General features: G+C 35.1%; 3 protein-coding genes across 5 annotated transcripts; all 3 read right to left on the bottom strand.

Annotated features, from left to right (window-relative positions):
• Positions 1 to 5,659: 5,659 nt before the first annotated feature.
• LOC117704070 (olfactory receptor 4C11-like) lies at positions 5,660 to 15,517 on the bottom strand. Its single transcript, XM_076929053.1, has 3 exons — positions 15,327 to 15,517; positions 15,167 to 15,236; positions 5,660 to 9,145 (listed from the first exon to the last, which is right to left on the bottom strand). Exon 3 carries the CDS (start codon positions 9,097 to 9,099, stop codon positions 8,188 to 8,190), a length of 912 nt encoding a protein of 303 aa, XP_076785168.1. The 5' UTR covers positions 9,100 to 9,145; positions 15,167 to 15,236; positions 15,327 to 15,517; the 3' UTR covers positions 5,660 to 8,187.
• Positions 15,518 to 23,997: 8,480 nt separating this feature from the next.
• On the bottom strand, positions 23,998 to 29,021 carry LOC117704299 (olfactory receptor 4P4-like). Of its 2 annotated transcripts, none has more exons than XM_076928278.1 (3): positions 28,645 to 29,021; positions 27,978 to 28,105; positions 23,998 to 25,930 (listed from the first exon to the last, which is right to left on the bottom strand). In XM_076928278.1, exon 3 carries the CDS (start codon positions 25,900 to 25,902, stop codon positions 24,967 to 24,969), a length of 936 nt encoding a protein of 311 aa, XP_076784393.1. In that variant the 5' UTR covers positions 25,903 to 25,930; positions 27,978 to 28,105; positions 28,645 to 29,021; the 3' UTR covers positions 23,998 to 24,966. The 2 variants fall into 2 exon arrangements, with proteins under 2 accessions (XP_076784393.1, XP_076784394.1); XM_076928279.1 differs by having other exon boundaries at positions 27,978 to 28,042.
• A 19,199-nt stretch (positions 29,022 to 48,220) lies between these two features.
• Positions 48,221 to 55,057, bottom strand: LOC117703917 (olfactory receptor 4C11-like). Of its 2 annotated transcripts, none has more exons than XM_034495807.2 (2): positions 54,663 to 55,057; positions 48,221 to 49,499 (listed from the first exon to the last, which is right to left on the bottom strand). In XM_034495807.2, exon 2 carries the CDS (start codon positions 49,450 to 49,452, stop codon positions 48,541 to 48,543), a length of 912 nt encoding a protein of 303 aa, XP_034351698.1. In that variant the 5' UTR covers positions 49,453 to 49,499; positions 54,663 to 55,057; the 3' UTR covers positions 48,221 to 48,540. The 2 variants fall into 2 exon arrangements, with proteins under 2 accessions (XP_034351698.1, XP_076785167.1); XM_076929052.1 differs by lacking the exon at positions 54,663 to 55,057 and adding an exon at positions 49,570 to 49,661.
• Between the last annotated feature and the right edge of the window lie 1,013 nt (positions 55,058 to 56,070).

Below are 56,070 nucleotides of genomic sequence, written 5' to 3'. Positions count from 1 at the left end.
ACACATTCAAATAGATGTATGCGAGAGAGAGAGAGAGAGAGAGAGAGAGAGAGAGAGAGAGAGAGAGAGAGAGAGAGAGAAGCAACACCCTATCGACAAATTTCTTGTCATTCCAATTCAAGCTACAGCACTCAGTACGAAGAAAAATTTCTTATGTTAGCCATTCAGAAGAGAAAAGAAGACATGGGCATGTGGTGGAGGGATAAAGTATGGGGGGCTTACAGGTCTGAAAATGGTTAAAGTACATAACACACTTTATGAAACAATATTTATTGATTCATCCACATGTTCAATGAAGTTCATTGGATAAAACTGTGTGATGAGACAGTGTGTTGTGTTCCACTGATGCTGTGTTCCACTGATGCTATCTTCCATTTCAACTGTAATTTTCTCACAGCAATGACTATTCACCATGCAACCTGTTCCATTGTGGACAAGGGTTCGACCACAGAAGTGTGGCCTCAGCTAAGGACATTATTCTTTATCTTAGTGTCCTTGTTTACTTAGTATAATGATCAAGGATGAATTTCCGCAACTATCCATAAAATAACTTGGTAGTTAAAAATAACCGAAATATCTGAGATTATTGTGTTTGTGGAAGTAGGATTCTATCTTGACTTTTAGAAAGATGGTTAATGTTAGGAGACTGCAGATGCTTTATACCCAGATGAAATTTCATATATCCTCTTTTTTTGTGATTTTTTCACAATGAATAATTAATTATAGTAATGTTTTATAAAAGCCAATAATTGACCACAGTATATCAATGCAAATGTCCATATGACTATCAGCAGATGAGAAATTCTATAACAAGAAACAAATGAGTAAATAACCAGAATATTTTAAAGAAATATGAAACCAATAGATGAAGAAAAACATTCCACACATACAGTGGAAGGAAGCAGAGTTAGATAGGAGATAATGCAGTTTCCTTTATGCTGTTGGAGGAAAATGGTCATTATCATCTTTTCAAAATGACTCAAAGGTGAAACTTATTTTATGACATTGATTCAGTTCAACTGTATTCTGTAGTGTATTTGAGCAGAAAATGTGAAAAATTTCAAATTGTCATTTTCTTCTCAGTTGAAAAACAATTTTCATAAACTTTTGAAATATTTCTTGATAATATCCCTACACATCTTTTTTTTATATTTTCTTTTATTGGATATTTTATTTAGTTATAATACAGATGTCATCCCCTTTCCCCATTTCCCCTTGCTAGAACCCCCATCCCATCCCCCCTCTTCCTTTATGCTTTTATACCATTTTGTCTACATGCATATATTAAGGTCAGTTCTAGGTTGAGGGTCTAGCAATACAATAGATGCAAATAGTCAAGGAACAAGCAATACAATAAACACAAATAGTCAAAGAAAAAGCAAGGCATTAAACCCAATTATGTGAACACTCCTGTGATCACTGTTTCTAAGGGCTTATCAGGATGACCAAAGTATCTGAGCCTACTTCTCTGTCCTAGCCCAAGGTCATTTTCATGTCTGAAGCCTACTTCCTTGTTCTAGCCTAAAATTTAGATTCCTGTCTGAAATTACTTCTTTGCTCTAGCCTAATATTTATGTACCTACCTGAGATTACTTCTTTGTTCTAGCCTAATTTTGAGATTCATGCCTGAAGCCTACTTCCTTGTCCTTGGCCCATGTCAGATTTTTGCCAAGCAGCCCCAAAGGCTCTCCGCCTATATCTACACATCTTTACACTCCTTGTTCTATTTAAAAGTCATGATAAATTAAATAATTAATTAATATGATTATTTGGATCTTTGTGAACAACCTCGGAGTTGTTTTGTCTTTTATTAAGAAAATGGAAACTTTGGGAAGCATTTCAAAGTAAGATCTTTAACATCATATTTGTTTATATATGTAGGCATTAATAATTTAAAAGTCAACCCAACAAAGTGTGTGACATTAGCTAATTTTTACAGAACAAATATTTTCTGCTTCATTTTATAAATTTAAATATCCTGTCAATTTGCTTACTACTTTAGCAAATAGAATTAAAATTAACTTCTTAAAAATTGGATATTTTATTTACTTACATTTCAAATATTATCCCCTCTCCCAGTTTTCCCTCCACAAATTCGCTATCATATCCCTCCTTATCCTGCTTCTATGAAGGTGCTCCCTGGCCCACCCATTCATTCCTGATTCACTGCCATAGCATTCTTCTACACTGGGGCATCAAGCCTTCACAGAAGCAAGGGCCTCCCTGCAATTGATGCCAAATAAGGCCGCTTCAGCTTTTTCAGTCCTTCATCCCTAGCTCCTTCATTGGTGTTGCAGCCCGTACTTTAATAATTTGAAAATTAAACCCTGTGTGATGTCTCCAAGCAACCCCTTGAGCGTCTCTGGTCTCTGATACAGGGAAAGCCTTAGCGTCTCCCTCCTCTGGCTGATCTGTAGCTGAACTAAAGCTAGAGGATAGGGACTGCCTTTGGACACCAGGTTGAGGAACATGAAAATCTGGAGGATTTTCGCAGTTAGTCTCTTGAGACCTCTTCCCTGTCCTTAACTTCTGTAACTGGTTACTTAAGCCCTGATACTCTTTTTCTAACTCTATCAGTTGTTTAAGGGTAGTAATTTTGTCCTGTAACTCCTTTTTAGGATCTACAACCATTGTCTCCATTGGGGGAGCACTTGGAGGTGGAGGCACATAGAAAGAGGGCATTTCAGCATCATAAAATTTAACTTCCTCTTCCTCTTGGTCAGCACAATCTGGCTCTGACAAATTGTCATCAACCTTTGGTTGTATTTTGGATTCTAACTTACGCTTCTTTTTATTTCGAACCAAAATGACAGCATTCAAGAACAAAAGCAGAAAATCAACACATGTGAGCAGCAAACAAAACCAAAACAGAGAGTTGAATTCAAGCTGACAAATTTCTTGTCCCATTTTCATTACCTTTCTCGAAACAAACCAAAACAGAGAGTTGGATTCAGGTTGACTAATTTCTTGTCCCATTTTTCTTACCTTTCTCAATGCGGCAGATTCCTGCAGCAACCAACAGATCCTTCTTCCATAAAGTCCCTCACTGGGTCTCTCGTTCCCGCTGCCTCTCGTTGAGTGCCAAACTGTTGCAGCCCGTACTGCCCGTTCCGGTCCGAGGGTCAGGGTCTAGCGAGAGAGAGAGTGGGGATAAAGGGGAAAAGACGCGAAGAATGGAGACAAGACAGAGATTCTGATCAAGTCTCATTTATTGAAGGGAATTCTGAGCTATTTATAGGCTTTTGCCACGTGCCTTGCAGGTGTTGATATGACGTAAGCCTTACAGGCGTCTATATCATGGACAGCACGTGCACCGCAATGCCTTGCAGGCGTGGATAGCACATGCGCCTTATAAGCATGTATGGTGTAGATAGCACGTGGACAGCACATGAACGTCTTGTAGGCGTGGCCACCAAGTGCACCTTGCAGCTGGGGGCAGTAAACAGCAACACAAAATATGTGGGATATCAGAGTGTGCTTCAGCTGTTGTAGGCTTTTGACAACCAAGTCTTTCATCAGGGTATATGGTTCCAGATGGCTGCAAAGTTGATCTAGCCGCTTTCTGCTAAAGTCGGCTCCCAACACATTGGGGTCCCTGTGTTCAGTCCAATGGTTGGCTGCAAGCATCCTCATCTGGATTGGTCAGGATCTGACAGAGCCTCTCCAGAGATAGCTGTATCAGATTCCTGTCAGCAAGCATTTTTTGGCATCAGCAATAACTGGGTTTGGTGTCTGCATGTGGGATGAATTCCTAGGTGGGGCAGTTTCTGGATGGCCTTTCCTTCTGTCTCTGCTCCACACTGTGAGGCTGGGTATGGTGTCTCATGTCTTTGCTTCCATCATTCAGGAGGCCAAGGCAAGAGGATCCCTATGTGTTTGGGGCCAGCTTGGTGTACAACACAAATTTCATTACACACAGAATTACAAAATAAAACAAATACAAAACTATTAATTTTTAATTAATAGTGTGATTTTTTCAAATATGTCTTCAGGGATATCATTTAGCATAATATGTCTATATAATTAATATGTGATTCCTTTATTAGTGAAAATAAATCTCCACATAGCCATAGTAGACGCATTCAACACACACACACACACACACACACATTTTATATATATATATATATATATATATATATATATATATATATATATATATATATACATGTACACACACACACATATACACACATACACACAAATTAACATCAAACATTCTTTTGCCATGAAACATTACATTTAAAAGTTTGATGATATATAATATGAAATTGTAAAAAGTCTTCAAGCTACTCTACCTATTTCCAAGATAATCAAAGTATATGAAAAATATATGAATATTCAAAGTAATGGGAAAGGGGATAAAATCTTGATCAAAATGTAATTATGAGACTGTTTTTGTTTTGTTTTTGTTTTGTTCCGTTCTTTCTGGATCTCTCTTGAAAGTAGCTGAGGGAGAAGAGCCTCAGTGGGAGAAAGATTTGGTATTGTGAGGTATTTAGAGTTGCCTTTTTTTATGTTAAAGCATTTACCTGTCTTAAGTTTAAGTTACTTTGCAGTTTTAGCTGACCTGCTTGTCTGAAGTCCTCTGAGGCCAGAAACTGCAGTCTGTGGCATTTAGCACCTTGTCTTTGAACAGCAGGGGATTAAGTGAAGGATTAATTGGTAGGAACTTTTCACCCTTACCCAGGAGCTTCTGCCTCTAGCTTGTCAAGCTAGACAGAAGTTTGGGGCAATAAACTTTTATTGAACCAGAAGAGAGTCATGCAAGCAGAAGGACAAACTTTTACACAAGCAATTATGCATGAACTCATATAAATTCACATATAACATATTCATATGTCTGCATGCAAACCAGTTGGGCTAAGCTACATTCTTATTTCATAACTTCATACTAGTCTGTAAAGAAAAAAAAAAGCTTTTACTTTTTTAGTAAGACTAAGCAGTCCTGTTATAAATGAGCTTGATAATTACTAATGAAAATTTAAGATTCTTATAGAAGTATCATTAACAACTAAGAAATCATCTATTATTCCATACAGCATCACTACAAGACAGTACATCTTCATTGTTCTTCCCAATTTTGTCCAAAAGGGTTGGCTAATACCTAGTGATTGTTATATATGTTTAATAATAACAGGAAAGGCATATCAATAGCAGGAATCTTTCCTCAAATGTAATCTCCTCGGCCTTGGGTAAAGGAGCAAATCTTTCATAGCTTTATAGTCCATGGCTGAACCATTTCAGAAAGATCACTTTCTAGTTTTTATCTTCTCTTAGGTGGCTCCTGGCAGTTTGTCATAACAGATTTTGATCAAGTATTCAAAAGATGTGATTGATCTTCACTCAAATTTGGTGTTGACATTTGTGTTATATGTGTACCCATTCAACTAACAAAGCAAGGGGCAATCATTGTGTTGTTCAGATTATTTAACCTGAAAACCAACTCATTAGTGGTCCAAAGGACTGTGACCATGAAACTTTAGGCAGGAGTAAGCATTTGTTGATTTTTTTAGAAGATATGAGTGAAAATTTCTGATTGGCACTCTTCTGTAATGACAGTGATTTTATTAATAGGTTATTAAATTAGGTGTTGAAAAACATGAGCCTACAGTAAAATGTTATTCTCAGGAATAGAATGGGATTGAGAGATGCCACTCACTATTCATGGAAAACCACACTGAATTGTTGTATGATGCAGCATGTATGGATGGATGGGCCTTTTTAAAACGTAAGAATAGGTTTTTAATGGTAACAAGACAGAGTTTCCTCTTGCACAAACGGTCATAATTAGATAAGTCAGGGCAAACATTTTTGAAAAGCCACAAAACATCAACCATAATAAACAGAATATACCCTCATTAACATAGGCCAAATCTAGAGTCAGTGAGTCCATTTACAAAATAACAGTTCAAATAAGGTGTTCTTGTCTTGTACATACATCTCCCTCACATATCTCCTTTGATGTTGTCTGTCTTTTACATTTTTGATTCTAGAGCTTGACTGAAGATGGTGAGTAACTTTTAACACTTCCAAAATATTAAAGTTTGAATACTTTATTTTTAATATTTGTATGTTTTGTCACATAATAACTACAAAAATTATTGAATAAAGTGTAATGTTTTAATACATATACAGTATGTAATAACAGGAACAGGGAAAGGGACATATTCATTTCTGCACACAGCTACAAGTTCCTTGTGTTGGTAACTTTTATAACAGCTATTTTGAAATAACTAGTTACTTGAGTACTCCAAGGTTATGATCTCATGCTGCATGAGAATAGCAATGGAGTGCAGATGATTAATTGGTTTTTATTGTTTATAATTCTCATTATTGTGAAAAAATATCATGTCAAAAATAACTTAAATAAGGAATGTCTTACTTTGTTTCACAGTTTGAAGATATGGCCCGTTATAGCAAGAGGGTCATGATGGTAGGTATCCTGTGGTGCCTAATCACATTGCTTCCATATCTACCTGTCTCCTTAGACACTATCTGTCTTTCTCATTTTCAGATCCTCAACCTTAGGTGATGATGATAGAGAGTAACTTTTCACACTTTGATAATGTCAATCTTTTAGATACTTTATTTTTAATATTTGTATATATTTTGTCACATAATAATTATAAAAATTATTGAGTCTGTGAGAAATACAAATACAAAATCTATTTAATTATGCCCAGAATACTGTAGTCTATATATTTGTACTAGCCACACTTAAGGTTTGTCTTCCTACTTAACCAATGAATGAAAGAGCATCCTTCACAGGCATGCCTGGGTGCATATGTTCCAGGTGATTCTAGATCTTTTTTTTTTTTTTTTTTTTTTTTTTTTTTTTATGACATTCAGCATCACCACTTGCATTGGGACATTTGAATTGAGCATGTAAGATTTGGATGGAGGCCTTATTTTATATCTGGGAAATTTGGAACTCTACTTTACCTAACACTGAGAAGAGTCTTCGTGAAACTCTGTGAGCTTATATTTAAAAACTAGTAAAAAGGCCTTTTTTACTATATAAAATTAGAAAGAACAATAAGAGATTAGAATTAAATGTTTACCTGTTTCTGACTTATAATAAGATATGATTATATTTGACAATCATCATGAGTATTGAAAACAAAACTTAAAGACCTAAAATGATGAAAATTATGGATATTAATCTGATACACATATAGAAACAATTGACATTAGTGAATAGGAGACTAGAAACTTTCTGAAATATTTTTGGTGTTATCAATACATACATTGCTATCACTTGCACATAATAAAATTTTAGAAGCAATTTTTGTGGTCATAAACCAGTGCTAAAATGGGAAATATTCATACAACACAGTATATCCCTTTTCATCGGACTTTTTCATTTTTTTCTATTTTTGTTCTCAGGATGATACATAAGGCTTTCTGAATATTAACTAAGCCTACTCCTACTGAATTGTACTGAGGAGACTATTATCGCTAGAAGGGCTACTTCTGTGTTTCAGTATAATTTATTACCTGTGTTAGTGAAATATGATGATTAAGCTCCATTGTAAGATGAAAATATCACAATAAGTGTGACTTATAATAATATTGATTAGATTATACTAAAAATGGAAATATACCATTTAAAACACTCATATAGCTGAAAGTCTAAAGGGGATAAACTCCAGTTCTGACTTTTATTCTTAAAAATATAAAATCTGAATTATCTTGTACTGTTTAAAGCCAACAAAAAGTCCTCTACCCTCTCATTTCTAGTACTCATAGAGTGCTAATAATCTAACCTATTTCAGGTTTAAAATTGTTCATATCATATACATATATAATTAATTATTAAATCTCTATATATGAGGCTTGAAATAAATTCTAGCTTTTAAATTTATATTGCTTTTATTTATTTGCATTTATGTATATGTGCACAACATGACAAGTCATAGTAGGTGAGGACACAATTACGGGAGGTTATTCTCTCCTTTAACCATGAGGGATTCAGGTATTATACTCACCTCACTCAAGTCATGAGGCTTGTGGCAAACACATTTACTCCTTTTTTCCTGGCCCCAGGTTATTATTTATACATGCATCTGCAGATACCTTGATTATATACTTTCAGGAATACCTTGGTTTTCTTGTTTATGTATTGAAATTAATCTCTTAAGAAGCTATATTTTAGAATTCTCATATATTCTTTATTAATGACAGTCATATTTTATAATACCACAACTTTTTCATAGCCTTTTTCACTTCTGAATTCCTCAGAGTATAGATAAGAGGGTTGATCAGAGGTGTCCCTATTGTATAAAACACAGACACCATCTTGTCTATTGGTAAAGTAATTAGTGGCCGTGTGTATATAAATATACAGGGACCAAAAAATATGACCACCACGTTGAAATGAGAAGTGCATGTAGACAAGGCCTTTCTTCTTCCTTCTGCACTGTGGTTTCTCAGAGAATATAAGATGACAATATAGGAGATAAGCAGTACTATGAAACTTACTGTGCATATGGCACCACTATTAGACACAACTAACAAATTAATCACATAGGTATCCATGCAGGCAAGCTTCATCAAGGGCTGCAAATCACAGGAATAGTGATCAATCACATTTGGGCCACAGAATGGTAATCTTAAGGCCAAGAAAATCTGTGCAGAAGAGTGAATACAAGATCCTACCCATGCAAGAATCACTAATATGCCACAAATATGTTGGCTCATTATAGTTGTGTATCTTAGAGGCTTACAGATTGCTGCATAGCGGTCAAAGGCCATGAGGATAAGCACAAAGATCTCCATGCACCCAAAGAAGTGAGCTGCAAAGACCTGAGTCATACATTCATTGTAGGTAATAATTTTTTTCTGGGATAGGGAGTCCACAATCAATCTAGGTGCTGTAGTTGTAGAGAAGCAAGCATCAGCAAAAGACAAATAAAAGAGGAATAAGTACATGGGACTCCCAAGTGTCTGACTCATCTTAATGGTCACCATGATGATAAAGTTTCCCAGCACTGTCATAAGGTAAAAAATCAAGAAGACACCAAATACTGCCTTCTGTTTTTCTGGATCCTGAGTCAACCCCAACAGAATGAATTCAGTTACACTGTTGTTATGCATCTTATCAGTGACTGTATTAGGTAGGAGTGGCTGAAAAATGTTTAATCTGCAAAGAAATGACATATTGACATCAATGTCCAAATATTAATATTTTTTTGGTTCTACCATATGCTGATAGTCTCACCTGCTTTTGAAAACCCTGAAAAATATTTTAAATCTTCTTTTTTCCCATTTTTATTGGATATTTTATTTACACTTCATCCCCTTTCCCCATTCCCCCCCTTAGAAAGCCCCTATCCCATGCTCCCTTTTCCTTTTTGCACTTTTACATTTTTAAAACATTTTCAATATACATACCGATGTCTCAATAAGATTTCTATTGACTTGAAGCTTACTTGACTGGGTGAAAGCTTTTGAGTTTGAGGAATGAGCAATATGACTGTTATTCAGGTACTTGAATCTAGTTGACATTTCAAACTGTAGACTTTATTCTTTCTTTGAAAAGGTGATATATTAGGGGAAGGACTGAAGGAGCTGAAGATGTTTGCAACCCCATAGGAAGAACAATAACATCAACTAACCAAAAACCCCAGGATGTCCCAAGGACTAAACCACCAATGAAAGACTACACATGGAAAGACACAAGGCTCCAGTTACATATGTAGCAGACAATGACAATATCTGGCAAGAATGGGAGGGGAAGACTTTGTTCCTATGGAGACTCAATGCCCCACAGCAGGTGAATACTTGAGCAGTGAGGCCAGAGTGAGTGGGTAGGTTGGGGAGCACCCTCATAGAAGTAGTGTGAAGGGGGAGGGGATAGAGGGTTTGTAGAGGGAAAACCAGGAAGGGGGATAACAACTGAAATGTAAATAAATAAAATAAGCAATAAAATAAGTGATATGTTGATTAGGAAACTTAGGAAAAACATATGTATTTGTTAGGTGTGTTGGGTGGGCATAAGCTCAAACATTCTCTTTACACATTAGGGGTGCTTTGAGAAAACAAGTATTTTATCCATGCATACATTCACATGTATATGTAGGTCTCTTGCTGATTCTTTCCTTGTGCTCTGTACTATGAAAAGCACTACTTAATGCAATGAATCAGGAAGTCTAGTGATTCCTTTATAACATAAGTCTCAGCTCTATTCACTATTTTGTTTCTATTTTCCCTGACTTCTTTAGCTCTCGGATAAGTCATACTTTACAAAAATGTGTTTAATCCATTTTTATTACTACCTGCTTATTCAGTATAACATTTTACTGTGAAAACAGAAGGGTTTGTACAATACTTTAAGTTTGTTATGATCAAAGAAAAGTGTACTATAGTATTTTCATTACATTTAGGCTTATTTCATTAGAAAAGAAATATTTTCTATCTGTAAGTTTTAGATTTCATTAGAGATTTAATTTTTTAAAATAGAAAAATGTTACTCAGAAAATAATATACGTCATATTTAATTCTCTATTTTTTTCAATTTTATATGAAATACTCATTTGCTGTAATATTAGGTATTATTGTTTTGTTTCTTTTTTTTTGGTTGTGTATTCAAATATTTGTGTCTTATATGACTTAAAAAAGTATTCAATGTAGTTACTGCCTCATTTTGACCTAGAATTTCTATAAAATTATTAGTATGTTTATAAATTAATTCTTCATTTTTTTATATGTGCTTTCCTTTCACCTTTTGTGTATGTGTATGCATGCATGTGTGTATGTGTCTATGGGCATTTGTGCAATCACAGTCATGTGAAGGCCAAAACAGTAATTCTCTCCTCCTACCTATTAGGTCCAGGAAATTGATATCAGCTTGTTAGGCATGGCAGCAACTCTTTACCTGGTGAACCATTTCAATGGCCACACACTTTTATAGCTTACAGTCATAAATATCAATTTAAATGTAATACTATAATAATAATAATAATAATAATAATATATTCTTTTGGGAGACTTATATTGCTTCTAATTTTTACTTTATAATAATAAATTTACAAAAAATAATAAATTCTGACAAATAAATTTTAACTAATGCTAAATGAATATCATTATTGCTAAATATTAGCTGCTTTTCAATGTTTATATAACTTCATTAACTATTAAATAATTTCTAAAGAATTTATGGTAATTATAAAGTCAACAAAGCAAACAAAATATGAGGATAGTAAAAAACCTGACTTATAATTTAGAATTCTACTATGCAGAAAAAAAACTGTTGAGTTTCTAATATTTGCTTTCAGAGAGATTTGAAGCTATTTGTATCTGTGGTTTGTGTATCCTTATCTTACATAAATATGTGTCCAGAATTATAGGTCTGATAGCTTTTAGATAATCTAAATTTTACAATAACAAATTTATTTTATGATATAATTTTATATGAGTTGAATGATAGAAATAAAAATATTTCATTATTCTCACATGAATTTTATAAAAACATCTTATAGTTTTACTTTTTTCCCTGAAAATTACACACTTTTACTAACCTTTATTAATCTTGATATATTTACTAACCTTTTTTAATCTTGATATATTTTTAATAGAATTCAGTCTAATAAAATAATGGGGCTTATGAGCTAAGAAAAATGTTAGCTTTGGTCAGTGATTATTTCTTTTGCTGTAAAATCTTCACATATCATTTAGTTTAATTTGTCAGTTTGACTATTTTACTTTTGTACTTTATCATATTATTTACAATATAGAAGTCATTCTCTATTCTTCTATAATTATCTTTAGTTTCAATGGGTGAAGCAAAGAGTCTGAGTAGGTAAGACTAATCAATATACACTGTGTGAACAAACTCTAATTTCAAGAAAAGAATTGAATGTAAACCAAATAGTTAAATATTTAAGACACTACTTTGTTAAACTACAAGAAATCATCTTCAGAAAAAATGTGATATAATGCTCACAAAGGAACTTAAAGTTACTTCAAGAGATAAATTAAAACCTCAAATGACAGAGGCCGGTTTGCAGCCAGATTCTCATGTTACCTGAGGGAGAGTTAAGGGTGTGTGCCACCCTGACAAGCACACGCAAACACCACTTATCTGCCTTTTGAAGATATAAAACTTCAACACCACAATATCCATATATAGTTGTGTGTATTTCAATAATATGTTTCTATTGGATCACTATAAATTTTAGTCCACTCAATAGAAACAATGTAGACATGTGGCTATCCACTCCTGGTAACCTGGTTTTGTAACTGTCATTTCTTAAGTACAGCCTCCCATTTCATAAAAGTTTTATTTCAAGTTGTTTATTTGTTTAATATTCACATTGTTTTAAATCTAAATTTTCTTCCTAAAGTGGCAGAAATAAAATCATTCTTAATGATCTTAATAACCTTTCTATGGTAGCCACAAAATAGAAATGACATTTAAGACTTTTATTAAGAAAAAGATCCAAACTATGTAGCATCTTGACAACAGGATCTCTATAATGAAGGGGAAATTGACATAGAACATCTGCAATAATGTAAATTCCAATGATACAAAAATTAGAGAAAAGTCTTTTTTTATGAAAAAAATGAAATCACATTCAATGGGAATGAGAAGGAAAATATATTTCCAGGCAAACAAATCAATACAACTTATTGTATTGAAATCAAAAAGAGTAGAAAGGTTTAGAAATGTAGGTAGTTTCTCAGAAGAAATTCTTAAAACCAAGGTAATGAATTTTGAGTCTCTTTCTATTATTACAGTAAAAAACTGGAGGACACAAAACAAGAGAAAATCCACTATTAAGATTGATTCTCCAGGAGTTGGTGAGATTCTCTCCAGGAAAAGGTGCTGCTAAAAAATCAGATGACCTAAATTTGATCCCACAACTTACATGATGAAAGAGACACTCATTCCTGTAATAAGCCCTGTGACTTTCATGAATATTCCATAGAATGAACACACACACACACACACACACACACACACACACACACTAGAAAGAGGTAGACAGACCAACAGAAATGTAATAAAAATTGACTCAAACATTCATTAATTTCCTAAAATAAAAATAATAATTAGTAGTTATTCAGTGAAATTTTATAAATTCTGTATTCTGATGAGCTTAGCTGTAATAAAAAGACTACATCATTCAAGATTCCAGTATGCCCCTACTAATGACATTTGTTTGCCTGTTCTTACATGTAAAAAAAAAAAAGTGAATTCAACTTTGCCATGCAAATTGCAGGTGTTAGAAGATTTGGAGCACAAAGGCTTGGCTTCTGCTTATGGGTTATATCTGGGAGCTGTGTGATAAACAAATGATTTTTTATAATGTGAGCAGACTGGCATAATTTAACCTTGTCTTATTAGGTACAATGCAGGAAAACTGAATTAAAAAATGTTTGAACAATAATGAAAAAAATGAGTACTAGGGGTGACATGACTCAAGAAATACATATGTAGAAAATTTATAATGTAAGTCTATTAGTGTCACTGATGCTGAGAGACATAAAATGCAGACAGGCACTGCAGGGCATCCTAAATTTGACTTCACTGAAGTACCCATCTTGAGAGGACTGGAAGTCCTCATCCTCAACTACTTTCTAGAGGAACAGCAAAATGAAATATTGTCCCTTTAATTTATAAATGATATTTTCATTGTTTAGACTGTGGGTCTTTTGATACAATATTTTACCATTATTAATTTTTAAAGACTCACAAAATTCAGTTGAAGAAAAATAATAAATCATAATATTTATATCATATTAATATTATATATCATATTAATATGATAATAAATTAATATTATTATGTGAATAATAAATTCACATATTTTAACTATGTTTTAATATCTCTGTCTCTATCATTCTTGTCTATATTTATATTTTGTATACATTAAATATACATGTATGTAATCCTAGGAATTTTTTAGAAAACCACCAATGGTCTATGGGCATATGCCTTTCCTATGTGTTTAATCAGAAGGCAAAAACCAACACTTAAATTTTCCTTTTCCTTTCACTTTTCGTACATAGTCTTCCTTTCTGCTTCTTTCCTAGCATAGTTTTAAATGGACAAGTAGGCATATGAAATCAAATGATTCATGTGCTGTACGATTACTACTGTTCCAAAACATAGTGGTGGAGATACGTACTATGGCTTTCAGCATCACTGTTCCAGCCATGTCTTATCATGTGCACTCCATGCACTCTATGTAAACATACCTAGAAACACTCTTTCTCTGAAAGTTCCATATGTTGCTTCCCGATGATATTTCCTCTTCTAAATTATCTACCCTATACTTTTTCTGTGGAGAAAGAGCCCAATGTGAATACCATTTCCTCAGCAAAGCCTGCCTAGATTTTCCTAGTCAAGTGCCTGATCTACAAATACATATCCATTGTAAGTTTTTTGTGTGTTCATTGAGTCATGTAATCTCTAGCACATCCTTCTGTCATTTTTGTTTAGGCATTGTTAATTTATTCTGTTTTACCAGACTCAAATATGGCAAGTTTGTGTTGTTCCAGTCTGCACATATTATAAAAACTTGCTGTGTTTATCAAACAGCCGCTGTACAAATACCCAAAAGCCAGGCCTTTGCATTCTACCTGTTATAATCCCTATATCTCTTACAGCAATTATATCTATTATAACTATGAGAAGAATTATCATCACAAGGAACATAATATCATTGTCTGTAAGCATCAGAAGATGAGGATCATAAGATAAGCTAGAGCAAGCTTCAGGAATGGTTAACAAAGAACTATAGATGAAGAGTGTTTTATGATTAAGTATGTTTCTTTCTTTCTTTTATTCTTTGTATTTGCCCTTACATCAAATCCATAGGATGAATTGTAAACAGAAAATCTTATGCCAGAACCCAACACTGGTCTCATCAGCATTAGACTTTGTGTCAGCAGCTTCAATGCAAACCGTCTATTCACAGGGCCCACACCAACTCTTGTCCTGACTCCACACTTTGCAAATAAATCTGCAGGTACTCCACATCATAATCCAGTCTTTCAGATTTGTGTACAATAAAGACATAGAAGCTATTACCAACATCACATCAATGGATAAAACATGATTTTGTTCCATTAGGTTTTACAGGATTGAAAAATGAAAATGAAGATGAGCTGATTGTGAATGGGAGAAAACATAAAAAGTTTAGATTTAAAAACTTACCCTTTCTTTTGTAGATAAAGACTGTTTCCAATACATAGCTCATAGTTTATTCTTTCTGTTTAGATTTACCCTGATGATGAATCATATACAATATAATCAGCACCATGAATATTGGAAAACTGAGTCTTTACACCATAGATAATGTTTTAGATTCACCTACTCTGGCTTTCAGGTGTAGAAAGTATGGAGAAAAGAGAAAATCCACAGAGAGTCCTGTAGAAGACTGGAGTTAGGCTACATGGAGATTGAAATATTGGCTAAAAGATTCTTCTCTGTCTCTTAAAAAATAACCACACTAATATCCACATTACTATATAAAAGTATTTCTAAATTCAGCCCTGACTCTGTAAAATTTCCTGGTATTTGAGACTAAATGTCTTTTTCTCACCACACAATATTTATAGATATATGGAAGCATTCACAAATGCCCAGTCTCCAGAGGAAGCAAGACCATGCCCCCTTTCCACAAACCCCTGAAGTATTTGTGGTATGATCAATTTCACATAACTAGTACACTATCATAGCAACTACACAGCCAATTATTCCTAGGAAATGTTGACATAAACATTTCCCTTTTCTGCCTCTTAATTCTTATTGTAAGAGATACTTGCACAGTATTTACCAAATAAGCTGATCAATGATGTGGTCACAGTCACATTGAAATTTAGAGCATAGAAGAAATACAATAAATAAGATTTTGGAGTGACAGACAAACCTTTAGCCCAGTTTAAGATCTGAATATACACATGATGAAATTGAGTTTTAAATCTGGAGCTTTTGAAGTATTTAACTATTTTTAAATTCATTCATTCATTCATTCATTTATATCCCAAATGTTGCTCCCCATCCTGGTTCCTCCCTCACAGAGTCCCTCTACCCTGATCCTCCTCTCCTCCTCTGAGAGGGTGATACTCCCCCTAAGTATCCCCCAACATTGGTACATTAAGTCTCTGCTAGATTACGATCATTCTTTCCCCCTGAAGCCAGAAAGGGTAACCATGAAGGCTGAGCTGCCTGTCTGCCACTTATGTGATGGGGTACGTGAGTTGGGGCTTTTGGGTTGGTGGCTCAGATTCTAAGAGTTGCCAAGGTTCCAGGTTTGTTGACCCTATTGGTCTTCCTGTGGGGTTCTTGTCTACATCTGGGCCTTCATTCCTTCCCCAAGCTCTTCCATAGTGTCTACTACCTCTGACTAATGTTTGGCTGTGGGTATATGCTTCTCTTTCAATCAATTTCTGGGTATAGCCTCTCAGAGGTCAGCTAGTCTAGGCTCCTGTTTGCAAGCATATAGGGAATTATAAATAATTTAAGGACTTGGTGCTTGCCTATGGGACAGGTTTCCAAATGGGTGGTGATTGTTTGGCCTTTTCTTCAGCCTCTACTCCATCCCTCCATTACTTGTAGAGAAGATGAATTATTGGTGAAAGATTTGTGGGTGGCTTGGTGTTCCCATCCTTCCATTGGAAGTCCTTCCTGGTTACAAGAGGTGGCCTCTTCAGGTTCCAGGCCCCTACTGCTAGGCATCTCTCCTAAGATCACCTGCATTGACTCATGGGAGCCTCTCCTAACTAGGTCTCTGGGACATTTTGTAGATTCTTTCTTGTCACCAAACCTGAGCCAGTTGCAGATTTCCATTCATTCACCTGCCCACTGGGCCTCACTCAGGTAACTGAATGTACATGATCCTGCCTCCAAATTCAACTTTTCCTCCTCCCTCTCCTCCAGTTTCCTCTCTCCCTCTGCTTCCTATTATTATTTTGTTTTCCCTTCTTAGTGGTATTCAGGCTAGGTCATGTTGTTCAGGCTAGTGTTATCCTTGCTAGGTCATTTTTTGTTTGTTTGTTTAACTTCTTTGAGGGTGTATAGGTTGTATCATAGGCATTCTGTACTTCATGGCTAATATCACTTATCAGTGAACACTTACCATGAATGTCAGTTTGGGTCTGGGTTACCTCACTCAGGATATTTTCAAGTTTCATCCATTTGTCTGCAAAATTCATAATGTCCTTATTTTTAATAGATGTACAGTATTCCACTGTGTAAATGAACTATATTTTCTGTATCCATTCTTCAGTTGAGGGACATCTGGATTGTTTCCGATTACTAGCTATTAAGAATAAAGTTGCTATAAACATAACGGGACATTTGTCTTTAGAGTATGGTGAGGCTTCTTTTGGGTATATGTCCAGGAGTGATATAACTGTGTCTTCCAGTAGAACTATTTTCAATCTTCCAAGAAATGGATTGATTTCCACAGTGGTTATACAAGTTTGCAGTCCAACCAGGAATAGAGGAGTTTTCTCCTTTCTCCACATCTTCACCAGGATGTTCTGTGCTTTGAGGTGTTTTCTGTTTTTGTTTTGTTGTTGTTGTTGTTTGTTTTTGTTTTTTTATCACTGCCAAGGTGATGGGTGTAAAGTAGAGTCTCAGGGTCATGTTGGTTTGCATTTCCCTGATGACTAAGGATTTTGAACATTTCTTCAAAAGGTTCTTGGCCATTTGAGATTTCTCTATTGAGAATTCTGTTTATTTCTGTGCCCCAATTTTAGTTAGGTTATTTAGTTTCTTAGAGTCTAACTTCTTGAGTTCTTTACATATTTTGGATATTAGCCATCTATTGAATATATGTTATTTCTCCAATCTGTAGGCAGCCATTTTGTCCTATTGTCAGTGTCCTTTGACTTATAGAAGCTTTGCAGGTTCATGAGGTTCCATTGTCAACTCTTGATCTTAGGGCCTGTGCCACAGGTGCTCTGTTCAGGAAACTGACTTCTGTACCAATACATTTGAGGCTCTTTCCTACTCTCTTTTCTGTTAGGTTAAGTGTATCTAATTTTGTGTTGAGGTCCTTGATCCAAATAGATTTGAGTTTTGTGCAGAGTGGTAAATTCATCCAGTTAGACCAGCACCATTTGTTGAAGATACTTTCATTTTTCCATTTAATGATCTTGGCTTCTTTGTCGAAAATTAAGTGTTCACAGGTGTGTGCATTTATTTTTAGGTCTTCAATGCTATTCCATTGATCAGCCTGTCTGTTTCTGTACCAATTCCCATCTACTTTTAAGCACTGTTGCTCTATAATAAAGCTTGAGGTGTGGGTTGGTGATTATTCCAGATGTTCTTTTATTGTTCAGGATTTTTTTTTTTTTTTTTTTTTTTTTTTTTTTTTTTTTGGCTATCTTGGAATTGATTTTCATTTTTTTTTTTGTTTTTTTTTTTTGTTGTTTTATTCTGTTGTTGATGTTTGTTTGTTTGTTTGTTTTGTTTTAGATTTAAATAAGAATTTGTTTCAAAGTCTGTAAAAAATTGTGTTAGCATTTTGATGGGTATTACATTGAATCTGTAGATTGATTTTGGTAGATGGCCGTTTTCACTATGCTAATTCTATTGATCCATGAGTATGGGAGATTGTCGAGCCCCACTAAATCAGCAAGGAATACACGACAAACCAGATCCTTCTCAACAGCCTTTATTGTAGAAGCGCTCTTTTACATTTCAGGGAGAGACCTTGAATGCCCAGAATGGGCTGTTTATATACCCTCAGCCCTGGGCAGGGAAAAGCACATGGAGGTGCATGATTGGTCAAAGTGCAGTGGTTCATTAGCTTACCACATTAGCATACCCCGCCTGGGAGGGGGTGATTGGTCAGAATGTGGTACTTAATTAGCATACCCCGTTTGGGAGGGGTTGGAGCCAAATTGTGCATGCGTAGTGCACTGGTAGTTACTACCAGAGGCCTAGGCAGGCGCCATCTTGGCCAGCCGCACATCTTGGCCTGCCGAGTCGGGTCAGGCATGCTGATTTGGCCAGGCAAGTCGGGTCGGCGGCCTACAGGAGATTGTTCCACCTCTAATATCTTCTTAATTATTTTTTCTTCTAAAACTTGAACTTCTTATCATATAGACCTTTTGGTAAGATGATCATTTTCACTATGTTGATCCTACTAATCCATGAGTATGGGAGATCTTTCAATCTTCTAATATCTTCTTCAATTTTTTTCTTCTAAAACTTGAACTTCTTATCATATAGATCTCTCACTTTTTTGGTTAAGTTACACCTAAATATTTCATATTATTTGTGGTTATTGTGAAGGGTGTTGTTTCCCTAATTTCTTTCTCAGCCCATTTATTATTTGTATAATTTAGAACTCCTGAGTTTGAGTTAATTGGATATATAGCCATTTTGCTGTAGTTGTCAGCATTTCTGTTGCAAAATTTTGGGGGATGTTTATGTATATTGTGATATCATCTACAAATAGAAATACTTTGATGTCTTCCTTTCTGATTTATATCCTCTTGATTTCCTTTTGTTGTGTTATTTATCTAGCTAGAACTTCAAGTAATATATTAAATAAATAGTGGTAAGTGGACAGCCTTGTCTTACCCCTGATTTTAATGGAATTGCTTTAATTTTTTATCCATTTAATTTGACACTGGCTACTGACTTACCACACAACACTGGAGCTTCAGCTTAGCCAGGGTCTTAGGTAGTTTTTAATTTAAAAAGTGCTAATGTGAACAACCCCATGATCACTGTTTCTAAGGGCATATCAGGATGACTAAATATCTGAGCCTACTTCCCTGTCCTAGCCCAAGGTCATTTTCATGTCTAAAGCCTACTTCCTTGTTCTAGCATAAAATTTAGATTTCTGTCTGAAATTACTTCTTTGTTCTAGCCTAAGATTTAGATTTCTACCTGAAGCCTACTTCCTTGTCCTTGGCCAATGTCATATACCTGCCAAGCAGCCCATTTCCTTGTCCTTTGCCCATGTCAGATTTTTGCCAAACAGCCCCAAAGGCTCTCTGCATCTCTCCCTTTTTTATTTCATTAACAAGACTGAGCCTGTCTTAGATCTTTTTGACAAGAATGCCTTCCTTAAACTGTTATGGAATATGCATTATCAAAAGCAATGCATTTCTGTCTTAGGTGGGTAAGGCTCTGTGCATAATCTTACTCATCCATGTAATTAGTTTTAATGCCTTGCTTTGTCATTGATTATTTGTGTTTATTGTATTGCTTGTGTCTTGACAATTTGCATCTGTTGTATTGCTAGATCCTCAACCTAGAGCTGACCTTAATACATGCATGTAACCAAAATGGTATAAAAGCATAAAGGAGGAGGGGGGATGGAATAGGGGATACTAGGGAGGGGAAATGAGGAAAGAAGATGACATCTGTATTGCAAATAAATAAAATATCTAAATAAAAAAAAAATAAGTCCGGACAGTGGTGGTGCATGCCTTTAATCCGAGCACTTGGGAGGCAGAGGCAGGCGGATTTCTGAGTTCAAGGCCAGCCTGGTCTACAGAGTGAGTTTCTGGATAGCCAGGACGACAGAGAAACCCTGTCTCAAAAAATAAAATAAAATAAAATAAAATAAAATAAAATAAAATAAAATAAAAATAAAAACACTTAAAATGTACATTTTAATTAGTAGATTAAAGATTCATACTAATTGGCTAATTTTTTGATGAATATTATTGCTTCAAATGAGAGCGTGAAGTAAAACTATAATAGTAAGATACTATAGCCAAAACCATCTGAGATACATCAGATCCCCATACAGTAGAAAATTTTACATATGATCTACAGAGTACACTCCAAGTCACGAGTGGAAATTCAAGTGTACAATGTTTAGGCATCTATGATGGATTCATTTGATGAATAATAATTATTCCAAACTCTGACATAATTTGCCTTACATAGACATTACTTGAAGTGTGATTTTATTCTTGCCAGTGCATTCAAACACTATGGCTAACAGGATCTTTAAGGCTAGTTAGACTCATAAACTTACTGCTATATGAATTTTCTAAAAGATTGAAGAAAAAAGTAAAAGGTTTGTGTTACCATGACAACAAAAACAATGTAAAGTAATAGCAATAACATTAAACATATTCTTTAATTATAATATTTCCACAATATTTTAAATATAACATAATGCTTTTTGCTCAACTATAAAATTTATATATAGCTAAATACTATAAGGATGAATGAAATAATACAAAACAAACTACAATTTCATTGGACCAAATAAAAAATATTTAAAGAATACTAATATATAATCCATGTGAAGTCAGTTTAGCCTTGAACAAAGCAGTAAATGAAATGAAACAGTAAGTTATATAGGCTCCCGGCTTACAAAGACGTATGTTCAAATCAATGCTTTGTTCAGTCTCCCATTTTACAGATATTTTCTCATTTAAAATACTTTTATCTATGTAACCTTTTTTTTTCTGAATGACAGAGCATTTATAAAGGCTCAAAACTTTAAAAATCAGGAGTATTGATTTTATTTTGTTACCCATTAATCTTAAATATGCTGCCTATGGATCCTGGTGAAGTGAGCATAAAAGACACATAGGTGACAGTGTAAATTGCATTTTGATTAGTGTTGTAGTACACCTTTTATATGTTTATTGCAGTTCATCTTCTCAGAACTGTCTATTTCATCAGCATGTAGACTGAGTTGTTCACTCTCGTCTCCTGGAGGCATTCTACTATTCTCTGTGTATTATAGATACCAACCTTCACTCCATGGAGAAGACAAAAATTTCTATCTTATCAGCCATTAATTGTCCATAGGTCTTAACTAGTGTTAGGTACTTATGATATTTCTTCTGCCCATGTTAACATGGCAAATAATGTTCCCATTGTACAGGTCTTGTATAGGAAAACATTTCAAAATTTCCTGTAGTTCTTTATAAAGTGTTGAGGCCTGGCAGTCCATCTAGCACGACTCCATCCCCATCAATCTTTGCTATGTATATATTAGTTGTACATAACTGGCTAATATTTAGGGAAACATATTGATAAGAATTTAAGGGTTTAAGTTTTGAGTATTTTCATAATCACAATATCACAGAAAACATTCTAATCCTTTGGGTTTTATGATATTTTCAGTCACTTTCAATGTTTCCCAAACCTTAAGTGTGGGAGTAATTTGTAGATGTATCTACTGAGACAGGACTCCACAACTCTGAATTTTGATTGGAGTAGTGATCAGTAATGTTTTCTGTATTTTGTAGATTTTCCTTGCTTACATGTAAAGACTGAACTTACTTTTGTATATAAAGAAAAAGTTCAGATAAGTTTTAGAGATTAAACTGTTTTTGTTAAGTAATAGTGGCAGGTTCTTCTCAATATTCATGACTTTACTGAGTAGTAAGTTAAGTTTTTGGTATTAAACATCATTTTTCTATTATGAAGTGGGTATTATGTGCAATTAGAGAGCTGGTGATTAGTGCCATGTTATACCTGCCACTACTGTACCCTTTACATTATTGAGTCTTGCTGGTCATTGAAGTGATTCATAGGTATTGTAGCTGAGTAGGACTGTTAACTGCTTCCTTCTTTGAAAGTTTTCTTTGTTCCTATTGAAACCAAGAAAGCTAATACTCAGGGAGGAAACATTCAGGTCAGCTCATGCCCAGGGGTCTCTGTGCACTGTTTCTCAAGTGCATGGTCTCTTCATCAATAGGCAATTGCTTCTAGGATAACCTTTCATAGAAGGAGAGGAAGAGTAGAGAGTATGTGTTTACAACAGAGGGTGATGGACTATAACTGACCTGACTTTAAAAGAAAAGACTATTTGCATTCAGGAAAGGAATGACTACAAGGAAGAGAGGAGAGAGGAGAAAAACAACTGAGGGAAACCTAAGGTCAAAGCATACAGGTATCCATCTTTAGAAGCATCACAGAGAAACTTTGCAATACAATAAAAAAGACCAAAACAATAATCAGCTTAAAAATGTAAAGAGTATAGTTTCTTAGTTCTTTGCAATTAGAACTTGAATGGGGGGTGGGGGGGAATGGGGATATGGGATGCCATCTGAAGTGTAAATAAAATATCTAATTAAAAAAAAAGAACTTGAATGAATTCATTTTCAGGCCTATATATTCAGGTCTGTCTTGTATGAAATGATTTACTCAATTATTTATTTTAGAGACCTGAACTAATAAAGGTTTCCTGTAATGGCATAAAATCTATTATTTTTCATCTTGATTCCCCACAGTTTGAGTATGTATAATGAGAGAACAACCATGATATTGAAAGATAGAAAAATCTAAGTTGACCCTCTGAACCCTACTCTTAAAAGCAAAGACATAAAAACCTGTAAGTCAAACACTGTGGCACCTCAGTCCCAGGAAATTAGCTGACCATTCGAACAGATGGCCCTAACTAAACAAGCCCTAATATTAATGGTGTCAAGATGCTATGGGCCCAAGATTAGCCTGGCCGAGATTTGAACTAACAGCCCTGAGACAATTGGTGCCAGGATGCTAAAAGTTTGGGATAAGCCTGACCCCCTTAAACCGGAGCTCATGATAAATAGTGTGAAACTAGTCCAAAATAGCCAATTATAAAGTGATTGACCATCCATCTTAAGAATTTGAGATCAAATGTATCCATGACCTAGTGACCTATTCCACCATCCTTCCCCCTTCCCTAACTCCACTCTCAGACTTCCCCTTCCCTAACTCCACCCCTACCTGGTTTGTTGATTCCCCCTTAAACTTTGTTTGGTGCTGAATTCCTCTACCCCTACGTGGGATAGGGGTATGTGTGAAGGAGGCCCTAGCTAGCTAGTTGTTTGTTTGTTTGTTTGAGTAAACCTCTTACAATTGCATCAAGCTATGTCTCTTGTTAGTGATTTGGGGTGTGACTGCAGTTCTCCACGGATCATGAGGTCCTTTTCATTTGGGCTTTACAATATAATTAAGTTAAAATTGTCACCATACAAGATTTATTTATTTATCTTATTAGAATAGAAAACATATTATTAAAAGCATTTGTCTGAAAATAATATCAATTTATTTAATTTCTGAATTATATATCCTGAAATATTTTTATCATCATGTGAACATCCAAATACAAAAATTTAAGGTTCCAAAATAGCTTGGAAATTTAGTATGCGTTGTAGTCACCACTCCATCACCCCAAAAACTTGTTGTAAACCACACTAGCCCCACGTTTGGGCGGCCAAAAATGTCGTGGCCTGAGCAAAATGTTGAGGCCCGGGCTGCCCTGCGTTTGGCGGCCACTGTATCTCAGTCCAAGCTGCTGCTCCGGTCCTCAGGTTGGGGTTCAGCAAGAGAGAGAGTGAGGCCAGACAGAGTGTGATTCAATCCCGTTTATTCTTCAGTCTCCCTGAAGTGTCTCAAGTCCTAAATTCCTAGTCCCTAGTTCCTAGTGCCTCCAAGTTCCAAGTTACTTCTTCCAATGTCTCTTCCAATTAGGCCCGCTACCTAATGCCTAATTCCTACTCCAAGTTGTACTCCAAGTTGTACTCTCTGAAGTGTCTGATTCTCTCTGTCTGCCTCTGCCTTTTATAGGTCTCACTTCTAAACCATGCCTTTTGGTCACACCTTTAATCATGCCCTTAGGTCTTGTCTCTAAATCTGATCTCTACACTTCTAAGTCACATTCTTAAGTTACATACCTTTAATCTCACACACCTTTAATCTCACACACCCAAGGTATCTAAACCAAGATTATCGGAGTGTGCTCAGTTGTTGTAGGCTATTGTAATCCAAGTCTCATGTCAGGGTATATGGCTCAAGATAGCTGCAAAGCTGATAGCCGCTTTCTGCTAAAAGTCGGCCCCCAACAAAAACTATAATATGAAAGACATTATTCATTCTCAATTACATAATACATTTTCATTTTATTATTTTCTAATTCCATCTACTCATCCATTTTTGAGTGAGAAGCTGATATTCAATAGTAAAACCTTGTACCTCTTCTTGTTTTCAGACCCACTTTTATTCCTATATGAATATGTTTAACATACAACAAATTAACGATGTTTCTCTTCTAAAAATATCTTTTGACACCAAACCTTTTTTATAACCTTCTTCATCTCCAAATTTCTTAAAGTATATATGAGGGGATTGAACATAGGAGCAATGATGGTGTAAAATAGAGCAAAGATTTTGTCCTCAGGAAAAGTAGTAGGAGGTCTAAGGTAAGCAAAGAGGGAAGGTCCAAAGAATAAAATAACCACAGTAATATGGGATCCACAGGTAGAAAGGGCTTTGTGTCTTCCTTCTGCAGAGTAATTTCTTAATGTGAACAGTATAACCACATATGAACCAAACAAGATAACAAAGGTTACCAAAGCAATCAGTCCTGAATTGGCAACCACCAGGACACCAGCGATGGTGGTGTCAGTACAAGCAACTTTTAGCAAAGGGAAAATGTCACAGTAGTAATGGTCTATTTCATTGGGGCCACAGAAAGGCAAGCAAATTAGCAAGCAAAACTGAGAAAAAGAGTGTGCAGCCCCACCAATCCAAGAAACCCAGATCAAGATATGGCATCTGGTTCTGCTCATGATGACCATGTAGTGGAGAGGCCTGCAGATGGCCACACAACGGTCAAAGGCCATGGCTGTTAAAATTAAGACTTCAATAATACCAAAGAAGTGCATGGCAAAGACCTGTAGCATGCAATTTGTATAAGAGATGTATTTTCTTCTCACTAGCAGATCTCCAATCAATTTGGGTGTCACACAGGAGGTATAAAAAATGTCCATAAAAGATAAATGACTGAGGAAATAGTACATGGGTTGGTTGAACAGAGAACTGCATCTAACTGAGATAAGGATCAGCAGATTCCCACACAAGATGGCAAGGTAACAGAGTGAGAAGAACACAAAGCAAAACACTTGAATGTTCTGCTTAGAAGACAGCCCCATAAGAAGAAATTCTGATACGTTCCTCTTGCATTCCATTTATTATACTCTGTGCAAGAATAGTTATCTACAGAAAAGAGAATATCAGAGGCAACAATTTATCTGAATCACAACCATATAAACATAAATACTTTCCTAACAAATCATAGACGGTAATCAATTCAATAAATTAATTATTTAGTTTCTGTTAAATCATATGTTTTGTTCAATATCTTTTTATCATTTTTTCTCAAATATTCTAATAACTAATAACATAAGATGATGTTTTATTAATTTTTAAAAGATATGTTAAAATTACTAAACCCCTCCAATTTTATTATTTTTATTTACAATAATATGAAACAGCTAAAATTAGTTAATACTATGTAGAGAATTTATCTCTTTTACTATTTAAATTATACAGTTTGTATATATAAAATTTTTATGTTTTAGGTTATTTTCTTTTCAGAACATATAATAAAAATTTAATTTTCTATAGAAAATTTTAATTGTATATACTTATCTATTGTTAAAATAAGGAGGTATATTATTGGTAAAATAATCCACTAATATGGTGACAAAAAATCTTGGCAGGATGAGAAACTGATTTATAGTTAACAAAAATATAAAATGCTGGCTATGTAACAAGACACATAAAAATTTAAAAATATAGTGACAGTTGCTAATTTTGATAATACATATAAATAATAAAAATATTTTTATTTACTGAGTTTTTGTAAAAATAATGTGCAGAGGTAATCTCTAGTAGCAGTAATGGTGGAACAAACAGGTAAGGAAAAAGAAGTAACTTAATTCTGCCAAAAATGTGGTATGCCTGGTTCAATAATGAACAACCAAATAAAAGCAAAATTATACAATCAGACTTCAAATATTACTTGTGGCATTAATTGTGATTTTCCACATTTTTTTTCAAAGATCAAGTTAAATGTCTAACAAAGCATTTTTGTCACTTGAGTCTCAAGTGTATACAAATCATACTTCAGTGTGGCCCCATGCAAAGGGGTAGTTGGACAATACACACAAAACAAACAAACAAAAATCCAAACAAACAAAAACCCAAAACCCAACCAACTAACCAACCAACCAAACAAAAAACCCTCAGTGTTACTTGTGTGAACATTTTCTTTCCTTTTCTTTTATTTGGTCATTTCTTTTATCCCTTTGGCCTTATGGTCATTTTTATTTTTGTAGTTTTATATGTATGTGTTTCTTGTTTCATTTTGTTTTAGTTTAATATATGTTTGTTTGTTTGAAAGAGATAGGTAAAAATAATATAGAGTTGGGTGGGGAGAGAGATACAGAGGATCTACAAAGAATTAGAAGAAGAAAAAATATGCTCAAAATATAAATGTTTTATCAATAAAATGTATCTCATATATATGAGTATGAATATCATTTCCTCACTTTCATTTCTTATTCAACTGATTCAATTAGGAGAAGATATGTATGATGTATAGTAGAGAGTAAAATTACCATGACAGTAACATGAAAGGGTGAGACTGGATTACATTATCAGCAGAATTTATGAGAATAATCATTTGATGTATATTTTCTTTGCCTTAGAATTGCTACACTTAATCTTGAAATAGCAGAAAGCACAGCAATGTGAAAAATGTCATGAAAAAGGAGCCAAATTACATTGTTTTTTGACACAGCCAAGTCAGTAAGAACAAAAAAGAATGAGACATTCTTAAGAAATATATGAATATGTTATAAAAATCAATGGTAAAAATATGGAAGAATTGAATTAAAATAAAGCAAATTACTCATTTTCTGCCAGTGAGTTTTGTATATGAGATAATTCCAAGTAACTTTCTGAGGTACTTTTTATCTGCCTCATCCAGTCCTTATAGAGTAATATTTACAATCAAGGCAAATAAGAGATTTTAAACTTCATCTTTTTCAATCTTTATTTTTTATATTTAACATAAAATCATTTATCATAAAATAAGATATTTTTAGATTGCTAAGACGGTAGTCATGTAATGAGAACTTGAATAGTATGTTTATTATGATATATACATATATATCATGTTTATATATTTCATATTATACTGCTATCTATGATTTATTTTTTAAGCAAATGTAAGATTATTTTGAATTTATGTACTCACCAAGCTTGTTTTCAATATCATAAGATCCTCAGCTTCTGCATGTTTGATTTTCTTTATCAATTAGACTATAAAAACAAATGTTTTATACATGGAAGTAATAATTTACCCATGAAGCATGCATATGCCAACTGCAGACAGACGAAAAACAACCACATAAATTACTGATCTCTTAGAATGTACACTTTCTTTGAATAGATATATAATTATTAAAATGTCACAAAATCAGACATAATATCACACTCAAATATGTTGAAATGATTTAAAACAATGCAATAATATTTATATGAAGACATAAATATAAATATGTATGAATGTAGACATCTTGAGTAGCAATATAAAAGTAATTCAATGATATTATAATTGTATAATATCAATACTCAGTTAAAATTTTAATTTTAATATTTTATAATTTTGAAATGGTCTTTTGGAGAAATGAGACCTTTTCCATAGTTAGATTTTTATAGATACCTGAAATACAAGAACACTGAAGTTTTAATATGTTATCTTAAAATTCTGTTTGAAATACATATTAAATAAAATACTGAAATATACTACTATATTTTTGTTCAAATTCTAATGACAATACCTGATTGAAAATCCTTAAAATTAACAAGCATAATTGTTAACAGATATATTGATATTTCAATAAAGTTGTAAGAAGGTTTACCTGAAAATGAATTATGGATGTTCTTCAAGATAGTTTTCTGTTTTCTTCTTCACACACTTATTTTCTCCAGTTACTCAGCTAGCTGACCTTGCCCTCATATATACATGTGAAATAAAATACTACAAACTACAACAGATTTAATTTCACAAAAACATCAGTGCGGCTTTTTTCCTGCACAAAATAAAAATGTCACTATTCAGTAAGGAGAGTGCTGTTTTCATGCCTGTTGATTTATACTGCAATATTTGATGAAACTATAAAAGAATGATGTAATATTTGATTGATGATACTTCTTGGAACCTACTCTTACTCAAAGGTTATAACTATGTGTAAAAATATCATGCATACATATATGCTAACTTTGAGGATTCTTATGTCTATAGACCATGAACCAAATAAAACAGAACAGATCATGATATCTTCATTTAAATTTCAGTGCAATCTGTTTTCTCAAGAGCCTGCAAAAAATGATGTTCATAATGAAACAGTAATGGAAAACTTTTGTATTACTCAATTCTCTTGTGAATTTTATGGCTAAAATGCACTTTAAATATTTTTTTAGTAGCCACTCTGAACATTATGTCTCTAGAGACCAGTACTATGATTTAAATCTAGAGAGGCTTAAGAAATTCTTCTTTTGTCCAATTTCCTCCTCTGAAAAACACTATTTTTTTTACTAATTGTTAAAAAACAGTAAATGAACTGTTTATTCTTCATTCACTGAATGATTTTTGGTGTGAATAACAAAAGAACAGAGATAAGAATATATACTCATTATATCAAAGTACTTTGCTGCTCTAGTTAATAAATGGAACTAAAACTTTGTCATTTAAAAGTGATAGATAAACAAAGATAAAGAAGAAAAATCTTATTAATCAAGATTGACAGATAAAGAACAAAATCAATACATATAAACATACTATATATTACATATACATGTAATTATATATACTTGCAGGTATATACATATATGTGTTTGTATAATGTCTTTCATATAAATCTATGAAAATGTATTGGTGCATATGGTATTGTTATGTTTTTAATACAAAATTTTCAGAACAACATGATGGTCTAACTTACTCTTTTTTGTTGTTGTTTTTTTGTTTGTTTGTTTTGTTTGTTTTTTATGTTTTTTTGTTTTTTTTCTTTTTTTTTCCTTTTTTCTTTTTTTTATTAGATATTTTATTTACACTTCAGATGGTATCCCCTTTCCCCATTCCCCCCCACCCCCTTTAGGAAACCCCTATCCCATGCCCCCTTTTCCTTTTTGCATTTATACATTTTTTAAAAATAATGTTAATCATAGGCTTTATAAGTTTGGAATTGTTCAATCAGAGGTGTAACCCACTGACCAACCTAGATATAACAACTATCTTTGACTGGTGGAGATACTTGAACCTCTGCCTCCCTGTCTCCCCCCTCTTTCTCTCTTTCATCACCTAGCTTCTCCTCTCCTTCTTCTCCTCTTCTTACTCCTTTTCTTCATCTCAGTACTCCTCCTACCTTATCTCCTCCTACACATCACCCTTCCTGTTAAAATAAAACTTTTCTCTCAAAATACAATTAGAACATAATTATGCCAATTTGTACCAGTGAGGTACAGGATAGTCCTAATACCCAGTCCATCCTTTTGTTGACTAAGCAGCTCATCTGTCATCTATTCTAACTAAAACATGTAGTTCTGAACCTGGCTTTAGGATGAATGTCAGCTGACGACCATCCACTCAAGTCTTTTCTCTTAAGGTCAATACCTATATGTTCTCAACCCCATCAGAAATCCAGAATGACTGAGTTAACTATAATTGTGGGAAGCACAAATCATAGTTTCTAAAACTTAGCCAATTTATAGAGACCTCTGAACACCTGGACACTCGCTCTACTTCAAAAAGTTGGAGCATCTGTTCTTCTGCTTCTGGCCCAGGATCATCTGACAGACCTTAGTGCTGCAGAATTATTAAGGGCTGATTACTCTGTCTAGGCAGATATAATCAGTCGACTATTCTGCAAGTATGTCCTTTTCTGGACAGTAATTTGTCTGTAGAAGGAAAGTGGCAATTCTTGCCTAGTGGCTGTCTCACCACAACTGGAGTAACTCCAAGGATGCTCAATTTCTTCTTAGAATTCAATATAGGAAGCTGTCTGGAGCAGACAGGTCTCTAATGAAAATGAACATTAATACTGAAATGTTTCTCATGTCAATTCTAAGGATTTCTGATGTTTTGAAAACCAGCTATCCATGTAGGGTAATCTGGACTGTTGCCTGTTAACTCCACTCAGCTATTTTTAAATAAAACATAGAGAACACCCTTATAATAAACTCCAAGCCATGAATTTGCTATAGTCCCTTAACTCAAAGGCTGACCATCTCAAATCAGTTAAAAAAAAGTTAAAGAAGGACTGGGTCTAAGCTTCGTATTTCTAAATGTGTTATACTGGTACAATGCCTATGGGAGTAACAATATTCATCTCACTCTTATATCACTAAGAAGCTCATGCCAATGAAAATCTTAAAATTTGTAAACAAAGTAAATTGGAGCCATTTAAGAATTTATATCTTCATCTTGATACTAATTATACAGATTTCTACTAATAGGTTATGGCTATGCAATAAACCCTAGCTAATCCTCTCTATTCCAACAAAACCACTACTTTTCCCTAGAGAGACAGACCAACATTTACCACCTTAGTCCCCAAGCCCAGGGAATAGGGGTGCTGACTCATCATTAGCTTCTTCAAGCTGATTATGGGCGTTGAGATATTAGAAGAGGAGTGGGGGCGGGGAAAGCAAGTTGACAATCCTCTGATGCTGTGTCTTCGCTGCCTCCAGATGGAATTCCCAGACCTCAGAGGTTTGAGCAGGTCTGCCCAGCTTGCTTGTTGAGTAGATACACCAAGGCTGATCATTCTGCAATATACAATTCTCAAAACAACTTTTAGTATCAAGATATTTTTTTTTTTTTTTAAAGACGGCTGACATTTTATTGAGAATGTTGGTTCTAACCGCTTTTCTATTTTTTCCCCTCTTTTATTGGATATAATATTTACATTTCAAATTTTATCCCCTTACCATATTTCCCCCACCACCCAGGAACCCCTTATCCCATCCCCCCTCCTCCTGCCTCTATGAAGGTGTTTACCCACCTACTCCCAGCCCCCCTCCCCACCCTCAGATTCCCCCCCTCTGTGCTCAGCCTTCAGGGTACCAATGATCTTGTCTCCCACCTATGCCCGACAAGACCATCCTCCCCTACATATACAGCTCGAGTCATGTGTCTCTCCATATGTGCTCCTAGGCTGGTGGTTTAGACCCTGGGGAGCTCTGACTGGTTGGTATTGTTGTTCTCCTCACGGGGCCACCAGGCCTTAAGGTTCCTTCTATTTACTCTCTAACTCCTCCATTGGGAACCTTTGATCAGATTAATGGATAGCTGTGGGTATCTGTCTCTGGGTATGTCCGACTCTGGGGGACCTCTAAGGAGATAGCCTTATCAGGCTGCTGTCAGCTTTCCCATCCTGACATCCCTATCAGCGTCTATTTTTGGTGACTGCCTATGGAATGAATACCCAGATGGAATGGTCTCCCTACAACCTCCCCTTCAGATTCTGTCCCACACTTTGTCTCCATATTTGCTCCCTTGGGTATTTAGTTACTCCTTCTAAGAAAGACCTAGGCATCCTTACTTGTGCTTTCTTCTTCATGAGCTTCATGTTGTCTGGTAGTTGAATCTTTGTTGTTTCAGATTTTTGGGCTAATCTCCGCTTATCAGTGAGTAAATTGTGATTGGGTTACCTCACTCAGGATGATATTTTCTAGTTCCATCCATTTACCTAAGAATTTCCCAAATTCATTATTTTTAATAGCTGAGTAATATTCCATTGTGTAAATGTACCACATTTTTTTGTATCCATTCCTCTGTTGAAGGGCCTCTGGGTTCTATCCAGCTTCTGGCTATTATAAATAAGGCTGCTATGAACATAGTGGAGCATATATCTTTGTTATTTGTTGGGGCATTTTCTGGGTATATGCCCAGGAGTGTTTTAGATGGGTCCTCAGGTAGTGCTATATCCAATTTTCTGAGGAACCGCCAGACTGACTTCCAGAGTGGTTGTACCAGCTTGCAACCCCACCAACAATGCAGGAGTGTTCCTCTTTCTTCACATCCTTGCCAGCATCTACTATCACCTGAGTTTTTGATCTTAGCCATTCTGACTGGTGTGAGGTGGTATCTCAGTGTTGTTTTGATTTGCATTTCCCTGATGACTAAGGATGTTGAACATTTCTTAAGGTGCTTCTCGGCCATTCGAGTTTCCTCAGTTGAGAGTTCTTTGTTTAGCTCTGTACCCCATTTTTAATGGGGTTATTTTGTTGTTTGGTGTCTAATTTCTTGAGTTCTTTGTAAATATTTGATATTATCCCCCTATCGGATGTAGGATTGGTAATGATTTTTTCCCAATCTGTTGGTTGCCATTTTGTCTTGTTGACAGTGTCCTTTGCTTTACAAAAGCTTTGCAATTTGATGAGGTCCCATTTGTTGATTCTTGACCTTAGAGCTTAAGCTATTGGTGTTCTGTTCAGGAACTTTTCCCCTGTGCCTAGGTATTCGAGGGTCTTCCCCAACTTCTCTTCTAATAGTTTCAGTGTATCTGGCTTTATGTGAAGGTCCTTTATCCACTTGGAGTTGAGCTTTGTTCAGGGGGATAAGAATGGATTAATTTGCATTCTTCTACATGTTGACCTCCAGTTGAGCCAGCAGCACTTGTTGAAAATGCTGTCCTTTTTCTACTGGATGGATTTAGCTCCCTTGTCAAAAATCAAGTGACCAAAGGTGTGCGGGTTCATTTCTGGGACTTCAATTCTATTCCATTGATCATCCTGTCTGTCTCTGTACCAATACCATGCAGTTTTTATCACTACTGCTCTGTAGTACAGTTTGAGGTCCGGAATGGTGATTCCTCCAGAGGTTCTTTTATTGTTGAGAATAGTTCTTGCTATCCTAGGTTTTTGGTATTACAAATGAATTTGTAAATTGCTCTTTCTATCTCTATGAAGAATTGATTTGCAATTTTGATGGGTATTGCATTGAATTTGTAGATTGCTTTTGGCAGGATAGCCATTTTTACTAAGTTAATCCTGCCCATCCAGGAGCATGGGAGATCTTTCCATCTTCTGAGATCTTCTTCAATTTCTTTCTTCAGAGACTTGAAGTTCTTGTCATACAGATATTTCACTTGCTTTGTTAGATTCACTCCAAGATAATTTATTTTATTTGTGGCTATTGTGAAGGGTGTCATTTCCCTAATTTCTTTCTCTGCCTGTTTATCCTTTGAATAGAGGAAGGCTACTGATTTGTTTGTGTTGATTTTATATCCAGCCACATTGCTAAAGTTGTTTATTAGGTTTAGGAGTTCTCTGGTGGAAGTTTTAGGTTCACTTAAGTATACTATCATATCATCTGCAAATAGTGAAACTTTGACTTCTTCCTTTCCTCTCTGTATCCCTTTGACTTCCTTTTGTTGTCTAATTGCTCTAGCTAAGACTTCCAGTACTATATTGAGTAGGTAAGGTGAGAGTGGGCAGCCTTGCCTAGTCCCTGATCTTAGTGGGATTGCTTCAAGTTTCTCTCCATTTAGTTTGATGTTGGCTACTGGCTTGCTGTATATTGCTTTTACTATGTTTAGATATGGGCCTTGAATTCCTGATCTTTCCAAGACTTTTAACATGAAGGGATGTTGAATTTTGCCAAATGCTTTCTCAGCGTCTAGTGAAATGCCCATGTGGTTTTTCTCTTTGAGTTTATTTATGTAGTGGATTACATTGATGGATTTCCGAATATTGAACCATCCCTGCATTCCTGGGATAAAGCCTACTTGATCTTGATGGATAATTGTTTTGATGTGTTGTTGGATTCGGTTTGCGAGAACTTTATTGAGTATTTTTGCATCAATATTCATAAGAGAGATTGGTTTGTAGTTCTCTTTCTTTGTTGGGTCTTTCTGTGGTTTAGGTATGAGTGTAATGGTAGCTTCATAGAATGAATTGGGTAGTGTTCCTTCTGTTTCTATTCGATGGAATAGCTTGAAGAGGATTGGTATTAGGTCTTCCTTGAGGGTCTGAAAGAATTTTGCACTGAAACCATCTGGCCCCGGACATTTTTTGGTGGGAAGATTTTTAATGACTGTGTCTATTTCTTTAGGCATTATGGGACAGTTTAGGTGGTTTATCTGCTCCTCGTTTAACTTTGGTACCTGGTATCTGTCTAGAAAATTGTCCATTTCCTCCAGATTTTCCAATTTTGTTGAGTATAGGCCTTTGTAGTAGGATCTGATAATTTTTTTAATTTCCTCTCTTTCTGTTGTTATGTCTCCCTTTTCAGTTCTGATTTTATTAATTTGAATGCTGCCTCTGTGCCCTTTGGTTAGTCTGACTAAGGGTTTGTCTATCTTGTTGATTTTCTCAAAGAACCAGCTCCTGGTTTTGTTGATATTTTGTATAGTTCTTTTTGTTTCGACTTGGTTGATTTCAGCCCTGAGTTTGATTATTTCCTGCCGTCTACTCCTCTTGGGTATACTAGCTTCTTTTTGTTCTAATGCTTTCATGTTTGCTGTCAAGTTGTTAATGTACGCTCTTTCCACTTTCTTTTTGTGAGCACTTAGAGCTATGATTTTTCCTCTTAGTACTGCTTTCAGTGAGTCCCACATGTTTTGATATGATGTGTCCTCATTTTCATTTAAATCTAAAAAGTCTTTAATTTCTTTCTTTATTTCTTCCTTGACCAAGTTATCATTGAGTAGAGCATTGTTCAGTTGCCAAGTGTATGTGGGCTTTCTGTTGTTTTTGTCTATGTCAAAGACAAGTCTTAATCCATGGTGGTCTGATAAGGTACTAGGGATTATTTCAATATTTTTGTATCTATTGAGGCCTGTTTTGTGACCAATTATATGGTCTATTTTCGAGAAGGTACCATGAGGTGCTGAGAAGAAGGTATATTCTTTTGTTTTAGGATAAAATGTTCTATAGATGTCAGTTAGGTCCAGTTGGTTCATAACTTCTGTTAGTTTCATTGTGTCTCGATTTAGTTTTTGTTTCCATGATCTGTCCATAGCTGAGAGTGGGTTGTTGAAATCTCCCACTATTATTGTGTAGGGTGCAATGTATGCTTTAAGATTTAGTAAAGTGTCTTTTATGTATTTGGGTGCCCTTACATTTGGGGCATAGATGTTGAGAATTGTGAGTTCCTCTTGGTACATTTTTCCTTTGATGAATATGAAGTGTCCTTCTTTATCTTTTTTGATTACTTCTGGTTGAAAACTGATTTTATTTGATATTAGAATCGCTACTCCAGCTTGTTTCTTGGGACCATTTGCTTGGAAGATTGTTTTCCAACCTTTTACTCTGAGGTAGTGTCTGTCCTTTCCACAGAGGTGCGTTTCCTGAATGCAGCAAAATGTTGGGTCCTGTTTACGTATCCAGTCTGATAGTCTATGTATTTTTACTGGAGAATTGAGTCCATTGATATTAAGAGATATTAAGGAAAAATGAGTGTTGTTTCCTGTTATTTTTGTTATTGGCAGTGGATATATGTTTGTGTAGCTACCTTCTTTTACGGTTCTTTTAAGATTACTTTCCTGCTTTTTCTAGGTTGTAGTTTCCCTCCTTGTGATGGAGTTTTCCACCAATTATCCTTTGAAGTGCTGGGTTTGTGTTGAGATACTGTGTAAATTTGGATTTGTCATGGAATATTTTGGTTTCTCCATCAATAATGACTGACAGTTTTGCTGGGTATAGTAGTCTGGGCTGACATTTATGTTCTTTTAGGGTCTGTATGATATTAGTCCAGGATCTTCTGGCTTTTATGGTCTCTGGTGAAATGTCTGGTGTAATTCTTATAGGTCTGCCTTTGTATGTTACTTTGCCTTTTTCCCTTACTGGTTTTAGTATTTTTTTCTTTTTTGTACATTTGATGTTTTGACTATTATGTGGTGGGAAGTATTTCTTTTCTGGTCTAAACTATTTGGAGTTCTGTAGGCTTCTTGTATATTTATGGACAGCTCTTTCTTTAGGTCAGGGAAGTTTTCCTCTATAATTTTGTTGAGGATATTTACTGGTCCTTTAAGTTGGGAGTCTTCCCCCTCATCTATTCCTATTATCCTTAGGTTTGGCCTTCTCATTGTGTCTTTGAGTTCTTGTATATTTTGGGTTAGTAGCTTTTTGTATTTTGCATTTTCTTTGACAGTTGTGTCAATGTTTTCCATGGTATCTTCTGCACATGAGATTCTCTCTTCCATCTCCTGTATTCTGTTGGTAATACTTGTGTCTATGACTCCTGATGGTTTTTTTAAGTTTTCTATCTCCAGAGTATTCTCCCTTTGTGATTTCTTTATTGTTTCTACTTCCATTTTTAGATCCTGCATGGTTTTGTTTAATTCCTTCTCCTGTTTGGTTGCATTTTCTTGCAATTCCTTAAGGGATTTTTGTGTTTCCTCTTTAAGGGTTTCTATCTGTTCTTTGAGAGTGTTATTTATGTCTTTCTTAAAGTCCTCTATCATCATCATGAGAAGTGATTTTAATTCTGAATCCTGCTTTTCTGGTGTGATGGGGTGTTCAGGGCTTGCTATGATGGGGGAACTGGGTTCTGATGATGCCATGTAACTTTGGTTTCTGTTGCTTACATTCTTGTGCCTGCCTTTTGCCATCTGGTTAAATCTAGTGCTACCTGTGCTTCTGTCTCTGATTGTAGCCTGCCTTTCCAGTTGTCTCGCTTGTGTTTGGTCTTCTAGGGGTCCAGATGTCTCTGTGATTTTTTTCCAGCTGCACTGATTATGGTGGTATCTCTAGGATGCTTCAGGATATGGTGCCTCCAAGGTAGCAGTCCAGCTAGTTGTCTGCTGTTTGGGTGCAGTGTCTCCTCTTGGATATCTCAGGATATGTTGTTTGACACTCTGAGTTCAGTTGTTCCTCTGTGGCTCTGGGTTGAGTGGACCTTCCAGTATGTCTTGGGCAGAATCCGGGGTCCACACAACTGCAGACCTGGCAGAGGTCTGGTCTAGGCCTCAGGCCTGGGAGATGGGCAGAAGGGGGGTGCTAGCCGGCAGGGGTAGGGGGGGTATCTGCTGGATTCTGAGCACTCAGCGCACCCAGCTTTGAGTTCAGGGTAGTATGTGTGTTTTCTTACCTAAAGCTGGTTGTGGGATCTGTGGAGCCCCCAGAATGTGTCTGGCAGCAGTAACCAGGGTGCACTCACCAACAGGCCTCAGACTGGAAGAGGGGCGCGCGGCAGCAGGGGAGTGCTAGCGCTGGCTATGGGTTCTATGGATCCCCCAGAATGTGTCTGGAGGAATCCGGGGTGCACTCACAAGCTGGCTGAGCAGAGGTCCGGCCCAGGCCTCAGACCGGAAGAGGGGCGCGTGGCGGCAGGGAGTGCTAGCGCTGGCTATGGGTTTTATGGATCCCCCAGAATGTGTCTGTCTAACTTACTCTTAACTAAGACTTTAGAGCACCAAAATCTGAGCTGATATCTACAAAACCCTGAGCCAAAAGTAATCCCTTAATATTGGGTAGAAATTTATTCAGAGGAAAAACATTATATCTTGTGATAATCTCATGTAAAAGGAGGGGAATATTCTGTCATGAAGGAAATTCTTTAAAATTCAGAACATAAATAATTCAATAACTAAAAGAAGCATCTGTAAAGAATCGGACTCACTAGGCCAATCTTTCCTCAGACTTGTATAAAAATGACTGCTGAGAGTCAGACTCTCAGCCAAGGTAGGTTGCATACAACAGGCATACACAAGCTGACCTTCCTAGAAAATAGAAGTCAGTCAAGCTTTCTTGAAGAGTAATAAAAAATCAGATCTTCTTTAATGGCAGAGACCTAATGAACTTCTTGGAAGAGCCTCAGTCCAACTGAGCTACCTGTAAATGACATTTTCCAAACTGTGGATTTGCTTGTGGAATGTGCAGTGAGGATCAGATTTCCAAATTGAGGTGCTTACATCCATGGTGGGTTGGAATTGTGGTAATGCAGCTGTCTGAGTCATTTTTGTTTTTGTAAATAATCCCTCTACTATAGCTCTGTAAGAAACCCCATTAAAATTTTCATGGTATTCTTATATCTTATAATATATTTTTCTAGATTAAAATGTTCCATTTGGGAGGGAAACATGGTAAAGCACACAATGTTAATGGGTAAGTAAAGAAACAGCATATTTTAAGGCAGGATGTTAAGGTGGAGGCTAAAATGGAATCAAGAGTATAGTCTAATGTTAAGATTGTAATGGCATAGGATGTCAAAGAGGAGGTGAAATAACAAGATAATGCAGAAGAGAGCAAAATTTCAGAAACAATATCTTCAGGGAAAACTCACTATCTTCAGGAAATCCCTAAATACTATTCAAATGCACAGGAATCCTCACTTCTTAAGCATATGTATTATGTAAGGACTTCTAAGAGACACTCAGATAAACACTATCTGGAAGAACCTAAAAAAGACCAGTCACCAGGAAGAGGCTCAGATCCACTGAGCAAGCTGCCAGCAAATTATACTCTAATGTGTTGATGTGCCTGTAAGTTGTGCACTGTGCCCTTTTCCAGCTATCGTGAGCTACCACCTATGCTGGTTTGGGCTTTGGTAATGCAACTCTTTTTAAGTCATTTCTATTCCTGTCAGTAATCCTTCACCCACATTATAGTAAGTGACCTCAATAAAACTAATTTATTGATCATGTTGGACTTTGGAGCTATCCATATTTCAGCTGTCATTGACTCCTTATCTAAGGTTAGAAGAGATTTGTTCAAACTTTTACAAAAATATTGCATACATTTAAGTTGCTCATGTTCAAGATTTTTCCCAGAAAATTCTGACAAATACAGATGCACACACATACTTGTGCTCACGCACACACATATGATCATGTATAATATGATTACTAAAATTGACATAATGATTATAGAATAATAATGCTGGAATATTTCCCATAAATTATGGTTTGTTACATGGATGTAGATGTAAAAGTTGAAACTGTATATTGTAACCTGTAAATGTTAAGCAGCCATGGAAACCACAAGTAACAGAAAAGTAATAAAACAAAGAGAAAAATGTAATAAGCGTAAGTAAAAAAAGGTTTCAAAATTGTCAACTAAGTTGAAATGATCTATGTGAAATAGTTATTGATAACCATCCTGATTAAGATAATTAAAAGTTTTAAGTCATTTTATTAATTCCAGACCAAGAGCAGGGTTATGCCCCTGAAGTCTCTTGGTGTCCAAGTTCAGGGGTACAGCACTAGTAAAAACAAGACCAAATTATAGAAATGTTTTCAGAAGTTACATTAATGAGAAATATGGGGTGGAATAGTAACATGTTCTTTCTTTAAAGAACTCAGTGGTATTCTTCAGATACTACACAATACATGCAGATTATGGTCAAAGTCATGAACATCTTAAAAGCTTTGCCAAGGAGGGTATGTAAACAGCTAAGTAATATCTAGGAAGATAAAAAATAAAGTTGGAAGAAGATGGTGTCGTGTTAATCTTTTCAAAATAATACTCTTAAGAACAGTCAAACAACCTAATACATTAGTATAATTCTTTAGATGTAAAATTTTTTCAAATGAGAAAAACTAACAAAAAATTAAAATTATTATGAATACAAAATAAACTTTCTAGTCTATGCCTTGTGATATATGCCTGTACTCTGCACAATTGGGAGGTAGAGGGAAGAAGGCCAAAGGAACTTCAAGGTCATCTTTAGCTATGCATAAATAATGACTATAAGACCATCTTAGAATTATTATGACTCTGTCTCTAAATAAAACAGATGTATAGAGTAGAATTTAGATAATGGAACTGATAAAGCAAGAGAAAGAAAGGCTATAAATAATCAAAAAGAGTTTGAATACATAGATGGTGATTGATAGATTAGATAGATAAATAGGTAGGTAGATAGATAGATGATAGATAGATAGATAGATAGATAGATAGATAGCAGTCCAGTAAAACAATTAAATAATCTAGAACAGGTTCACATGTCTAAATGTTTATGAGCTTAAAAACAATACTTCAAAAATATATTAACAAATATCTGTAGAACATATCTTTGTACTACAGATAAGGAAAGAAACTAATAGTGGTTATGAACCAAATGGATTTAATAGATATCTACAGAACATTTCACCCTAAAACAAAAGAATACACCTTTTTCTCAGTACCTCATGGTACCTTCTCCAAAATCAACAATATAATTGGTCACCAAACAAGCCTCAACCAATAGAAGATTGAAATAATCTCATGCATCCTATCTGATTAACATGGCCTAAGGCTGATCTTCAATAATAGCAAAAACAACAGAAACCCCACATACACATGGAAACTGAAAAGCTCTGTACTCAATCATAACTTGGTCAGGGAAGAAATAAAAAAAGAAATTACAGATTTTTTAGAATTTAATGAAAAATTTGAAACATCAGACACAAACTTATGGGGCACAATAAAGGCAGTGCTAAAAGGAAAATACATAGCACTAAGTGCCCTGGCAAAGAAACTGAAGAGATCTTACCCTAGAAACTTAACAACACACCCGAGAGCTCTAGAACAAAAGGAAGCAAACTTACCCAAGAGGAGTAGAAGGCAGGAAATAGTCAAACTCAGGGCTGAAATCAACAAAATAGAAACAAAGAGACAATACAAAGGAAAAAAAAAGCTGTTTCTTTGAGAGAATCAACAAGATAGATAAACTCCTAGCTAACTCTTAGCTAACTAAAGAGCCTAGAGACAGTATCCAAATTAATAAAATCAGAAATGAAAAGGTAGACATAACAATAGAAATGGAGGAAATTAAAAAAATCATCAGATCCTACTAAAAAAGCCTATACTCAACAAAACTGGAAAATCTAGATGAAATGGATCGTTTTCTAGATAGATACCACATACCAAAGTTAAATCAAGAGCATGTAAACCATCTAAATGGGCCCATATCTCACAAGGAAATAGAAGTTATTAAAAAACCTCTCAACCAAAAAAAGACGATAGAGGCTTTTAAAGAGAAAATGAATAAATTCCTTAAAGAAATATAGGATTTGTTATGAGAAGATTAATTTCTTGCTTTTTATTGGGTGTAGTTGCCTTTATTATTTTGAAGTTTTCCTTCTATTATCCTTCTATATGGCTGGATTAGTGATAAGATGTTGTTTAAATTTAATTTTGTCCTGGAATATCTTTGTGTCCCCATCTATGGTAATTGAGAGTTTTGCTGGGTATAGTAGCCAGGGCTGATATTTTTGTTCTCTTAGCATCTATACAATATCTGCCCAAGATCTTCTAGCTTTTGGAGTTTCTGTTGAGAAGTCTAGTATAATTTTGGTAGGCCTGACTTTATATGTTACTTGACCTTTTCCCCATAGTGCTTTTAATATTCTTTCTTTGTTCTGTGTTGATTATTATGTGACAGGAGGAATTTCTTTTCTTATCTAATCTATTTGGCATTCTTTAGGCTATAGCTGGTGACAACAAGCGTTTGCTGACAGGAACCTGGTATGGCTGTCCCCTAAGAGGGTCTGCCAGCACCTGACTAATACAGATGCAGATACTCACAGCTGTAGAGTGAAAAATTATAAAGGCCATTTTATGAAATATGTGTAGATTCTTTGCCCTTAGACCTGGGCAGAAAAATGCAGGTCCCAGAACTCGGAACTGTCAGGCCTTCATACCCCAGGACACTTGCTGGATGAATTACATTTCTCAAGCCTCAAGCAGTAGGCCCACCTATGGGTGGGAGAGGCCCTAGGCAGGAAGACACATTCCTGACCATAAAAAATACAAGCCATCTAGGTGGGGCTGTGACTGGAGGAAATGAGAAATATTTTGTAATGAAGGTATAGGGGACAGTGACTTAGTAAGACCTCATTTTTGAGAAGAATGAGTGTGCAGAGTGATTTTCACATGACTCTAGATCATTTGGGCTAGATTCCTCTGAAATGTTCCACTGTTCTTGGTTACCCCTCCCTCCCTTGGTTTTCCCAGTGCTATGTTCAAAATTTGTAAAACAACCAATCATGTGTAACCACACGAAAATGCAACCAATCATGTATAACCACGTGAAAATGCAACCAATCATGTATAACCGCGTGAAAATGCCTTCCTTTCCCCACCCCATGCTATAAAAGACCCCTTAGCCTGCCATTTGAGGCCAAACCTTGCTCTTGGAGCTAGAGAGCTTATGGTTTGACCGCCGGCTAACTTCCCTAATAAAGCCTCTGCTGATTGCATCCAGGTATGGTTTCTTGTGATCTTTGGGTGGTCGTGGTTTCCTGAAACTTGAGGAAGGGTCTCCCGAGTATGGGGATTGCCAACCATCTGACTGAGTCTGGAGATGCCAATGGTAGTGCTAGCAGAAGGACAGAAGGAGCTGAAAGGAATTACAACCCCATAGGAAGAACAATATCAACTAACTTGACCCCCAGAGCTCACAGGAAATAAACCATCAACCAAAGAGTATACATGGAGGGTTCCATGCCTCCAGCTAGATATGTAGCAGAGGATTATCATCAATAGAAGGAGAGGCCCTTGGTCTTGTGAAGTCTTGATGCTCCAATGAAGGGGAATGCTAGAACAGTGAGGTGGGAGTGCCTGAGTGGGTGAAAAAAGCACTCTTACACAGGAAAAGAAAGGGGTGGATGGAATGGGGGTGTTTGTGGAGGGGAAATGAGGAAGAGGGATATCATTTGAATATATATATATGTATATATATACACATATGTGATAAATATATGTATATATACACATATGTGATAAATATATGTACATATATATATCACATAGAGAGACAGAGAGATGAGAGACAGAGAGACAGAGATTCTTCATAATACAAAGTTATTAGATCAAACTATTTGTGTATCAAGAAAATGTAATAGATATGTACTTTTAAATTTTATTCAACTACAAAAAGTCATCTACTGGATATAGAAAAAGCTGAATATGATCATATTCAGGCAAATTAATCAATGCAAAAACAAATATTGTAGACTTTCATTTCTGAATTTTATATAGATACATGTTACATGGATATGTGTGTGTGTGTTTGTGTGTGTGTGTGTGTGTGTGTATGTGTGTAATATTTCACCCAGTAAAGTGTCATCTTGGTCTGGTAAGAGGAAACTTCTCACCTTGAAAATGTCTTATTATTATTATTGGTTAGTGAAATGAGTTAAATATTAATTAGAATCTCCATAATTATAGAACCATGCCCAAGGGATGAATCTTTGATGATGCAAGTCTGCTTCAAGTGAGCAGCCTATGTTCTTACAGACTTGGATGGTATCCAAAGAAGAAGAGATATTCATCATATTTCTCCAAATATGCTGAATGAAACATTCTATCTTTTCAGTGAACACAATCACCTGGAAATTGATGATAATGGGATAATTGAGTGACTGTTCTCATATTCCTGGAAATGTATACTTGGTTAGGAAAAAAAACTGGAATACTTCACTGGTTCTTCTGAGGATGTATGTTTCACGTGAATTATAAATTATCATACATTGCCCTGGAGCATGTCTGAGAACCTTGACCAGTTCCCCATTTCTAAACAGCTGCCAAAATAATCATCTAAGTACGTGGTTTAAGATTTCATGTTTAGACTTCATCATTGTATACATGATGAAGCATATACATTACTTTTAAAATATGGTGAGTGTCATCCTCTTGACTTGTTCTGAAGTATGAAGAGTCTTTTGGATGAGAGAAAACTATTGCTTTCGTTAGTTTTTAGGAGTTTCTGTTGTTGTTTCAATTTTTTGTTTTTGATTTTTGTTTTGTTTTGGTTTTGCTTTTTGTTTTTGCCAGCACAAGATCAACTAACCATTGTAACATAGAATGTGAAAGGCTTCATGATCCCCTACCCTTAACTGAAGAATGATGAGCAGCTAATGGCTTCCAGGGAAGGTGCAGTCTGTTTTCTTTAACTGTGTGATTTTCAGTAGATCAAACAAGCACCAGTTGATGGCCTGTAACTATATGGGCAATGCAAAATAGAGTCAAAATAGGTAAAAGAAAGCATGAAGTTGGGGAGGGGGTGTAGGGAAATGTGGTCATATCTTAGAGAAGTTACGGGAGCATTTGACTATGATCAAGATGTGAATTATCAAAAAATTAGTATTTCTTAAAATATGATAACTTTTATTGAATTGAATTCTTTGAGAAAATGCATACCAATACATTACTACTATAAATGTATGCTAGTCTTTCACTCTCAATACCTGTTTGCTTTCTCTGTAGGTAATGTTTGTTTTCTAAGTGAGAAGCCCGATCTTTATTGAATTTGATCAATTATTTCTGTTTTTAATCTAGTTTGAACTATTTTGAACATTAAAATATAAATAAGTTACCCTCTAATACATAACTATCAATAAAAATTGTTATCCAGAAGAAGATGCTTACCAGTGAGTTTTAGTGTGTTTCATTTTGATTCGTTTTGCTGTTGACCAGATTTCATCTTAGTTGTTATTTCATTTTAAGTGAATGTTTATCTTGTCTTTTACAGTACCTATCTTTGTATATCTTGTTTTTCTGTTTTCTTCTCTTGACTTATGTAACTGTTTCTCCAACTATTTTGCTTAATTTCATTTCTCATATCTTAATATATTTTATTTCTAATTAGTTTATTAGCTTCTGTATTTTGAGTCAGAGCAAGGGAATTTAACAAGAAAGAAGGTCCTACCAAGAATCACACTTTAAAGGAGGAATAAAATAGTCACAGTAGGAAGAGGGAGGGAGAAAGGAGGGAAGTAGCTCAAAGAGGGGAATGGAAAGGCAATGCAGAGCTGTGTAGGAAGACAGGAGAGAGACCCAGAGAATGAATGGAAATCTGCAGCTAGCAGGGGTTGGGCATTAGAGGGATTCTTTAGGAAGTCTCAGAGACCTGAGATGTAGCTAGCTCCCAGGAGTCAATGTGACTTTATCTGATATGCCTAACAACTGGGATATGGAACCTGAAGAGGCCACTTCCTACAACCAGGCAGAACCCATAATGGACAGATCGGACACCAATCTACCCACAAAATTTCAACCCTGAATTTGTTCCATCTAAATGAAATTTAAGGACAAGATGGGGCAGTGACTAATGAATGGTAATAACTGTCCCAACTTGAACCCATCTCTTGGGCAAGCACCATTCCCTCTCATTAATGATACTTTGCTATGAAGTGGGTTTGGCTTAATGTTTGTTTTCCAATGTTAATTTAGGTCCCCCAAACTGCTTATACTGCACTTAAGACACAGCACTTAAGACAAAGAGGAACCCTACCCCTAGTTGGATCCAATTGGTATATAAAGATGCCAGCAGCCAATGGCTGAGCAGGACAAACAGACACAGGACTATTAGGATTCCCAGGCTGGGGAGAGGGAGAGGAGGAGGAGGATCATCGCCAAGAGAGGGGTGTAGGTTGAACCAGCCATGTAAGAATTCCGGAAGTGGCCTTAGTGGCCAATTCCTGGATGAGTCTCAGATAGCAGAGATGAAATAAAGATTTTAGGATGTTGACTCTGAGATGCTGGAGGAGAATGTTTGCTAGCCGTGGGAAGAATTGTAAGTTGTAAGTGTACAGCCTTTGAGCCAGCCAAGGCATATCAAAATTAACACGTGTGTGTGTGTGTGTGTGTGTGCTTCTTTTTTGTGCAGGTATGTGTATGAAGCCAGTTGGAGCACAGAGTATGCTAACTAACTGCTACACTGTCATACTTCCAGACAGGTGCCTAATATAACTGTCTTTGAGAATCTCTTATCCAACAGCTGACTAAAACAAATAAAAATATCCACAGGTAAATATAGGATGGATGTCTATGACTCTTATTTAACTGTTGGGGGAAGGATTGAAGGCCCCGAAGGGTATGAGAACACCACAGGATGCCCAACAGTTTCAACAAACCTAGCTCTCAGAAACTAAACCACCAATCAGAGAACACACATTGGAGTGAAGAACCCTGTATATATGCAACAGATGTGTAGCTCAATTTCCATGTGGATCCTCCACCAAGAGAATCAGAGTCACTTTTTAAAGCTCTAGCCTGACTATGGTCCCCCAAAAGACTGACAGAGACCTGATACACCAGGATGTGGGGATACCCAGGGGACCCCAGCTCTCAGAGAAGAAGAAGAGGGTCTCAGTGAAGGTGGACCAGTATGGGGAATATACTGAGATGTAAATAAATAAATAAATAGATTGAAAAGAAGTTATTATACTTAGAATATTTTATAGGTATTGAAATCAAAACTCAAAACCACAAATATTGAAAAGTATAGAAATTCATCTGAGAAGGGTATAGACAAAATCGACATTGGTGAATAAGTGACTAGAAAGTTTAAGAAATATGTTTTTGGGATATTAGTGCCTATCATTTAAAACACTCATATAGCTGAAAGTCTAATGTGGATAGTTCCGACTTTCAAGAAGGCATTCTTGTCAGAATGACCTAAGACAGGCTCAGTCTTGTTTGTGAAATAAAAAAGAGGAGAGGCAGAGAGCTTTTGGAGCTGCTTGGCAAGAATTTGACATGGGCCAAGGACAAGGAAATGGACTGCTTGGCAGGAATATAACATTGGCTAAGGACAAGGAAGTGGGCTTCAGGCAGGAAGGTGACATTAGGCTAGAACAATGTAGTAATTTTAGGCAGAAATCTAAATTTTAGGCTAGAACAAGGACATGGAAATGACTTTAAGAAATATGTTTTTTTGGATATTAGTGCCATTATTTAAAACACTTATATACCTAAAGTCTAATGTGGATAGTTCTAAATTTCAATCCTAAAAATATTAATTCTAAATTTTTATTATTTAAAGCCATCAAAAATCCTATTCCCTCTTATTATTTCTAGCACTCGTGGAGTAGTAATAATTTAATTTATTCTAAGTTAACTACATTCATTTCTAGAGTATCCATTTATTTCTCCAAATATTCACATAGCTGAAACAAACAATAAATATGGTGATGTTGTTTTTCTTCTCCCAGAGAGAATCAGGATTTCTATGTGTCTCTCAATGTCTTATCTCTATCCCTCTGTCTGTCTCTCTGTCTGTCATCCTGCTATATTTTGGTCTTCTTCCTTGATCTACATATTTAAGTTGCCCGAGTTTCAATTCTCCTGCCCCTCCATTTCAAGTGGAAATGTGAAAGACCTCCAGTTCAGATTCAAATAAAAGGCTCCTACTATCACCATTCACAGGAGGTTCATTATCTTTCAGCAAAGTTGAGGTATTGGATGTACTTTAAAGTTCTTGTTCTTCTTCAATTCTATATTACTGTAAATCTGCCAGAGGCAAGAATGTTATGATTTCTAAGATCATTCTTGTAATTCTTAGGTTGGCAAGACCAAACTTTTGTTTCATATGATTTTACGTAAATTATCTTTATGAACGTATTCAAAATAGACAAAAGTAAACTCTTTAAAAGTAATTTACATACAACCTTTTATATAAATACAGTTATTTATCAATTAGTTGTTTACCTATCTTTATGTATATGTACATAATTAATTATTAAATTACTATGTATATATGAAAATTAAATAAGACAATGACTTAAATTATTTTACTACATTAATTTATTTATATATATATGTATAGGTACACAGCATGAAGTTATAGGACAAATTATAGGAATTTATTTTCTTCTTTAACCATGTCAGTTTCAGGAAACGTACTCACATCATCAGCCTTATTGGCAAGCACATCAAGCCGTTAAGCTATCTAACTGGCCAAAGATTCTTATGTCTACTTGCATATACAAGACAGACATCTTGATTATATACTTCCAGAAATACTGTATATTTGCAGCCCATGTAGAACAATTTACATCTTAATTTACTTTACTATAGAATCCTCGGACATTATTTATTGACTAAAGTCATACTTTACCACACCATAATTTTTTCATGGCATTTTTTACTTCTGCATTCCTCAGAGTATAGATAAGAGGGTTGAGCAGAGGTGTTCCAATTGTATAAAACACAGACACCATCTTGTCTATTGGGAAGGTGGTTGGTGGGCGTGTGTATATAAATATACAGGGACCAAAAAATATGACCACCACGATGAAATGAGAAGTGCATGTAGACAAAGCCTTTCTTCTTCCTTCTGCACTGTGGTTTCTCAGAGAGTATAAGATGACAATATAGGAGATAAGCAGTACTATGAAACTTACCATGCATATGGCACCACTATTAGACACAACTAACAAATTTATCACATAGGTATCCATGCAGGCAAGTTTCAACAAGGGCTGCAAATCACAGAAATAGTGATCAATCACATTTGGGCCACAGAATGGTAATCTTAAGGCCAAGAAAATCTGTGCGGAAGAGTGAATACAAGATCCTACCCATGCAAGAATCACTAATATGCCACAGATATGTTGGCTCATTATAGTTGTGTATCTTAGAGGCTTACAGATTGCTGCATAGCGGTCAAAGGCCATGAGGATAAGCACAAAGATCTCCATGCACCCAAAGAAGTGAGCTGCAAAGACCTGAGTCATACATTCATTGTAGGTAATAATTTTTTTCTGGGATAGGGAGTCCACAATCAATCTAGGTGCTGTAGTTGTAGAGAAGCAAGCATCAGCAAAAGACAAATAGAAGAGGAAAAAGTACATGGGACTCCCAAGTGTCTGACTCATCTTAATTGTCACCATGATGATGAAGTTTCCAAGCAATGTCATAAGGTAAAAAACCAAGAAGACTCCAAATATTGCCTTCTGTTTTTCTGGGTCTTGTGTCAATCCAAACAGAATGAATTCAGTCACACTGAAGTTATGCATCTTATCAATAGCTGAAATAGGTAGGAGGTGGGTGACAAATGTTTAACCTGCAGACAAAGAAATGACAGATCAGTATAAATGTCAAGACATTGAAATTCCTTGGTTCTACAGCCTCACCTGCCATAGTCATGAAATCCCTGAAGAATCTTTCCAAATTTCCACATGAAGCTAACTGAACTTGATAAGAGCTTTTAAATTTAAGAAATAAAAATATGAATATTGTTCAGTTGCTTTGGTTCCTGTTGCAATTCTCAATTGTTAAATTCTTTTTTCTTTGAAAAAGAGATTTATTGATGAGAAAACTTAGAAAAAATCATATGAATCTGTAGGGTGTGTTTGGAGGGTATAAACCCAAACACATTCTTTAACAGTTCTGAGTGCTTTGAAAAGATGAGTAGTTTATTCATTCACACATTCACATGTACCTGTGGATATCATTGCTCATTGTTTCCCTGTGCTCTATCATATGAAAATACTAATGAAATGAACCAGTAAGTTTAGTGATTCTATTATAACAAAATTCTCAATCATTTCACTCATCTTTTTGTTTATTGTACCTCTCATTTAATTTTACTCTACAAAAAATTTATTAATCTTATTTTAATAGCAACACTTGGATTCAGTATATCATTTTACTGTTGCCATGAAATAATAAGGGTTCAGACCATACTTTAAGGTTTTTACAACCAAAGAAAAATATATTGTAATGTTTTTGTTACATTTAGGTTTATTACATTAGACAATTAATTTTTTCTACATGTAAGTTTGGGTTTTTTTTAGAGAATTTTAATTTTTTATATATTGAAAAATATTCTATAGAATAAAAATATATACAAATATATGTATTTATATGTACGTAAGCATATCTTCTAACTTACCACTCCTTTTTCAATACTATGTGAAAAGCTCATTTTTAGCTTTTATTTTTTCTTTCAATTATCTATTCAAATATTTGTATCTTATTGAATTAAAAAAGCCTCAGTGTAATTTCATTGCATCCCTTTGACCTAGAATTTCTATTATTATTATTTATTATCATCATTATTATTATGTTTTGTCATTTAGTTTTGTGTTTTTCTTTCACTTGTTTATATATGTGTGTGTATGTGTGTGAGTGTTTGTATATGTGTATTTATGTGCCCTCACACATCCCATTTATGTGAAGACCAGAGGAATTGATTTCCTTCTTCAACTATATGGAACCAGGGCATGCATCTTAATTTGTTAGACATAGCAATACCTCTTTACCTTATGATACATTTCAGTGGCAAAATTTTTATACTTTAAAATTATAAGTATCATTTTAAATGTACATTAAATATATATATATATACATATACATTATTTGTGATACTTACAATACTTGTAATTTTAACTTTATAAATAATTTCATAAAACAAAACAATTGCTGAAGCATAAATAATTGTAACTAATGCTAAGGAATTATTATTATTGGTAAATATTAGATTTTTAAAATAATTTATGTAACTTCATTAACTATTAACTTATTTTAGAACAATTCATGGTTTCTATGAAATCACCAAAGCAAACATAATGTCTGAGGAGAATTAAAACTGAACTGACTTTGAATTCTCACTTCTGCTGTGCAGAAAGAAACATCTTGAGTTTATTATATGTACTTTTAAAGAGATCTGTTTGTATTTATATCAGTGGTCCTGTGTATAACTTCTATACAAGTTTGGTCTGTACTATAGGATTAATGACTTTTCAAAAGGTTAAGATTTATGAAAAAGTTTTCTTGTAATTTAATTTTATATGAGTTACTTGCTAGAAATACTAACCTTTCTAAGGAATTTTCAGTTTTGAAATTTTCTTGAACAGGTTTCAGGTTAATGAAATAATGGTATTTGTAAGCTAAGAAGGACGTTTGTTTTTGTCTCTGATTTTTTCTTTAGTTGTGAAATCTTTGTGGCATATAGTCCAATTTGCCAATTTCTCTATTTTAATTTTATTTTAAATATAGAAGTCTTTCTTTATTCTTCTATAATTATCTTTAGTCTCAGTGGGTCAATCAATAGAGTTGGAAGAGGTAAAACTATTCAATACACACTGTCTGAACAAAATCTATTTTCACAAAAAAAGATAAAAGTATAAATGAAGGAGTTAAAATTTTAAAACACTACTTTGTTAACATTAAAACAGAAATCATCTTCAGATAGAAGAAAACAATTTTCTATGTGATATGATGCTCAGAGATTGAGGAATTTGAAATTAGTTAAACGGATGAATTAAAACTTCAAGAGACATAGGTCAGTTTTCAGTCTGATTCTCAGTGTTTACAGTAAGAGAGACATAAAATAGTGTGCCAAATTAATTAGCTGACTCAAATGTCACTGATCTTCCCACTGAAAATGTAAAACCTGAGCACCACATTATGCACACATATTTATGTGCGATTCAATAATGCCATTCTATGGTCTTTGAATTGTATCATGGATAGTCCGAGCTTTTTGTTTAATATCCACTTATCAGTGAGTACATACAACATGTATTCTTCTGTGACTAAGTTACCTTACTCAGTGTGATATTTTCTAGTTTCATCCACTTGCCTGCGAATTTTATGAAGTCGTTGTTTTTAATAGCTGAGTATTGCTCCATTGTGTAAATGTACCACATTTCCTGTATCCATGCCTCTGTTGAGGGACATATAAGCTGTCTCCAGCTTCTAACTATAATAAATGAGGCTGCTGTAAACATAGTGAAGCATGTGTCCTTGTTGTATGTTGGAGCATCTTACAGAGCATATGAATCCCACAAAGAAGGAAGACCAAAGTATGGAAGCTTCAGTCCTACTTAGAAGGGGGAACAAAATAATCACAGAAGGTAGATGGAGGAAATGACCTGGGAGGGAGAAAGGAAGGGGTGGGGGAAGGATCAGTTGTGGGAGGAGAAAAGAGAAGTACTGATGGTCAGAAAATTGAACTTAGGTGTGTAGCATTGGGGGATGGGGAACTAAGGGTAACCACTAGATAGTTCCAGATTCCACGGTTGCAAGAGGTTCCAAGGACAGAACTGGGATGACATTAGCTGAAATATCCAACAAAGGGAAGAGAGAATCTGTAGAGGCCATATCCAGTGGTTAGGAACAGCACTCAGTTGAGGAATGGAGCCACCCACCCACCCACCTCAAAAATATTAACGCAGAATTGATCCTGAGTAAAGGAAATACAGAGAAAAAGAGTGGAGCAGAGACTGAAGGAAAGGTCATTCAGAGACTGCCCTACCTAGAGATCCATCCCATCTGAAGACACCAAACTCAGACACTATTGCTAATTCCAAGAAGTTCTTGCTGACTGAAGCATGGTATAGCTGTCCCCTGAGAGGCTCTGCCAGAACCTAAGAAATACAGATATGAATGCTCACAGCCCACCATTGGGTTGAGCACAAGGACCCCAGTGGAAGAGTTAGGGGGAGGACTGAAGGAGCTGAAGGAATTTCAACCCCAGAGGAAGAACAACATCAACCAACTAGACCCCCTAGAGCTCCCAGGGACTAAGCCACCAACCAACAAGTACACATAGAGGAACCCATGGCTCCAGCTGCATATGTAGCAGAGGATTTCTTTATCTGGCATCAATGGTAAGGAAGAATCTTGGTCTTGTGGAGGCTTGATGCCCCAGAGTAAGGGAATGCTAGGACAATGAAGTAAGAGATGGTGGATGGGTGGGTGCGCACCCTCATAGAAGCAGGGGAGCAGGATGGGGTAAGGGGTTCCTTGAAGAAAAACCAAAAAGGGGGATAACATTGTAATTGTGAATAAATAAAATGAGCAATAAAAAATACAATGTCATTCTATTTGGTTGCTATAAAGGTTAGTTGACTCTATATAAACAAAATATACAAACATGTAACTATCCATTCTTGTGCCACTGCCATGGTGGCTTTCATTACTGGTTCTTCAATCACAGCTTCCCCTTTCTTAACACTTCTATTTTAAGTTGTTTATTTGCTCAATTCTTATATTGTTTTAAATCCAAATTGTCTTCCCCAAGTTGCTGAAATAAATCGATCTTTAATGATCTTAATAGTTTTCCTATGGTGGCCAAAAGTTAGAAATGAGATTTAAGGTTTTTATTAACTATAAGAACACATAGTGTCTTGACAACAGGATCTCAGTAATGAAGGGAAAACTGAAACAGAACTCCTGTAATAGTGTATTTTCCAGTGATATAAACATTAGAGAAAAGTCATCATTTGTGATGAAATAAAAAAAATCAAATTTTTCTTATTGTTGTTTGATTCTTACATATTTAAAAAAATTAGTTCAACATTTTCCTGTAAAATTGAAGGGTTTAAAAGACTTGGAGCACATATGCTTGGCTTCAGGTTCAAGGTCAGCTCTGGCTGCTATGTGGTATACAAGCTAAGTTTTGTCATGTGTGATGAATGGAAAAACATTAACTCGACTTGTTAGGTGTTGTGGAGTGAAATGAAAAAAAAGTGTTTAACAAAAATGAGAGAAAGGAGTACTACAAGAAATACACACATGGAAAATTTATAATATAATTCTATTAGTAACATTGATGCTGAAAGCCACAAAATGCAAACTGGCCCTGCAGGGTGTCCTATGTTTGAGTTTCTCACTAGAGCCTTCATCATAGAAAGGGACTGGAAGTATTTATTCTGAACTATTCTCTAAAAGAACAGCAAAATGGAATATCTTTTCACTGCTTTATAAAAATATTTATGTTGTTTATACTATTTTTGTGTCACATTTTACAGTTATTATTTTTAAAGTCTCATGAAATGTTATAGAAAAATACAATAGAGTGTTTTAAGATTTATGTAGAATTGGATTTTGTTTGTATAGTTGGTTGGTTGTCTTTTTCTTGTATTAGCTTGTACATCAAATTCACAGGGTAAATTTTAAACAGACAACTTATGCCATACCCACACCCAACACTGGTCTCATAGACATCAGATTCTGTCTCAGAAGTTTCAGTGCAAAATGACTGTCTATCCACAGGACCCACACCTATTCTTGTCCTGACCCCACACTTTGCAAAAAAGTCTGCAAAGTCCATTCTCTCAGAGAACAGTATAAGATAAAGAAACACCAACTATTACCAACTTCTCATCAATGAACAAAACATAACTCTGTTCCATTAGGTTTTACAGGATTGAAAATGAAGATGAGCTGATCATGAATAGCAAAAAAATAAATAATTTAATTAGATTTTAAAACTTACCGTTTCTTTTGGAGATAAAGACTGTTTCTAATACATTGTTCATAGTTTATTCTTTCTGTGTTTATTTACCATGAATCACATACAAAATAATCTACTTCATGTAAATTGGAGACCTGAGTCTTTATAGTCTAAATTTTATTTTGTATTCATCTACTCTGGCTTTCAGGTGTAGAAAATATGGAGGAGAAACTCCACAGACAAAATTCTGTAGAAGACCGGACTTAGATTCTACCATGAAGGTCTAAAAAGATCTCTCTCTCTCTCTCTCTCTCTCTCTCTCTCTCTCTCTCTCTCTCTCTCTCTCCCTCTCCTTTTCTCCTCTCTCTTTCTCTGTTAAATAATAAGCCCACTAATATCCATCTTACTGTATAAAATATTTCAAAATTGACTTCTGAAAAATTCCCTAGGAATGAACTTTTTTAAATTTTCACAAAATATTTATAGGTATATGGTAATGTGCACAAATGCCCAGTCTCCAGAGACACAAAGGCCATGCCCCTTTCTACTCACCCCTGAAGCATTTGCTAAATGAGTAACTTGACAGAACTTGTACAGTATCATAGCAACTGCAGAGGCAATTATTCCCAAGAAATGTTGTCACAGACATATTGCTTCCCCTGCCCATTCCTTCTTATTGTAAGAGACTTTTGTTATATTATTTACTAAATATTTTGTCCAATAATACTGTCAAAGTCATATTGAAATTTAGACCATGGAAGGAATACAAGAAATAAACTTTTTGAATGGCAGGCAAACTCAGAGCCCTGTTTGAGGTTAGATATGACAGAATTGAGCTTTAGATCTACCATTTGAATCTGGAGCTGTAGATATATTTCTTAGTAAGTTTCTAATTATAAAAGTGTTACTATTATTGTCAGAGATACAACTAAAGTTGAATAATTTACTAGTATGATCAAGGTCCTTGATCCAGTCCCCAGGACTACACCCATTATACCTATACACAAATAATACACATGGATATTAAAGTGTACATACTATGCATAATTAAATACATTTCATACTAATATAAATTATGTTGATGAGATACATTTAATAGATTAAAAAGTTAGTACTGCACATTTTCAGAGTTTGGAAATGGAATAAAAGATATAAGTGGACAAAACCCCCAAGAAAGTATAAAAGATATTATTTTTATTTTACTCCAGGTACTTTATATATAATAAAATAAAATATTTTAAAATCCATAGTAGCTAAGTCTATAAAATTAGTGTATTTCCACTACAAGGCTATAAATTAACTTTAATATATATTTAAAGGACTAGAATTTGGTCTTTTTTTTTTTTATATTCAGTTTAGCAATTTCATAGTTTTTCCTTGATTTTATTCCTTACTATGGAGTCTTATTATATTATCCCTTTCTAAGTTCTATAAAGAAGTTATTACAAAC

The sequence above is a fragment of the Arvicanthis niloticus genome, chromosome 2 (assembly GCF_011762505.2).
Source record: "Arvicanthis niloticus isolate mArvNil1 chromosome 2, mArvNil1.pat.X, whole genome shotgun sequence".
Lineage (NCBI taxonomy): Eukaryota > Metazoa > Chordata > Mammalia > Rodentia > Muridae > Arvicanthis > Arvicanthis niloticus.
This window is presented reverse-complemented; position numbering and strand designations above follow the sequence as displayed.

Bases quoted from the DNA above. Each gene is read 5' to 3' on its own strand.
- LOC117704070 (XM_076929053.1), bottom strand. From the start codon at position 9,099: ATGCATAACAACAGTGTAACTGAATTCATTCTGTTGGGGTTGACTCAG.
- LOC117704299 (XM_076928278.1), bottom strand. From the start codon at position 25,902: ATGGAATGCAAGAGGAACGTATCAGAATTTCTTCTTATGGGGCTGTCT.
- LOC117703917 (XM_034495807.2), bottom strand. From the start codon at position 49,452: ATGCATAACTTCAGTGTGACTGAATTCATTCTGTTTGGATTGACACAA.